Source organism: Bos indicus, chromosome 15, assembly GCF_029378745.1.
Source record: "Bos indicus isolate NIAB-ARS_2022 breed Sahiwal x Tharparkar chromosome 15, NIAB-ARS_B.indTharparkar_mat_pri_1.0, whole genome shotgun sequence".
NCBI classification, from domain to species: Eukaryota; Metazoa; Chordata; class Mammalia; order Artiodactyla; family Bovidae; genus Bos; species Bos indicus.
This window is the reverse complement of record NC_091774.1, coordinates 41074129-41129946: the sequence shown is the minus strand read 5'-3', so window position 1 is coordinate 41129946 and position 55818 is coordinate 41074129. Positions and strand designations below refer to the sequence as shown.

Genomic DNA, 55818 nt, shown 5'->3' with positions numbered 1-55818 from the left:
TTAATAGGTACTCAGTAAGTTTTTGGATGAAGTAATTTTCAGCCTCTTCTCTAAATGATAAGTTTACCTCACCTCCCAGCCACTGTGCATTACTTGCAGTTACCCTTCTATACCATCCCTCCTCTTTGCCTCCCTCCATCTGTGGCCCAAAATGCCCTTTCCTATTACTTCTGCCCTCCTGAGCAACTATCATCTTCGAAAGCCAGTTCCTACCCTGGTTCTCCCAAGCCGTGTGCTCCTTCAGGCTCCTGTAACACTGCGGATGTCAGGTTTCAGGCCTTCTTTCTGTCAATGCTACATTCAGTATCTCCCTCACTAGGCTGGGATACCTTCAGGGAAGGGACCCTGTCTGGATCAACTTGGTACCCCTGGGGCATATCACAGCACCTGGGCCTGAGTATCTGGTGACTAATAAGGATGCAGAGTGGTCCTGATGATTGTTGACACTAAAGAGAGAACAGCCGTATATCACATCTTTAAATTATCAGTATATCCTGGGCATACTGTACTAGATAATTGTTCTTGTTTGATGTCTCTTTCACTTCAGCTTTTTGAGTCTCCATTTCATCTGCTAAATGAAGAAAATACTCATGGGTTTAATGAAGATTGAGTTAATATGAGTATACTGTCTAATCTGGTGTCTATCACACATACATCACCCTGGCCTTCATATACAGTAGCTTTATTACTATGAATTATGGGCCCTGAAGAAGATCTGTGTTCGGTCCAGAATTGCAATTAAAGCAGCCTCCCCTCAAAAGGGGCATGTGCTGTGTTGTGTGCTTAGTCATTCAGTCTTGTCTGACTCTGCGACCCAATGGAGAGAGAAGCCTGGCAGGCTGCAGTCCATGGGATTCTCCAGGCAAGAATACTGGAGTGGTTGGTGTTCCCTCCTCCAGGGGGTCTTCCCAACCCAGAGATTGAACCCAGGTCTCCCGCATTGCAGGTGGATTCTTTACCGTCTGAGTCACTAGGGAAGCCCAAGAATACTGGAGTGGGTAGCCTATCCCTTCTCCAGGGGATCTTCCCGACCTAGGAATTGAACCGAGGTCTCCTGAATTGCAGGCGGATTCTTTACCAGCTGAGCTACCAGGGAAGCCCCAAAAGGGGCTTACACATTCCATTTACTCTTCCAGAGACAGTGAAGCACTGATACTCTTGAGGACTAATTCCCATCCAAAAATGGTTAACATTTCTAAAATATTTTGATGCTTCAATTGCCAGGAAATTTTGCATTATGGAGGAGTATTTTTTTTTTTCCTTTTTGGACAATGCAGTTCATTTTTATTTTTTCTGGCTGAAAGGGTTTTCTATTTATGTAAAGTCAAAAAAAGAAGTCCAAGAGTTACAAAAGAGTAGTTTAAGTGATTTATGCTTGGTTTCTAAATGCAACATATGTGTTTATACATAATTTAAAACTCAAAGAAAGCATGCTTATACAATTGTGACTTTAACATTTAATAACTCTGGATGCATACATGATGGAAACAGTCCATGACACCTGAAAATATCATTTATGGAACAGCGTACAACTCAGTGCTCTCAGCTTGGATATTACAACCATATTTCATAGAGCCTTGCTTGGTTTGATTTTCTCCATGTGGCTGATAATGGTCTTCGGTTGTTGGTAAGTGATTTTACAAATTTCATTTATAATCCTGGCCCTACGATTACCTAAGTACTGTTTCTGGCAAGTTAACATATATTATGCTCCAGTCATGTGTACCTTCAAAGCTACTGATGTGACTGACTGCCACAGGGGACAGTGTTAGTACTTCTGTCTCCACTAGAATGACAGCCACCCCCACAGCAAGGGGCATGCTGTATTTCTAACAGTAGAAGTTTAACCTTACGGGGATGTGTGAACTAGTTTGACTTTCGTTCCAGATATGCCTCAAAAAAAAGAAAAATCTTGTCCTCCTCATAAGGGGGACTTTTGGCACATGGAGGCTGATGGGGAGCAGTAGGGAGAGCACTGGGCATGAGTCACACCTGGGCAATCTGCTCTGGTCTTCACTAGCTGTGTGACTCGGGCAAGCAAGATGACATGTCTGAGCCTCCGAGATCCTGACCAACAAAGAGACCAATACCCTCCTTCAGCAGGCTGTGGTGAAAGGACGTGGACTGCTGCCCTGGCACAGAGGTAGGAGCTGAGTAACACTGCCGAGAGGACAAATGCAGGCAACGCGGAAGACATCTCACCTGCAGCAGCTCAGGGCAGCGTGTGCCTGTGCCCATGGCAGGAACAGCATGACAGATTCACTGGTTGCATTTTCACAGGTTCACGTTTGCAAAGCAGGGCATCCTTCTCCACGTGTCTGAGAGTCATTCCCCTAAAACCCATCATGGGGAAATTCTGCATCCTCTTCCGTCCCCTCCCCGCCCCCAACAACACTCAAGGCAATGTCATACAAAACGAAACATGCCATCTGCCAACCAGCAGAGGCGGAGCCGCCAATACTTTGGACCAGTTTAGCAGCCCTGTTCTGCTTCAGCCTCCCACACCCATCTTCCCCAGGCACCAGAGCTGTGATTGATGCACAATGGGGCGGGGCGTGCTGGACAACGGTGCAGCCCCTCATGTTGTTTCAAGCCAGAAGGAAAACGTACTGGGAAGAGGCCACAGAAAAAGCCTGGTGAGCCCACACCTAGGGACACAGCTGGGGAAATAAATTAGCTACTTCTATTGCACATCTACCCACACAACAGGCCCGGGTCTAAATCTCCTCTCCCTCCAGCAGCTCAGAGGCGGCCCCGGGCTCCCCGAGAGCCATCTCCACTGACAGGCTCCTCTCCAGGTTCTCCAGCTCCCGGCGCACCTCCTCCATGAAGCCGCCATCTTCATACTCATCGGGGGCCTCTCTGGGCACCAGGCTCTCCCCGTCCTCATCACGGCCCCCGACAAAGGTGGGCTTGCACACGTACACCAGGCTGTGGCTGTGGAGGGAGAAATGGGGAGCCCTCAAACTAAGGCCCCACCCTCTGTGTGACCCCAGCCCAACTTCCCCTAACCCCTTGCCTTCGAACACGCTGATGGAGCGACACCTGTGAGCAGGTGTCCTCAAAGGGCAGCTCTCCCGTGTCTAGCGCAGGTCTGTCCTCCTGTGACTGACCCGCTGGGGCAACCCCAAGGACTCCAAGGTCTGACAGCTTACAGCCCGCTGCCCGCCCAGGCCCCCAGGCAGAAGCAGCCCCTGAGAGCTCACCCGCTGTGCCCGTGGGGAGCCCTGGGCCTCGTGGGCTGGGCCCAGAGTTCTATCTACCTGCCCAGCCACCCTGGATTTTGCTGGGAAAGAAGGCAGAGCAGTGGCCGCTGAGTGAGACGCACACTGAGAAACCAGCTTCCAGCAGGCCTGATGCCTCGCGTCCCTCCGCGGCCTCTAACTGCTGGCCGCTCTCCTGGGCCCCCCTCCTGCCTCTCTGGCTGCACCTTCTGTCTCCTCTGCCCTCTTCTTCTCTTGTTGTCGTCATGATGGGCCTGGGAGCCCTCCCCACCCAGTCTTTTTTTAAGGGCATCTACCCAGGAGGCTTCAGCTCCCCACCTGGATGAATCCAAATCTGTACCCTGGCCATACTCCTGAGCCCTCATTCTAGAGGTCGCCATTGGGCCCTCCATCTGGAAAACCCAAGGACACTTCAAACTAAACCTGTCTTAAATCCACATCTCCCCCCAACTTCTGCTCCTGGGTCCCCACTGGGTGGCACCTCCTCTGCTCTCAGCCCTTGACAGGAAGGACAGGTGGGACCTCACCTATGGGGCTGGCAGAGAAGGCCACTGGCACATGGGCACCGGTCCAAAGCTCCATCGGGCTCCAGCTCCCAGGTGATGAGGTCCAGAAGCCGGCTGGCAGGGTCGTGGCAGAGTTCACCCTCCACGGGCAGGGGTGTGCACACAGGGAACAACAGACCTAGAACCGGTGGAGAGTCACCTCTGCGTGCCCGGCACCAGGCAGGCACCAAGAGAAGGTCAGAGAAACGCGGTGCGGCCCCCCACCTTCCACTTCCTAAGTAGAGGTTAGGATTGAAGACATGGAGTGGTAGGAAACAAGAATAGCAGCATGGGCTCAGGAGGGAACAAGCTGAAAAGGCTTGAGCAGTTAGGACTGCCTGCAAGAGATGGGCTTGTGCTGGGTTTTGAGGCCAGAGGTCTGAAGAAATTAAGACTAGAAAAGGGCATTGAAGTATTTTTGGACAGGCAGGAATTACTGCAACAAAATACATATATATGTGTTCAAAGAAAAACAATCTGGAAGGATATAGGCAAGGTTTATCTGTACCTTCTAGTCTTCCTACATTGAAAATATATTTGTATAATTAAAATATGAGAAGTATATATATGTGTGTGTGTGTATATATATATAAAGAAACAGAAATAGAAAAAAAAAAGGGGGGTGGGTACACAGCCAAGGCCTGAGGCTGAGCTGGTGAGAAAGGTTGAGGCAATGAGATTCCCAAAAGACCCAAGGAGTGAGTGGAGAGAAAAGGAGGTCAGGTAAGCTGGACCCAGCGAAGGCCTTGGAAGGCCAACAGAAGGGTCTAGCTGAAGTGACAGGACAGGAGCAACCCCTGCTCCCAGAGGAATGCTACCAGCGAGCCATGTCTCTGAGGAACCCGCTGGGGCAGCAGGCACCGCTGGACGGGGGCGGTGGAGGGGCTGGGGGAGCGCTGAGCCCGCCTCCCCGGGGGCAGTGGAAGATGGGGCCACTGGCAGGAAAGTGGGTGGGCCTGGGGATGACGAGCAGGCGGGGTCTGCCCTCATCCACACATCCGGGGGTGTCCCTCCCTCAGGCTCATGCGTCCTGAAAGAATTTAGTTTCTAGGCATCACGGCCCCCCACCTAAAAAAGAGACAGGGACACAGAGAGCTGGCCTTTGGCCCCAGGCAGAGGTCGTGGGGCTGGAACACATACCAATGAGTACTGGGGACCCTGCCCAGCAGGGGGTCCCTGAAAAGGTGTGATGGCGTGGACAGAGCCCCAGGAGGCCCGGTGTGTTGGCGCTTGGGAGAGGGCTTGTCCAGCGCCCAGAGGGGAGCCCGCGCACCTCTCTGGAAGGCACAGCACAGCCCTGGCTGGCAGTCCCTCTGGTTGTCACAGATGGTCCCGTTGCTGCCTGCGGTGGAGGTTTTGGTGCAGCGACCCCACACGCACAGCTGGTTTCCACAGCACTCGCTGTCTCGGGTACAGAGCTGCAGGAGGGAAGATATATGATCCAGCTGCTCACAGACCTGGGGGAGCCCAGCCTGTTCCTACTCCTGATCCTGGAGATAGCACAGGTCAGCTAACCCACATCCTCCTCCCATTACAGACAGGAGGAAACAAAGCTCCTAGTTCTGGGGGCCTTTTAGGGATGCCGAGGGGGGCGGAGATGAGAGCTGGGCTGGTAGAGGGAAACATGGCATCTGCAGAAGTCCTACGCAGCTCGAGATTTTACAAAGGGTGGTCACATCGTCTCGGTTCCCCCACAGACTTGGACCTCGCCTCCTTTTATTAGGTAGGAAGATGGCTTATGGCCCACAGACACAGGCAGCAGCGTGAATCTGACTGCCTGACTAAACTGAGGCCCAAGCCTGGGCAGCCCCGTGGATGGGCGGGCCCTGGGTGCCTCGGCCCTGGAGCCACACAGAGAGTGCGGCACCCAGCAGCCGCCCAAGCACAGGTAGGGCCAGGTGGGGCAGCAGGAAGCCCTCGACTTCCTAAACTTGTTATGAGGGAGGGAGGGAGGGTTAGTTGCCCGGTCATGTCTGACTCTTTGGGACCCTGTGGACTGTAGCTCACCAGGCTCTTCCATCTATGGGATTCTCCAGGCAAGAATACTAGAGTGGGTTGCCATGCCCTCCTCCAGGGGATCTTCCCAACTGAATCCACATCTCCTGTGTCTCCTGCATTGGCAGGTGGGTTCTTTACCACTAGCGCCACCTGGGAAGCCCTATCAGGCCGTGTGATTGCCTTAATAACAGAAAGGACAAGAAAGCCTATATATGGCCTGGTCCAAAGCATCTGTTGGGCAGAGGGAGTCTCTCTTCCCTGGCTTCCTGCTTCTTGGTGGAACCTCCATCTGGAATATGCTCTGGCTTCTTTGTGGGCCCCCTTCTAACCCCTCAGAGCAGACTGGGAGGAAGACGTGGGGAGTGGGTTGCCCCTTCCCTGCCCAAGGGCTGCCCTGCTGTTGCTTGCTGGGATGGGTCTTCCCCAGGGAAGGGACGAGGTGGGGCCTCCTCCTCAGCCCTCTCTCCCCATCTCTGGTATCTATGAGGCAGGCGATGGGGCCAGAGATCACTAGGCAGGCAGGGTGGCAGCATGTCTGCAGACGGCTTCCTGATCACCCCAGGAGTCAGCCCTGCCGGGCACCATGGACTGGCTCTTTCAAGTGTAGACAGGCTGGGGCCCTTTAGGAGGCTTTCAGGAAGCCCAGCTGAGAACCGTGGGCTGCTGGCCTCCTCCCCCAGGTGCCCTTGCCTGGGCCCCCATGGCTCAGGTGCTGCTGCCCCGGGGTCTCTGGGCACACTCACTGTCTGCTGGTCCCGGCACGGCTGGCAGGAGTACTCGAAGCTGGAAAACTGGCAGTACCTGCTGGGCCCGCAGTCCTCGTCAATGATGCACTCCTAGGCGGGGAGGAGGGAGCAGCTTCGTCAGTGATGGGCAGACCAGCTGACCCATGCGCCCTGGAAGGGGCAAGCCCCAGTTTATCCCAGGCTCAGCCTGCGGGAATGGCCTCCAGGCTGGTGGGGCCCTCACCCACCCAGCACGCCCAGGCCGCTGCCCTGCAGGGTGCCGCGCCCAGCGCACAGAGTGGAGTCTGTGTACAGCCCTCCCCCTCACATACCCGCGGCGGGAGCACAAAGACTCTGGGCCATTCTTCAAGGCAGAGCAGATGGATTTAATAAGAAGAGCTAATGAGCTCCAGGCTCAGGCGGCTGCACAGGAGGGGCTGGGGTCCAGGCCCAGCAGACCCCGGCTGATAGTGAGGGAAAGGGCTGCAGAAGCTGTGCAGCGGGGTGGTGCAGGGGGCCCTCCTGGGGGTCCTGGTTTGGGGTCCAGGGCTGCCTGGCAAGGAGGTGCCAGTGTTGAAGGAGGAGGGTGTGTCTGGCACCCAGCCCTCCAGCCCAGGTGCCTTCTCAAGGCTGCCAGCCCTGCTTGGCAGGAGAGAGAGTGAAGAAAGGGAGAGAAGGCATCTCACCCCGAGGCCCAGAAGAGGGAGGAGGCCACGGGAGAGGCCGCTGTGGCCCGGTCACCTGTCACTGCAGGAGCATGGCTGCTTTAGCTCCAGACCTGCTGTCAGGCTCAGGCCTGGGGACTGGCAGCTTCCGAGGGAAAGAAGGGCAGAGGAGGTGAAAGGCCTCGGATCAACCACTGACAACCCCTCATGGTGGCATCCCCGGTGGGCTCCATGTCCCTGACCTCCCTTCATGACTCTACCACCAGGCAGCAGGGAGGGGTTACTTGCCCCACGCTGCCAAGCTGGAAACTGAAGCTTGGAGGGCAAGGGGCCCCCCAGGACAGCACAGTATTCAGGGTAGGGGCTCCCCTCCACCACCAGCCCTTGGCTAAGGGGGCTTAGGGCTCCCGATGTGGCCATCTGAGACCCACGGAGAGAAACTCTACTGAGGCACGTGTTCTGGGGCCCCAGCAAACCTTATGAAAGGTCGAGGGGAGGGAGGGACCTGCCTTCTTCTGCCTGGGCATGCGCCATGCTGAAAGCAAGCGTAGAGCCAGACCCAGAGAGGCCCAGATGAGCAGGCCCTGGCCTGAGTGCTCTTGAGCTGAGGTACCTAGGGCTAGTGGGTGTGGACAAGAGCCTGTGGACAGGGTCTTCTAAGGACTCCCCCAGGGCGAGAGCATAAATGCAAGCCTAGGGATCCGCAGGGAAGCTATGGCCAGGCCGCCCAGGGGATGAAGCTCTGTTCCTGGGAGTGACAGGTGTGCACTGCAGGGCTGAGAAGGGCATTCAGTGCAGGGCAACTGTAGGTTTGGCTCCTGCACAGGACAGCTGTAGCCCTGGCCTGGCACTGACCCCCAGCCTGGCACACCCCAGAGCACAGGTCATGCTTCTGTTCACCAAGCAAGGCTCACCCAGCAGAGAGGACCATCAGTCCCACTGGACACCATCTCCCCGCAGTCGCTCTGAGGGATGATGAGCAGAAGGCCAGCCTGGGGACATGGGGCAAGTCACCCGCGTGTGCCAGGCTCTGCGTCACCGGGGGCTCCAGCAGGGGCCAGGGCTCTGACACCTCTGAATAAGTGCAAAGTGATTTGAATCTCTTCTGTCACTTCTCAAAAAAGTGTAACCAAGCAGGACCCTCTGGGGCCTCCCTGGGACAGACCCCCATCCCCTGTCCTCTGTTTGCCTCTTGTTGGTAGAAAAACTTGAGCCTCTTCAGGCCTTCCCTGAGTTCCAAAGAACAAATTTAATCAGAGAAGTGAGAAAATGCAGAGCCATAGGAAAACACTCAAGCAAGACAAACTGGTAATGGTTTAGCCATTAAACAAAGTTTGGGACCTTTAGCTCCTCCTCCAGGACTACAGACAATATTCAGAGCCATAGCCTTCAGCTGCTTGACAGACACTAAAACCCCCACCAGGTGGAAGAAGTTACCCGTATGCCGACCACAAACACACAGAGGCCAGAAGAGCTGGGACCAGAAGGTTGATGATGGTGACTCCTGATTACCTCGCCACCAACCAATCAGAAGACTGTCCACGAGCTGATCAAACACAGGTGCAACTCTCTCCCTCTTCTTGTCTTGAAAAACACTTTCCTGTGCTCTAGAGCAGGTTCTTATTAGTTATCTATTTTATATATAGTAATGTGCATTTGTCAATCCCAAACTAATAAGAACCTGCTGTAGAGCACGGGCAACTCCACTCAATACTCTGTAATGGCCCATATGGGAAAATAATTTTTTAAAAAAAGAGTGGCTGAATGTAAATATATAACGGATTCACTTTGCTCTACACCTGAAACTAACACAACATCATAAATCAACTATACTCCAATAAAAATTAAAAGCAAAAACCCTTCTCTGAAATCCATCAGGGAGGTCAAGTCTTTTGTGCTCTAGCCACTGGTACCCCCTGCTTGGCCTTACAACAAACGCTGCACTTTCCTCCACCACAACCTGGTGTCAGCAGATTGGCTTTACTGCATGTGGGCAAGCAGGCCCAAGTTTGGTTCAGTAACAGAAAGAGAGCACGCTGCCCATCACCTGCAGAACGACCTAAAACTGCTCTTCCCTGTGTCTCCCCAGAGTCCCACTCATCTTGGCTCCACCTCCCACCCACGGCTCCGCCCATGGCTTCCATCACCATGGCAAGCGCAGCAGCTCAGCAGGCAGGGTCTGCCTTTCAGAAGGAGTCACGCTTGTCCCTGGCTCCCAGCACAGCAACCTAAAAAGGTCAGCAGGCCACCACTGCTGTTCTTACTGGTGAGAAAACTGAGTCTCAGAGACGGTGGAAGAGCCTCCTGAATCAGGGGCTGAGCAGGGGGCAGGGCTCTCAGTCTGTGTGACCCCAGAGTCCATAAGTAAAGCACTCAGCCACCGTGCCTTCCTCGACACAGACTCAACTCAGCCAGTTCAACCAGAAGCATCTGACATATTTTCCAAAACAGAGTAGCAAGAACTTGGTGTGGGAGTGAGGGAGAGAAAAGCAGAGGGCCCACAGGCACCAAGGCTCTTCTCTGGACCGGGCTACATTTTGAAGCACTGAGATGCAATCGTGACTATGAGAAGGCCCTTGCCCTCAAAGATTTATCATTTATAATTGAATGATAAAGGAGGGTAAGAATAGAAAACTTACTACCAGAGAAACTAGTTTGTTTTCCTCACAAAGAAAAGATATTTGACCTCACCAATAACCAAGAAGACACCACTTAAAAGAGCAGGGTACCATGCTTTCGCTTAGAGCAGAAACAAAAAAGCTGATCCTGTTTGCAGGAGGCAGAATACCGGCACCCCTGCACAATGTCCACACCCTCCTCCCTGGGAGCTGTGGACAAGTCATGTTACACGGCAAGGGGATAAAGTCATGGGTGGAATGAAGCATGCTAATCAGCTGACCTGATGTAAGGAAAGAAGCCCAGGTTATGCAGGGGCATCCAGCGTAATGGTATGGGGCTTTCTGCATGGCAAGGAGCAGCAGAGTCAGTGTCAGAGCAAAGCCATGCGCAAAGACCCCACCCACCCAGCCATCTAGACCTCACTGGCACTGAACATGGATGTGCCATGGGCCACGGATCTCTCTCTCTCTCTCTCTAGACCTTCCAGAAGGACCACAGCCCGGTCAACACTTTGATTTCAGTCCACCCTTGGACTTCTGACTTACAGAACCATAAGATAATAAATTCCTGCTGTTTTTAAACCACTAAATATATGATAGCTTATGATAGTGGATATGATAGCAAGGAGCTCAAACCAGTCAATCATAAAGGAAATTGTGAATATTCACTGGAAGGACTGATGCTGAAGCTCCAATACTTTGGTCACCTGATGTGAAGAGCCAACTCATTGGAAAAGACTCTGATTCTGGGAAAGACTGAAGGCAGGAGGAGAAGGGTTTGACAGAGGACAAGATAGTTGGATGGCACCACCGACTTAATGGACATGAGTTTGAGCAAACTCCAGGAGATGGGGAAGGACAGGCAGGCCTGGCATGCTGCAGTCCATGGGGTTGCAAAGAGTCGGACATGACTGAGCGATTGAACAACAACAACAAATACGACTGAACAACAACAAATATACAATAAGTTGTGATAGAAGCGATAGGAAACTAGTATAATATCCGATGTGGGTAGGGATTTGAAAAACTGAGCATTGCCAGATGGTAATTTGCGGGTTATTAAAATTGAAGTAGATATGCTTTGCAGGCAAATTCATCTGCATCTATCAAAAATGTAAATGCATACAGATCCTTTGAGCGAGTATGTCCACTCTGGTGGCTATCCTCAGAAACACTCATCCATCCATATGTGCAATATCCGAGTACAGGGATGTTTCAGGCTACACTGGTATAATATTTGCAATCCAGAAATAACGGAAATGCTCAATAAGAGGGGACTGATTAAATTACTGTACAACCATTTCAAGGGAAAGTGGCACCAGGCAGGCACTAAAAAGGATGAGGGAGTTCTTTGCACTGTGATGTTTACAATCCATCAGTAAATAAAACAGACAAGTGTAAGCAGCATGTAATCCCACTTCTGTAAAGCAGAATAACTGTGTAGGACGTGTGTCTGGACCCAGCACAGTGCCTGGCACATGCGGGCACCCGATGGATGTATGTCGAGTGGATGGAACCCCTCGTACATTACCGGAGCAAACCGGCCTATAAAATGCTGACTGTCAGCAATGATTTGGGAAACCGAAGCAAGAAAACATGCACATTCCATTAATTTGATTCCTCATTCTCCAATAATCCTATATGGAATTTTCACTGTATACTTTCTCTTCCAGATCTTTAATTAAAAAGATAATGAGCTGGGAATCTCCTGGTGGAAGAGTGGTTAGGACTTGGTGCTTCCAACCCCTTGCATCGTGGCAAAAAAAACAAAAAAACAAATAAACCAGCTAAGACCCTTTCCTGTTCACAGCTCTCCATCAAGAAAAGAACAGGTTCATCCTCAGGAATATCTTCCTTTCCCTGAACTGACTCCTACGCAGAACAAAGCAATCCCTGCAAAGTCACAGCAAAGCAATTAATTTTTTTTCTACATATGGAAAATTTTTCAGCATGGAACTTTGCCAAACACTTCTGAAAAATCCAAATACACTAAAGAGATGGTTTCTTTTGCTGACATGTTTCTGCTACCTCCAGGGGCTCTGGCAGGTTAGTTCAGCATGACTGCCCCCCAAGAAAGCACAGTGCTCTGTTAATGGTCTGCCAGCTCGCTTGCTGTGGGTGTATATTTCCAGCAGCCTCTAGAAATGCTCTTTGAGAACTGTGATCATACTGGAAACCTTGGAACTTCAAACTGTGAAGAACCCCTAAAGGCCACAAGAGCAGAAACAGAATTCTGGTTTTGCCACCTCATAGCTGTGACCTATCTCACGGCGCTGTGGTGCTGAGTTCGTGGTCTGTTAATGTAGCCATAGCAACAAAAGACAGGGCATCCTAACTCCATCGTAGCCATAGCAACAGAAGACTGGAGATCCTAATCCCCCCAGTGCCTGATTTCCCCAGGGATCCCCCTTGCCAGGGGACTTGCTGTCAGCAGAAAGGCAGGTCTAAACAACAGGGGCTGATGCCTCCACCAACAACTCCCTATCTTGACCCCTCCCAGCACTTGGGCATTTCACGCCTAATCCTGACCAGTCTCTATCCACAGAGTGTAACTAAGAGTAGGCAGCTGCCTGGACCACTTGTAGCAGTGAAGCGTCTCAGGCAGAGTGGCCTCTTTTTGTAAGACCAGGCTCTCCATATGGTAGGCTGTAAGTTGGGGTCTCTCCTGAGGACCCCTTAGTAGTAGGGGGCAGGGTCCCACCTTCCTTGGTGTTAGAGACCCAGGAACAGGTCAGGTTCCCCTGCCTAAAACAGAATTGAGTTGGATGGGAGGGGAAGACATGGGCTGGTGTTCCCAGAGCCAGGCTTGATGTTGAGAAATCCAGGATTTTATTATTTTTAATAATTCTAGTTTCTTTTACCAGTGCTCAATGGCTATGTTCATATTTGGGCAGTGGCTTTAAAGGCATCTCAGTACTCAGCTGGACACAGCGTGGCTGAAGAGGTGAGTTCTGAAATGAGAGGCCCGTGAGTGGGGAGAGAGGCTCAGCTGGGACCTAACAGGTGGTGGATGTTCTGGGTTCAGGGTATCTCTCAGGTCACTGGGTCTGCACGAGAGGCTCCATGCTACATCCATGAGGTGAAATTAAAGATGCAGCATGAAGGGTCATCCAAGTACGGCAGAGCAGGTGGGATGAGGTGCTGGGCCAAGGGGACAAGCTGAGCCCACACCAGCCGCCCACAGCACCCGAGCACCAGCCCCAGGCACCGTGGGGCCATTGCTGCCGCCACCCTGCACCACTTCTCCTGAATCCCCCCAGCATGGGCCTTAGAATCCACACTTCCCAGACGTGGAAACTGAGATTTAAGGTGAAGAATCTGCCCAGGGTCACCCAGCCTAGATGTGGCATTGTGAGATCAGACCAGCGGGTCTGACCTTAAAGACAGGATCTTTCCGTCTCCTCCTGGGAGGATCACCCTTCTTCTCTCCCTTCAGCACCGACCAGTCTCCTGATCCTCAGTCCCGGCTTAGCAGAGCCGGCCTGGGACAAGGCCTGGGCCCCACACACCGCCAGAGACAGGAGGCAGGAACTCAGGGCCAAGGCCACGGGCGTCTGGGCCTCACGTCACAGAACCAGCTTCTTCGGCGGCGGCTCTGGTCCTGGCCACTCCCTGTCTGTCCCCGTTCCTCCCTCCCATCCTGGTGGGGAAGCCTGACAAACAGCCCAGAGGCCTGCCGTCAGGGCGGATGCCACTCGGGGAATCAGGGCTTTGTTGCTCTGAGGACGGAGCTATATTTAGAAGGCTCTGGCCAGAGGCCTACACAGCACTCAGCTCAGATGCCGGCGGGGAGGCCGGGAACATGCTGGAGATTTGGCAGGATGCTGGGCCAGGAAATGGCCCTGGGGCTTCAACACTATCATGAAATAGTGGAAAATGGCGGAGGAGCCATCCTGCGTCTTTGAGTTTCCATTTCGGAGTTTACTCAGGGGAGGCAAAGGAAGAAAACAGCACAGGAACCCTGCGAGGCTCTCCTTGGCTTCTGTGTGGGTGAACGAAGGGGGCACAGCATCTCTGACCCTCCTGCCGCCGCACTGCGTTTCTCACGCTGGCCAGGGCATGCTGCCTGCAGTCCTCGGGAATCCAGACTCTCCTGCATCATGAGACCTGAAGGAGGAGGCCCCTGGGGACCCTGCAGGGCTGTCCACAGCCTCCTCTCAAGCCCAGGGCTCTGAGAAGTAGGGGAACAAGCCAGGGCACATGAAATGAGGGCTCAGGGGACCTCCACCAGCTGAAACTCTCTGGCCCTTGGAGTGTCTCCCACTCCAGCAGGGAATGTTCAGAGAGCACCTGCTGTGTGTCAGCACCTGCTGGGGCTTCCATGGCTCTCTCTGTCCCCACAGCCCCATGAGGTCACTTCATGTCCCCCAGCACATGCCTGGAGAAGTGGAGTTGTCCTTCAGTTGAAAATACATAGATAAAGCGAAGGCCAGACTCCACTTCGCAGGTGAGGAAACCGAGGCTCAGAGCCCAAACTCATCAACATAACTGGAAACTCTAAGATTTAAACTCTAATCCATCAGACCTCCAAGCTGAGACTCGCTCCTTCCATTGCACCCTGTTGCCTCTAAATGTACAGGTATGGATTGAATTATGCTCCCCCCAAATTCACACGCTGAATCCTGATCCCGAGTATCTGGCCTTGGGATACCGCCTGTCCTGTCAGTAAACAAAGGATGCTGCAGCCGTCAAGCCATCACATGACAGCCGCCCCGAACCGTGAGCCAAACCAAAGGGGCTGCCCAGGGCCAAGCCCTCAGCCCCACCCCCAGCTGTGATCCCTGAGGGAACTCAGGATGGAGACAAACCGAAGGGGCTGCCCAGTGCCAAGCCCTCAGCCACACCCCCAGCTATGCTCCCCAAGGGAACTCGGGGTGGAGGAAGCAGGACATTAACTGCAGGTAGCTGAGGTGCACATCAAAGGAATGACTTCAGTGAACCCAGACTCTTTCATCTTCTCATACACAGAAAAGCACTAAATTCCTTAACATGAGATGTCTGGCTTTCTTTAATTAATATTCATCTTTTGATGTTCTGACTACCTGGTCTTTGTTACAAAAACTCCTATGCACCCTGGCTCCCCCTACTCCAACCTTGCCTCTTCAGAACAATCCCTCAGAATCATCTCAGGGTCCCATCTCCCAGGCTTGACGTCCTCAGAACGCTCACGGAATGACACGAAACTCTCACCCTGCAGGTTGTGCTTTTCAGCAGACACATCTCAGAATGTGACCGTATTTAGAAACAGGGTCAGTGCAGATATAATTACTTAAAATGAGGTGACTAGGGTGGGCCCTAGTCCGATATACCCAGTGTCTTAACGAAAGGGGGAAATTCAGGCACAGAGATAAACACTGGAGGAAGGCAGATATTGTGAAAAATGGAGAGAAGATGGCCATTGACAAACTGCTCCCTCCCAGCCCTCAGAGCACCCTCCTCAGCCAACACCTTGACTTCGGGCCTCCAGCCTCCTGAGCTGGGAGACCACACACTTCTGTTGAGTCATCTGGTCACCCAGCTTGTGGTTCTTCATTCTGGCAGCCCTAAGAATCTTACACCCACAGCCCCCAACAAGCCTGTGGCCAAATCTCCTCTCTTCCAGACCTTCCAAACATGTCCAGCCTCTGTTGCTGAGCTTCCAATCTCCCTGGGTGAGGTGACGGAGGGGATGGGGTCGGGGGAGACACTGCTTGTTCTGAAGGATTTTGACCCCAGCGACCAGAATAAGGCCTCCTGGCTGAGCCCCCATCAGCCAGGAAGTCCTGGCTGATTTGGATGGATGCTCTTCTCCTGGCCCGGGGTGTGGGGTACTGATACTGAGCCCTGAATGCTCATGGGATGCGAACACAGTACAGTCTGAGATAAACGAACATCCCCTCCAGCCGCAGGGCTGTTCTCTGACCCCCAGCCCTCCTGAGCAGAGAGACAGGCCCACAGAGAAAAGCAGACCATGGTCACAAACTGTCCTGCTGTGCCCAGGATGGAGGTGCTTCTCAGGACATAGGCCCTGCATTGCCAACACTGAGAAAGCCCTGGGCACCCCGGGAGCACACCCCTAGACCTCTCTGTTGCTGCACTCACCACACTGCTGGTTACTCCGTGTCCTCCACCCCCTCAAGGCCATGTGGCACCTGTGTACCTGGGGGGGCATGACGGGGGGAGACGCAGGCTTTGGGGCCCAAGTCTGGATTTGAATATGGGTCCACGTACAAGCCGGGTGATCTTGGGCAAATTTCTGGGCCTCTGTTTCCTTAACTGGACAATGGAGAACCTCAAGAGGTTGCTGGACAGATGAAAAGAGATAAAACGGCACGTGCCTGGAAAAGCGTCTGGTCTTCAAGACTCAACCCACCGGGCTCAGCTCTGTTTACAAAGCTTAACTCATTGCAGGAGCTCAAAAGGTGACCATGGGAAGGCTTAAGTGAGCTTTGAGCTTAAGTTCGGGCCGGGGGATCTCATTCTACAGTGAATACCTTCCTATTGAAAAGATCCAGGATGTCAGGTGCGGCCAGGGCGCTCAACCCGTCACTGTGAGACAACCTTCCGCTTCACCCTGGAGGAGCCCTTGGCTACGGAGGAGATACAGGCGAGGAGGACAGGTGTACAGAACTACAAAGGGGCCAGGGATACAAGTAGGCATGCAAGGGGCTGGGAAATACACAGTTCAATTTCACCCTGGGTGCTAGGCATTGTCTTCCAAAGTGAGCAAGAGAAGCTCAATTTTACAGACGAAACCAAGGCAGTGAAGTCACTTGCAGAGGTCATGGGTAAGAAGTGGTAGGGAGGGCCACTCAAGCCCAGGAGTTCCACCGACCCCAACCCAGAGCTCTAGGGAGATAAGAGCAGACCCCAGGAGCCCAGGCAGAGAGGCAGGAGGGAGACGTGTGGGGCAGGAGGCCTCTGGGGGAGGCGGGGAGCCGCCAGCTCTACCTCCAAGGGAAGGCAGGGTTCCCAAGTCTGGACCCCTGGTGTAGGTGCCTGTATCGTGAGAAGTGATGCTGAGAGCCTGCAGCAGGCAGTCAGCATCACTTCTCACGATTCATTCTACAGGGTTTCCCAGTTCCCCAGCGTCCTTCTGCAACCAGAGCCAACTGCAGGAGCCTGTAAGACTCCTGTGCCATTTGTCTCCAGCACAGCGGGCCCCCAGCCTCTCCTGGATGCTGCCTTGGAGACTTTCAGCCAGCTCAGGGCAGGCAGAGGCCACAGACCTCACCCAGGGCTCTGGTCTGGCCCACAACACAAAGACCGCCCTGCCGAAAAGCACGGGCCAGAGCCAGGAGCCAACGCCAGCTGTCACTGTCCTAAGCCCTGGCGTCTGCAAAGGCCTTGGGGCTCCTGGCACTGCTCTGCCAACCTCTCTTTCCCAACCACACAGCCCGTGAAAGAGGAAAACACGGCCCCACTGGGCTGGCAGGCCAGGTGCCGAGAGCCGCACGCTTAGGCCCTCCGTGCCCGCGTCACTCAGGACCTGGGCCCCGAGACCTCCCCTCCTCCTGCCCCAGCGCCCCCACCCTGGGCCCTCAGGGGAGACCTTCACACCCGCAGGTCTTCAGGATGGAAAGCAGGTATTCCAGACTGCAGCCAGGACAGGCCACAGAGTTGGCCAAGCCTACACTCCGGGAACTAACCAACACATTCTTTCAGCCTGAGCCACGTTTCCTCTGGAGAACTTACAACCATATCTAATTCCAAAAAAGCTTCTAATTCACCTGTCTGAGTTGTGTTTAACCAATGGAGTGCTGTCACCCGCCACGGTTAGAAGCAGTCAACTGAACCTCTCACCCTCTCCCCAGCCACGTTTCTGAGGCTTTGAGTTTGCATGGCCTGAAAAAAAAAGACTCTGAATCAGTCCTGACCTTCACCCAAGGCACACGGGACACAGTTAGTGCAGAAGAAACCTGTGGCCCAACTCATCAGAAGCCTACTCATAATTGTTCTGAAAGCTGCTCCAGCAGACGGACCTGGAGAACGCTGAGGTCGGACTAATTCAATCAATGACAAATCGGAGGAGACCGGCGGCCCTCCAGGCCCGGGGAGCAGCCAGACTGCATCTGTGATGGTGACATAATAACTAAGTGTGACAAGGGCAGAGGTGGATAAAAAACAGGTGTGTCCCCCTGTGACCTGAGACAGGGGGGCCCGGAGTCCCTTCACGGGGAGATCTCCACCCTGCCTGCACCAGGCAGACCTAGAAAGGTGGACTGCCCCTGGCTGAAATTTCCACTCACCCAGCAACCCTTAGATAACCCACCCAGCTCCCCAAGACCCTGCCACTGGAAAGAGATGCTCCTCACCCCTGCAAACTAAAAACTGCACATCAGTGAGGTCCGAGCTCAGCAAGAGGGCCAAGGATGTCCAGTGTCTGGATCTGCAGGGCTCAAGCATCATGGACTCTGGATTATTCACCCAGGTGTGAGTTCCCACGAGAAGGTCTCTCTGAGGATACTCTATCTTGTAACTCACAGTCTCTCCACCTTCCCTGCCAACCATGTCCCGAGTCCAATCTCTGCATGGCACACAGTTCCCAGCCTGCTTTCCAGTCCAGGTTCCTTATCTCCTCGAGGCCCAACTTTGACCCCTGCTTCTTGAATGCCCTCACCCCCAAACTCTGCCAATTCATCTTCAAGAAGCAGCACAGTGTCTCCTCTTCAGAGACCTTCCTGACCCTTCCCAGTGGGTAGTGAGGGCCTGTCTCCTGGGTGCCCCCCACTCCCAGCATCCACCCCAGTGAAAGTTGGGTGGAAAGAGGATGACATTCAGGTTCCAAAGACCAACAGGCATTTATAAGACTTGCTGAGCCTAATAGTGGAAAAGCCAAGATTCAAGACTCAAGCTGGGGGTGGGGGATGGGTTCTAGTGTCTGTAATTGGCTTTTCTCTCTGAGGGATGACCCCGTCCAGCATCAGCCCTGGTGACCGGTGGCTGGCTGGTCTTTGGTGTCTCTAGGCAACCCAAGGTGGGTCATCATGACTCAAATTTCCAAAGCTCTCTTAAACGTTTCACTTGAATCACCAGCCTCGTCTCACCAGAGCACTTCCAGCATCTTTGCACTGTTTCTTGAAATAGGTAGTTGGAACAATAGAAAGGGCAGTCACCTCAACCATCCTGTCTACCCTCGAAGAGCACCTAGGCTCACTTTTAACAGATCGGGTGTGGTGAGGCTGTGTGACTTTCAGGGTTAGGTCACAGGCAATACAGCCTTTCCTTGGCTTGTCCCCTCTTCAGATGCTTGCCCTCTGAACCAAGGCTCTATGCTGGGGGGATGCCCTGGCTATGTACATGGAGAAGCCACAGCACCATGAATGTCCCAGGCAACAGCCAGAAGCATACATGTGAAGAGTATCTAGAAGATTCCAGCCTTAGCCACTAAGTCATCTGGCTTCAAGCCAGCGCTCTCAGACTATGGAACAGACATGAACCATCTCACCATACCTGTCCAAATTCCTAGCCCCTAATCCACAAGCATTCCATGGCATGGTTGTTTGACATCACTGAGGCTAGGGTAACCCGAGCAACCCTCTTGGGGGAGAAGATGGGCCCTCCTAGCCAGAGGGATCTGGGTGTCATAGGAGATCTCCCAGGAGCTGGCTGCAGGGAGTCATGATAGGAGTGTTTATAGGAAGGCACGTCCTGGTTCTTGTTTCCATAATCTTTTTTTTTTTCTGCTGTGCTGGGTCTTTGCGTGGACTCTTTGTTGCGGCATGCAGGCTTCTCAAGTTGAGGTGTGAGTGCTCAGTAGTTTGGGTGCTTGAGCTTAGTTGCTGTGAGACAAGCGGGATCTTAGTTCCTTGCCTAGGGATGGAACCTGCATTAGAAGGTGGATTCTTACCCACTGGACCACAAGGGAAGTCCCTCCACGAGGTTCTCAGCGCTGGTCCACACAGCTGCCTCTGCTGTCCTCTCAGCCACCTCGGGGAAATCTCATCACCTTCCTCCCCCTCCTCTCCTGGTTCAGGGCTGAGATACTAATAGCTGGTGTGGCTCACATTCTCATGCGTAATCTGCATCTCCTTCTCTCCAGTTCTGCTGAGCCTCAGCCACTTTTTGCGATACTTGCAACCAGAATCAGATGTCCCCTCTGTGCTGGCATCTACCCCAGATGCTCCCATGTGGCTGCAGCAGGGGTGGGGTGTCCAATTAGGGCCTGTGGGGGCCACAGATCTGTGTCCCCAACCTCATACAATTCCTCATACATGCCCTAAGGAAATCACCTCATGCATGCATGCGTGCTAAGTCGCTTTAGTTGTGTCGGACTATTCTCGACCCCGTGGGCTGTAGCCCACCAGGTTCCTCTGTCCATGGGATTCTCCAGGCAAGAATACTGGAGTGGGTTGCTGTTCTCTCCTCCAGGGGATCCTTCTGACCCAGGGATTGAATCTGCATCTTTTGCATCTCTGGCACTGAGAGGTGGGGTTTTTTTCTTTCTGTGTCTTTACCACTAGCACCACCTGGAAAGCTCACTTTCAAACAAAGCAATTCTGAGGATGAAACTTAAATGACATCTACACTCACCTACCCCCAGCTAAGCCTGGTACAGCTCACACAACTGGCTGTGTGATTCCTTCTTCATTCATTCAGGGGAAAGAATAATGTGGGAGATGAACCAGGAGTAGAGTGGGTTTCGGGGATAGTGTACCAGTGTCTGCTCAGGCTTTCCAAAAGGCACGCTAAGTAGGTTCTGAGAATGTTTTTACTGCTAAGTTACACTGGATTCTCCTTGCTGTCCAAGGGACTCTCAGGAGTCTTCTCCAGCACCACAGTTCAAAGACATCAATTCTTTGGTGAGGAGATTAAACCAGTCAATCGTAAAGGAAATCAACCCTGAATACTCACTGGAAAGACTGATGCTGAAGCTCCAGTATTTTGGCCACCTGTTGTGAACAGCTGACTCACTGGAAAAGTCCCTGATGCTGGGAAAGATTGAGGGCAGAAGGAGAAGAGGGCGTCAGAGGATAAGATGGCTGGAGGGCATCACTGATGCGATGGACATGAGTTTGAGCAAACTCCAGAAGATGGTGAGGGACAGGGAGACCTGCCATGCTGCAGTCCATGGGGTCACAAGGAGTCAGACATGGATTCTACTTGAGATCCTCCCCTCTCACTAGGGAAGGATGGAGTTTCTCCATATTTACTCAACTGCTTGCTTTTTTTACTCTTTTCACATGAGTCCATGAGCTGACTTGGCCCAACCCAGCCCCTTCAAATGGTTTTTCCTTTCCCTCAGGAAGAAAGTCATGAAAGTGTCACGTCCTAACAACACCCTTAGCCCTGGAGAGTGTGTCTACATAAGATCTCGTTTCTCAAGACTTTACCTTGATAGAACTGTAGTCTTTAGTACACTTTATGGCTTGCTAACCAAATTCAAGAAGTTTCTATATATTTTAAGAGGACACTGATATCCATTAGCAAATACTTGATGCCTGGATAATCATTTTTGGAAAATTATATTTTAGTGAAGAAAATGACCATACTTTGAGTCACTCAACTCCATAATAAAATAACATACATGATAAAAAAAAAAAAAAAGATCTAGTTTCTCAGAGGAGAGCATTCTGAGGCTCGGTTCTGAGACACACGTGCTGGAGAGAAGGGGGGTGCTGGAAACTAGCCCATCTTCCTTCTCTTCTTTGTTCATCTCAGCGGCTCGGGGCTGAGTCTGCAGGGCAGCAGGTCAAGTCTTCTCCAAGGAGGAACAGACTCCGGGAGGCAGAGGGAGCCCTCTCAACATGTTAAAAATCTCCAATGGGACATGTCCTGTGTCCTCAAGCTGAGTTGCTGGTGAAACAGGACTCAGAGGGAGACAGAGGTCAGGAGACACATTAGGAGGTGACTCAGGCCGCCAAGCCCCAGCCAGGGCCTTCCCAGAGGAAGACTCGCCTCCCAGGAGTCCTAAGCCATGGGGCTCTGCAGGCTTCCCCCCTGGGCCGCCTGGTGTCAAATGGCAGATCTGGGACCACTGCACATTCCAGTCCTGAGGTTGGCCTGAACTCTGCACTTTCAACCCTGCACTTGCAAAGGCGGTGATCCAAATTTTTTCAAACTTCAGTTTCCAGTGAATGGTTCTATAGAGTCTTTAGGCTTCAAATCACCTGAATGGAGGCTGGCATTGCTGGGGTCTGGGGGTCAAGTCCCATCTACAGTGGGGATACAACTGACACATCTCCAGGGAATGCAACAAACAGATCTCCTTCAGTAACCTCCCCTCCACTGGGGAGGCCACATCTAAATCTGAACGACTAAGAGGCCGCAGCACAGGCACTTGCCACTATAAAAACAGGGAGGGAACTTAACATTTTTCATGCCATGGACTCTTATGGCAGCTTAACGAAGTCTATAGATTCTCAGAATTACGCACTAAGTGAATAAAGGAAAACACACAAGATGACAAAGGAAAATGACTGCACTGAAATGCCATTATCAACATATTTTGAGATAGAGTGTTTTATGGACTTCTTTACTAACACACTGAGCAGTAAGACTGACTGGCCAGTCTGACAATAACCTTAATTTCTAAGCAGCAATGAGCGTAAATGCTGTTTCAAGTCATCTGCAACAGAGGCAAGAGAGCACAAAAATACGCCTGACTGCTTCTGGGAACAAGGGTACTGCAAATGATACCGTGGTTAGCTGTCTACTTTCAAGACTGAAGGAAGTGCCACTTGAATATAAAAGCTGGTGAAAATCAAGTTCTGCCCATGATTAAGAAGGTGATTCTAATGCATATCCAAGGTTAAGAACTGCTGCTTTAGAGTCTCCCATCTAGCACCCTTTTTAAAAAATACATCTCAGGACTTCCCTGATGGTCCAGTGGTTAAGCCTCCAGGCTTCCACTGCAGGGAGTATGGGTTCAATCCTCAGTTGAGGAACTAAGACTCTACATGCCATGCGTTGCTGTTGTTCAGTTGCTCAGTCGAGTCTGACTCTTTGTGACCCCGTGGACGACAGCACACCAGGCTTCCTAGTCCTTCACCATCTCCTGGAGTTTGCGCAAACTCATGTCCATTGAGTCAGAGATGCCATCCAATCATCTCATCCTCTGTCGTCATCTTCTCCTGCCTTCAATCTTTCCCAGCATTGGGGTCTTTTCTAATGAGTCGGATGCCATGTGGTATGGCCAAAAAAAGAAAAACTCAAAGAATTCCTTCAACTTTCTTTAGGAAAAAAAAAAGGGAAAGATGAAGAAAATGTAAGTCAACAGGAAGCAAAAACAAAGTTGGTTCCCCCACTCCATGCTGAAAAAGTCACTTTCCCAGCTGACTGCTAGGCTGCTGGGTGGGGAAGCAGACTGGCATCTACCCTGGGCCTCAAATGGGTTTCCAAACCCCTCAGTCCTGGCCCCTTTCCTGCCATCAGCAATTATGCTTTTCCTCCCCACAACACTTCCCACAAAGTTCACCACAGCGAGGACTTAAAAGGGGACTTGTGGAATAGTTAAACCTTCCAAGTCGAACCATTTGTGCTAACGAGCTTGGAAAAAGCTTTAATATGTTTCAGTCATGGAAAAACATATGCTCTGGTTCTGCTCACAAGTGGCCATGTCTTATTTTGCTTCATCTTCGTGCGATGGCAGGGGGCACAGAGAGCTACAGCTCCAGGGCGGAGGATGTGGGCCACAGACTAGGGAGAGTGGTCGAGGCACACCCAGACAGTCTGACATCGCGATGGCCCCAGGCTGCCGGCCAGGGCGCCCATACTGAGGAGGCCAGCTCCATCACCAGGCCTGCTCCAGCTCTCCAAGCCGAGACCCAGCCACAGGCTCTAAAAAGGACCCACTATATGGGCCTCCCTGGCGGCTCAGGCAGTGAAGAATCTGCCTGCAATGCAGGAGACCTGGATTCAATCCCTGGGTCAGGAAGATCCCCTGGAGCAGGGAATGGCTACCCACTTCAGTATTCTTGCCTGGAGTATTCCATGGACAGAGGAGCCTGGCGGGCTACAGTCCATGGGGTCACAAAGAGTCAGGCATGACAGAGCAACTAAGCATGCGTGCATACCCCTACGTGGTGGGTCCTATAGCTTCCTCCTCAATTCTCCTTGCTGGGTGAATCATTCAGTGTCACTGGACTACAGTTACCTCATTTGTAAAATGATGACAAAACCAAATTGATTATGTTGCTACAAAGATTGAGTGATAAGCATGTCCACATATCACGGCCTGGACCAGACCCTCAGTTACTGTTAGTGACCTCCCCTTCTGTAAAGCAGTATACTTAGAAGAAGGCTAGGCTCTAGAATAAGACAGACCTATTTCCAGATCCTAACTCTGCCACATACTGGCTGTACAAAGTTGGCAATTTGTTCTGTGCTTATCTTTCAAGTGGGGCTGGTACCCCGTTATAGGTGGGTTTGGTAAGAGTGAAGGAAAATCGCTTCTAGGAAATGGTCCATAGTACCTGGCACACAGTAGGTGCTCAGTGAACATTCGTTCTCTTCCTTTCTCTCGCCCTCTGAATCCCAGGAGAGCTGTCAGGGGGAGGGGAGCAGCTCTGCCCAGGCAGGCACCAGCCATGACTACTGGCCTTTGATCCAGCCTTTGCTGTGGGGTATGGATTCTTTCTGGGAAAAGAGGTCCAGCAGACATGATGGGGAAGAAAGGACCCCAGAGCAATGGGAGAAGCAAAAGTCTACTGAACTTGAAGAGCTGACCCAAAGGTCTGCTGCTTGCAGGGCCTGAGAGGGATGGAATCTGCCGGGCCCCACCCACCTGGAGCCGCCAGGGACCCACTGGCCTGGGGAGCAGGCCTCCCCAGCCTGTGAGGCAAGATGTTTTCCACCCTGACCACTAATCACCAGGCAGTGGGCTCTCTCTGCCTTTTGTACCTGCTTTCTTTTCTGGGAGGCCATGAGTAATGAGACCATGGAAAAGTCAGACTGTGGCTGCACTTTCCACATCACATCATTGAAACGTGTCAACGGCCAGACTTCAGATACAGGCACCTGCCACCCACTTAAAATACTCCTCCTTGGTGGTTTAGAATGTTTCCCTTCAGGGGCATGGGTCTCACAGCTGACCAATGGTGAGAGCTAAAGGAAGCGGGTGAGAGACTCCACGGTTCCCTAACCCGACAGCCTCTCCTGGTGACCCCAAGGGAAAGACCCCCTGGGTTTACTGCCGTGCAGTAGTCCTTTGCAATTTTGCTTTCGCGTTTTGAACATTTTGGGGGAAGAGGGGGCGTTCAATGACTCTGGATATAAATGACAAGAAAGCAGCTAGATGCTGAAGGCGTCATGGTAACCTCTTCAAAACCACCCCAAATTATGGCTGCAAACTTCCATGACTTGCCCTATCAGAAATATATCTCTTTATTGAAAAGGCCTAAGTTTCAGAGGAATAGGAACCCATTCTACCGTTCAACCGTCTACCATGGCTTTGGGAATTTACTCTAACTCCAGTGTCCTCACCTGTAAAATAACACCTACCTCTCAGTATTATAAAAATTGAAGAATAAATGATATAAAAACACCTGGTATCCAGCCCAGAAAACACTAGGTGCTCATTAATATAGATGAACACATGAAGGCAAGAAACACAGAGAGGACCTTTTTTTTTTCCCCAAGCAAATAAAAACTCATCTATATATTCATAGCTCTTTGCTGAATCTTATCTTCAAGGATGGCTACTTCTGTTCATAGTCCCCCACTTACTCCTTGGTCATATAACTTTCTTCTGTTAAATGTTTTCACTCAACTACTAAGCACTGACCCCATGTTGATATAGAGGTGAACACGACAGACAAGGCCCTCTCAAGTTTCAGTCTTCTAGATGCTTCTCCTGGGCTACCACTTCATCAGCTTCTGACGTTGCTCCCTAAACCTAAGAAGACCCCTCCCCATTGGTCATCACCAACTTCTCAGCATTAGGCAGACCATCTCCCTGGTTACTAATCTCAGATGTCACAAAAACGATGACACAGAGGCCTTGCTTCCTGAACAGGAAACTCCAGGTCCACAGTGTATTAAAAACCCAAACAAAGTGGATCAGTTCAGTTCAGTCACTCAGTTGTGTCTGACTGATTGTGACCCCATGGACTGCAGCACACCAGGCTTCCCTGTCCATCACCAACTCCCAGAGCTTGCTCAAACTCATGTCCATCGAGTCAGTGATGCCATCCAACAATCTCATCCTCTGTTGTCCCCTTCTCCTCCTGCCTTCAATCTTTCCCAGCATCAGGGTCTTTCTAATGAGTCAGCTCTTCGCATCAGGTGGCCAAAGTATTGGAGTTTCAGCTTCAACATCAGTCCTTCCACTGAATATTCAGGACTGATTTCCTTTAGGATTGACTGGTTTGATCTCCTTGCAGTCCAAGGGACTCTCAAGAGTCTTCTCCAACACCACAGTTCAAAAGCATCAATTCTTCAATGCTCAGCCTTCTTTATGGTCCAACTCACATACATACATGACCACTGGAAAAACTACAGCCTTGACAGACGGACCTTTGTTGGCAAAGTTATGTCTCTGCTTTTTAATATGCTGTTTAGGTTTGTCACAGACAACTGGATATGAGGTCCCAACTCCATCAGTTGCATGATTTGGAGAAAATTATGTGCCCCCTTCCAACCCCATCTCTGTTTTCTCATCTGAACAATGAGAGATTTGGTCCATAGCAGGAAAGGGAAATGGATTTCAAGAGTGCTTTTCCAGCTGGTTAATAGCTGCTTGAAGTGCCATGTTATCTCAGGTTCTGAAATTCTGGGCTCATTCGGAAATAACCACAATTGACTAGTGATGTCTGCCACGCGTGTGGCAGTGGGGAGGATGGCAGTGTATGTGCCCATGTTCTCAACTCTGGTCTACAGGAGCTCAAAGGACCCTGTAAATTCTGCCTTTTATACTTCTAAAACTCAGTGAAATCTCGCTTTACTTTATCTTTGACACAAGGCCTTTCTTCACGCACAATAACTTTTTCATCTGTCTGGTCTAGCACCTGAGAAAGTTTCTCAGTTACTGGGTTTCAAGGCACAGAAATCTTGCAACAAAATAAACACATGTACTAATTTATCACCACCATATTTGGTAAATCACTGCTTCTGGACCACAGAGGCCCGGAAACTAGGTCAGAAAGGAGAATCTACATTTTAGTTCAGTTCAGTCGCTCAGTTGTGTCCAGTTCAGTCGCTCAGTTGTGTCCAACTCTTTGTGACCCCAAGGACTGCAGCACACCAGCCTTCCCTGTCCATCACCAACTCCCAGAATTTACTCAAACTCATGTCCATCAAGATGGTGATGCCATCCAACCATCTCATCCTCTGTCATCCCCTTCCCTTCCAGCCTTCAATCTTTACCAGCATCAGAGTCTTTTCAAATGAGTCAGTTCTTTGCATCAGGTGACCAAAGTATTGGAGTTTCAACTTCAACATCAGTCCTTCCAATGAATATTCAGGACTAATCTCCTTTAGGATTGACTGGTTGGATCTCCTTACTGTCCGAGGGACTCTCAAGAGTCTTCTCCAACACCACAGTTCAAAAGCATCAATTCTTCAACACTCAACTTTCTTTACAGTCCAACTCTCACATCCATACATGACTACTGGAAAAACCACAGCTTTGACTAGATGAACCTTTATTGGCAAAGTAATGTCTCTGCTTTTTAATATGCTATCTAGGTTGGTCATAGCTTTTCTTCCAAGGAGCAAGCGTCATTTAATTTCAAGGAGTCACCATCTGCAGTGATTTTAGAGTCCAAAAATATAAAGTCTGTCACTGTTTTCATTGTTTCCCCATCTATTTGACATGAAGTGATGGGACCAGATGCCATGATCTTAGTTTTCTGAATGTGGAGTTTTAAACCAACTTTTTCACTCTCCTCTTTCACTTTCATCAAGAGGCTCTTTAGTTCTTCACTTTCTGCCATAAGGGTGGTGTCATCTGCATATCTGAGGTTATTGATATTTCTCCCGGCAATCTTGATTCCAGCTTGTGCTTCATCCAGCCCGGCATTTTGCATGATGTACTCTGTATATAAGTTAAATAAGCAATATACAGCCTTGATGTACCCCTTTCCTGATTTGGAACCAGTCTGTTGTTCCTTGTCCAGTTCTAACTGTTGCTTCTTGACCTGCATACAGATTTCTCAGGAGGCAGGTCACATGGTCTGGTATTCCCATCTCTTAAAGAATTTTCCACAGTTTGTTGTGATCCACAGTAAAAGGTTTTGGCGTACAATAAAGCAGAAGTAGATATTTTTCTGGAACTCTTTTGCTTTTTCAATGATCCAACAGATGTTGGCAATTTGATCTCTGGTTCCTCTACCTTTTCTAAATCCAGCTTGAACATCTGGAAGTTCATGGTTCATATACTGTTGAAGCCTGGCTTGGAGAATTTTGAGCATTACTTTGCTAGCATGTGAGACGAGTACAATTGTGCAGTAGTTTGAACAATCTTTGGCATTGCCTTTCTTTGGGATTGGAATGAAAACTGACCTTTTCCAGTCCTGTGGGCACTGCTGAGTTTTCCAAATTTGCTGGCATATTGAGTGCAGCACTTTCACAGCATCATCTTTTAGGATTTGAAATAGCTCATATGGAATTCCATCACCTCCACTAGCTTTGTTCGTAGTGATGCTTCCTAAGGCCCACTTGACTTCGCATTATTGGGCTTTTGTTGAGAGCCAGATTCTTTCCATGCCTTATCTCCTCTTTCTAAACACCCTTGTGGAAGTCACGAACTCCTCCTTTCACGGAGCAGGAATCAGTGCTCAGCACAGTGGGGGAGATTACCCAAGGAGCAGAGATTCCAACCCATGACACTTCAGACTCCAAATCCCACTGCTCTGTGCTCCCATAAAACATACCCAAATGTCTTATTCTTTCTCTTCCAGGAGGTGGAGGTGAAAAATGAAACTGACAGAGGGTCTAGATAGAGCAATGAGATCTGGGCAAACATTTAGCTGACTCAATCCTCATCCATCATTTTTCCTACAGTCTGCTGGGGATGGGACCAAGAGAATATATTCCTGCCTGATTTGGGACAGCAGCTCAGCTCATCAGGTTTGGGGCATGACTGTGAATTTCCTGAGAGCATTAAATACCTACCTCTGCATCCCAAACCTGCATCCCGAGTCAGTTCCCTTCCTTGGGGTCTGCCTCTGATCCCAGATGCCCTGGCCTCTGGCCCTCCTCCCAGAAAGCCCTCCCAACCACCAGTGGGAGTTTTAAAAAACTGTGCACCACCACAAAACCCTCTCCATTTGAGCCCTGAGCCCCTACCTGAGCTCCCAGGAGTCTGCAGTGCCCTGACAGGAAAGCGGGAGTTCCCCAAAACCCCTGGGATTCTTGTAGGAGACATGCTGGGGGATCTCACAAAGGAGGGTGTGGACAGGGCGTAGATTCCTAACCATCAGGAAAACCGCATCTTTGGATCCTAGAGATGAATTTCCAAGGATGCAGCCTGAGCCTGCCTACACCTAGCTGGTGAGTGAGCGGAGGTGGAAACGGTTTTCAGCAAGTAGGCGACAGGCTGGGGCTGTGAGTTGGTGCTTAGTTATATCTCTGCTTAGTGGTATCAGTTACCCCTGAGACTACGGCTGCCATACTACAGAGGCTGCTAGTGGGACCAGTGTTGGGAAAGCACTGTCTTGACCTAGGACAACAGAGCCCAGGGGTTTTTGTAAGCCCTTCAGCTTACACTGGGCGCATGAGTTCTCTAGTGTGTACAGTCATGAAAACCAAGAGGTAACACAACATCCTATCTCAGGCTCCACTGATGGCAATGTACACGGGCATAGCTGCTATGGAAAATAGTATGAGAGTGCCTCAGAAAATTAAAAATAGAATTATAATATCATCCAGCAATTCCACTCTGGGTAGACACACAAAAGAATTGAAATCAGGGACTCAGAGAGAGATGTGTACACCCACACTCATCGCATGATTCACAAAGCCAAGAAACAGAAGCGACCTAAATGTCCACTGACGGATAAATGAAAATATACACACAGAGAAATACTGTTCAGCCTTAAAAAGGAAGGAAATTCTGACACATGCTACAATATGAATGAACCTTGAGGACATAATGTTAAGGGAAATAAGCCAATCACAAGAGGACAAATAGAGTATGATCTCATTCATATGAAGTATCTAGAATAGTCAGATTCATAGAGACAGAAAATAGAGGAGTAGTTGCCAGGGGGAGGGAGGAGACGGGAGCTATTGTTTATTGGGCACAGTGTTTTAGTTCTGCAAGATGAAACGAGTTCTGGAGACAGGCTGCGTGGCAATGTACATGTTCTTATTACTGAAGTACATGCTTAAAAACGGTTGGGATGGTAGATCGTATGTTCTATATATTTTGTGTGTATGTGTGTTTAGTCACATCTGACTCTTTGCAACCCCATAGATCGTAGCCTGCCAGGCTCCTCTGTCCATAGGGTTTCTCAGGCAAGAATACTGGAGTAGGCTGCCATTTCCTACTCCCGGGGATCTTTCTGACCCAGGGATCAAACCCATGTCTCTTGCATCTCCTGCAGTGGCAGGCTGGTTCTTAATCGCTGCGCCATCTGGGAAGCCCCTATATATATTTTACCACAATCAAAAAAATGTTTTACTAAGAACATGGGTTTTAGAGGTTTGGCAATTAAGTAATTTGTTTTGGTTTTTTCTCTTAGTACTGGCTTTCTACTTAGCTCTGCTATTTATCTTTGCTGCGCCTCAATTACTTCATCTATACAATGGGGTCAAGAGGGTATGAGCCCTGCATGGTTGTCATGAGGATTATGTGAAGGGAAGCTGGTCAGATCTCAAGCAAGAGATCTTGAGCAAGAGCCTCATTAGCAGCAGGGCTTATGTTCATCATCATCTGTTACTAATATTGTCATTTTGATTGAGTCACTGAGCACTCAATCACTTCATAGCACTGACCAGTTGATCTGAACTGTTACCAGGATTTACCCGGGAAAAGAGAAATAGGTGGCTTTGGAGAAGGGATGGTTAATCTGGTCACTTTCTGAGTCACACTGATCAAATGAGGCAATGTGGTCTTTGATGTTATTTTAAAAATAAAACAAAGTGGACTCACGAGCTCTGTGAGTTTTTCAGAACTATGCCAAAGATCAAGAAAGGGCAAAGCCACAGATCTTATGGTCAGACTGAAAAGGCCCCAGGCTAGTCTGGAAGGATCTCCAGGCCCTAATAGCCCGGGACAGCCAGCTACCTGCACAGGGACTTTTCCGCCCCTGACATGCTCAGGCTACTCAGAAGCCCCAGAAATCATCTTGTTCTGCAGCCGTCAGCCTAATGAGATTTCAAGTGCAATCACTGTCATTTATTTGGCCTGCCTATTGGCACCAAGCAAAAGCAGTGTGTTCTAAATAAAAGTTTCCAGATTCCAAGCCCTGAAGCCAGACTTTTTGTAGGACACAGATGACTGGCCCTTGAGTTTCAGCAGGATTAATCAAAATCCTGTCCCCACCAACGCCTATGCCATCCAAACCACGGCTTCCTGGCTCTTTTGTCTGGGGATTGCATGGAACCTCCATACCCTATACAGACGCCTGGAATGTTCCTAACAGCATGAATTTCCAACTCCTTGGCTGGGCTCTCGAAGCCCTTTCTGATCTAATTCCTGCCTCCCCACAGGCTCATCTGTGGCTCCCGTGAGTACACCCCCAGCTCTGGCATTCTAAACTATGCAGTGTGCCTCAGACATGTTCTATTTCCACACGCCTCCCTGATCATGAACAAAGAATGCTTCTGCAAGGAATGCCCTTCCTCCCCACAACTGAGAACTCCTAGACACTGTTCAAAATACAGCTGAACTGCCACCTCTTTCAGGAAGCCTGCCAAGATGTGTAAAGAGGCTGAGACTTTACTTACAAGGCAGTAGGTGAGCTGGTCACAGTTTCATGGCTACAGCAGAGACAAGAGACTCCTGGGTCAGAGACAAAGGACTTCACTGCTGACAGCCCAGAAGCAGCATGAGCGTCATGTCTGTGACAGTTCCCCTCGCCCCCAGTCCCAGGAGGCAACGTGGAGGGGCCCAGGCAGATGTAGTGTGTGTAGAAGGTGTGCATCACAGCTGAGAAGTGTCACGCTTAGAGCACCAAATCTTATGTAATGGACTATACTATGGACAAGCATACCTGCCCTCTGCCAAGGAGGAGAGCCATTTGCTGTACAAACATCCTTGAAAAGATAGTCCAAAACCAAAGGGCAACTAGTGCTTCTGCTCATAAAACCTGCAGAAACTCCAGAGACCAGGAAGGAGTGTTTCCTAACAAGATCTACCTCATCTGACACTCACACAATGCTCCCACCATGCTCTGTCCTCCTCTGCCCACCTCTGCCTTAGGAAATACACATGAGTCCTTGTTGTAATGACCCATTTACTTTTTTGTGCCACTGCTATCCTGGGTCCTCTCTGCTGTCAGGGACCATCTCTTACATTTATTTGCCAGACACACATGAAGTGCTCAGTGAACATGCAAATAAATGGATGAATTGAATACCTAATACTTGGAATTCTGACAGCCACTGTTTGGAGGTAATCAAATAATGAGACACACAGAGAGTTGACATTTACTGACTGCTTATTTGCACATTCTAGGCGCTGTATGGTTTTGTTATCTGGATTGTTTTGTTTTATCTCATGAAGCACTATACGCAAGGTACTTTGATGAATCCACTGTACATATGAGGAATCTAAGGTTTGCAGCAGTTAAGGGGTCACCAGTCACACAGCAAACAGCAGTAGAGCTGTACTCTATACTGACTTTCCCTGGGCCCAAGCCTTACCCAACCCCCTGAAGTGCTCCTCCTCTCAGAAGGCACCTAAGCTTTGGTTTGGGGTGTTTGTGGAAGTGGCCAGAGAAGAAAGGAGGGACAGCCTGTCTTTTTGCATTTACAGCGGTGGGGGCAGTAGCCTGCACATCACCACCACCTACTCCCGGGTGTGTCTCACAGCCCGGCAGCCGTGGCCATGGACACGGAACACACAGACAGTCCCCGCTGGAACGTCACACCTTCCTAATCTGTCCCACACTGAGCCAGATGGTATCTGGTCTTGGGAGCAGCCTGGCATGCAAAACTGACCCTTCTTTCTGAGGAAGAGAAGGGGGGATGAGATAAATTTGCAGAGAACTCTATGTTGCCCACAACTTACAATTCTCAAACAGCGATTCCCCTTGACCTTACTAATAATCAAAGAAATGGAAGCAAAGAGAAGACACAGGTGGTCACCCACTACAACACCCGTTGCAGGCGAGGGGGAACTGGTGAAGTTATTTCAGAAATCACTGCTGAGAGCCAAAACAGTACAACCGTCTGGAGGAAAATCTGGTAACATCTCTCAAAATCTTACATTGTACACACTTTGACACAGCAATTTAATTTCTAGGATTTACACAAAGAAAAACTTGCAATATTATTCAAAATAATAGGTAGATGTCTACGGCAAAACTGTAAATAGCTCACAAACTCTTTTTAAAAACATTCAAAACATATAGAATGCTATAGAGGGAAAGTCTCTGCAAAGTTAATTTCTCCCAGAGGTAACTACTAGTAATGATTTTATATACATTTTGCCAAGTGTTTTAATGTATACTTTTTTCTCTAAAAAATGAGATAAACTGTATCTATAAAATATGAGCTCCCGTGTGGCTCAGAGGTAAAGAACCCGCCTGCCAATGAAGGAGATGTGGGTTCAATCCCTGGTCAGATCTCCCGGAGAAGGAAAGGGCAACCCCCTCCAGTATTCCTGCCTGGGAAATCACTTCCATGGACAGAGGAGCCTACGGGCTACAGTCCAGGGGGTCGCAAAGAGTCAGACATGACTTAGCCACTGAGAATGCATGCACGTATATCAAATATATCTTAAATATACCGTCATATATGTAAAGCAGTATATTGCTTTACAATTGCTTTTTCTTCACTTAATGTTTCACTGAAGACAACCTTTTATACCAACATATATGAAACCTGTGTGAAACTGGTTTATGAACTTCACAGTATTTTGATTTTGCATGTGGAATCACAAATTCCTTCTTGAAGGATATTTAGGTTGAGGAGAGTACAATTTAATATAGCCAGGTTATAGCTCAAAAAGAAATGCCTACTCCTTAAACACTCCTGACTTGGATCGACTTTATTTATTTGGGGACTGCTTATCCATTTTTCAGAATGATTCTGAAAACTGATCTCTTCAGTTTTCCCTATAATTTTTTCCTACTGGATGAAGGCATAAGGGCCTTATGCTTGGTCAGAAATTACTAAGTCAGTACAAAATAGAAACCTAGACACACAAAAGGACCCAGGTGTCTGGTTGCAGGACTGTGGAACTGCACATTCACAAGAGACTACGCCATCACTTTTAGACCCACAAGCGTGTTGTTTTCCATAGAAACCAAGATGCATCGTGCCAACCCGGCCCCATCCGGGATCTTGTTAGCACCTGAACATCACTTATGCTTCTTCTCATTCATTAGGCCCATCTTTCCTTCTGTTTGTATCGCTAATACCCAAACAAGTCACTTATGACTCATAAGAACAAGAAGTGCAGGGTGAGTCAGGCTCAAAACAGGGAGCACAAGCCTCTAGCAAAATGCATGACTCAGAGGGTGAGGCATGGCTCTAGAGAACTTAGCCCCAGGCCACAAACAGCAGTGGGAAGAGGCCCATGGAGTCCTGAAACACAGCTTCAGCTTCCAGGGGAATTCCACTTTTGCAGTAGGTTCCTGGGACCCAGGGGAGAAGCCAGTTAGAACCCTGTGTTAATTACTTTTTGGTAATAATGCGCCTCACGCAAAGAGCTTTAAAAACCTCTCCTTAAAGACTCTCACCCAATGTTGTGAACCGAGGATGGTTAGCTTCACTGGATAAAGAAAGAAACAGAACCACAGAGGACAAAGTGTGTGAGGGTTAGGATAGGTTTGAACCTAGGTGAGCCTCACACCTTGTTCAGACTTCACTCTGCCCCCAGACTGACAGATAGAGAAGGGCTTCTCCCGGGACTTGGCAATGCACCCAGCCCCCCAACATACACCCAAAAGAACTCTCCAGGAGGCTGAACCTCTGGGTACTGAACAAAGTTCTCCAAGGCAGAGATCCCGAACCTCCAGAATTTAATGCCTGAAGATCTGAGGTGACACTGATGTCATAATAATAGAAATAAAGTGCACAATAAATGCAATGCATTTAATCATTCCAAAACCATCCTCCCCCACCCTGGACCACGGAAAAAATCGTCTTCCATGAAACAGGTCCCTAGTGCCAAAAAGGTTGGGGACTACTGCAAGGAACCTGTGCCTTTCCACTAATGCATTTCTGTTAAAATAAACCCCAATGACTGGTCAGCATGGTGCCCTCTGTAATTCCATGAAATCTATAAAGGCAACTTCAGCCTCAGACATCATGGCAGAGGGACCAGACAAAGCCAACCCCTCACCTGCAGTTACTCTGTGATAAATGAACGAGCTGGGGGCAAGGAAGAACCCAAGGTCTCCTGGGGAAAGACGCCATTCAACACACTTTCTCTGCCCACACTCTTGCTGAGTCTCTCTGGGCTTTGAAGTAACGGGATGTTTACTGTTCAACAGGAAACAAACAAATCCTGAAGTCCAGCCACACTGACCATCTGTCTTCCCCCAGACTTGAACACAGATAACAAAGCATCTTCACAGCAGAGAAGACGACAATGAGTTCACACTGGTGGAGAAGTCCATCGCCATTTTCCACAGTCTGCCGTCTATCCTGATCATTCTCTTGGACAAGGAAACCATGGGATTACTCAAATCATTACTATCTGGACAAATCTGGTAGTGAAATTTGTCTACCTAGGCCCTCAGAAGTTTCAAGAAGTATCTTGGAGCTGGTTGTATGTGATTGAAACAGTGGGTTCAAATAAGGTATGTTCAGCTGGAGAAAATACCTTATTATGTAGGATATTTTATATCATACTCTAATGTGAAAACAAAAAAGACAACAGATGCACAATGTGCTGAGCTCTGTAGTTCTGAGGATGTCTTAATGAGAGTACATGTCCCTTCAAAGTGGTGCCTTGGGTAATTGGGCCAGATGCTTCATATTTGGGGACACGGTTATAAACAAAAGCCTTGTATGTGTGCATAATGGCTTATCTGCTCTCCGGCTTCCAACACACCGCTTCCCTCCTAACCCACTGCATGACAGCAGCACAGCCGTGGTCAGCCCACCCAGTGGCCCATCAAGGGAGACAGACGGAGGGCTCCGCACAAAAGCCTCACAGAAAGACGTCAGACCATATCACAGTCGCCCGTGCGCTCAGATGAAATAACAAGCCTCCGTGTCCCTTTCCCCTTTCGAGTGTGAAAGCAAAAACAGACCAATGCCTTGCACGTACTGTGCTAGGTTTTCTAGACGGCCATACAGCATTACTGTCTGTGACTTTCCATGGGCCTGCTCGGGTTACCATATGTATGAATACACATCCCAGCATCTGAAGAAAGGAAAATATGGAGTGTTTGGTGGTTATGTTTAATTGAATTCATCTGGGAGCTTTAAATCCTGAGAATTCAGCCTCTATTTATAGTAGTTTAAGGTTTGAACAGCTTATGATTTTTTGTCCTTTTGAGAGGCAAGCTTCCCTTTTCCAACCCAGAGAATGCTTCATCCGCACATAACGCGTTTTCCAGAGCCAACCGTAAAAACCATTAAATTGCCAAACTATGGAATGGGACAGTGGTGACGATGTTCGGCCATTCTCATGCCTCTGGAGGCAATCTAGTCTTTACGGCTTCCCACTCAGACACAAAGATTCGAATACAAGAATTCTGTGGGCATCTGAAACCAGACCTTGTTTCTCTGACTCTTGGCAAGACACTCGACAACAAGCGAGGCTCTGCGGTAACATACCCTTGCTCTTGCCACATGACCTCCCTTTCACAAGCGCCCTGTAAAGTCTCTAGTCTGTTCTCTCAAGACCCCAGGCAATTCAGCAGGCACCGGCCAGTCAAGCATCAGATGCCCCGGGTCACTCTCCTAGTCAATCAAATTGGAGTTTATTCTCACAGAAAAACTTGCTGAGTTAAGATCCCAAGGGCCTGTGCAGGAATCTGGAAAAACTCAGTGAGTCTCCACCTCCTGGGTTTCCTGGATGTGTCTCCTCCTGTCACCCTCCTGCATTCTCAGGACCATCACACACAGGGTTCAGGTTATGCACCGCCCAGGGACCTGCAGGTCCTCCATCTCACAATCAACATGTGACCTGCAAAAGCAGCCCTGGGAATTCTGGGCCCCCCAGCTGAGCCCAGAGCAGGGACACACAGGCTGTGCAGACTCCGGAAAACTGGCACACACTTGGAGGCTGCAGCACACAAGTGCAGGCAGCTGCCCCCTGACCCATGTACACTCCTGGCATCTTTGAGATCTTGTCTCTCACCGACCTGCCAATCTCAGAGCTTGGTTCCCCCTGCCATAGTGCTCCAAGCCTGACAAAACTGCCTTACTTGGAGGGCAGAGCAGGGAGCTTGGGATGTATATCAGGGCCTCCAGCAGCTACAAAGATGCTCACAGCAGTGCTGCTGCCCTCTGGGCTCTGGGAGGCTTCCCAGAACAAAACTATGCAATCATACAATCATACACCTTTTTATCTTGAACACAAAAGCTTTTTTGTAATCCACATCCCTGAGAGTTGTGTTTCGCCTGTTCTCTCACAGAGACTTAAATCTGGAATACTCTAAAGCTTTTCCCTCTTGGTACCATCTCTTTGTCTTTTTTTTTCCCCCCTCCTATTCTCTTTCTTTCTCTTTCTTCTTCCACCCTCAAAAGCTGGCCTTTCCTCTCTCTTGACCTTAGTCAATCCTATCTTTCCTTCACAGGCGTCTGAGCTTTCAGAGTTGGGAGAGATGGTGAAAATCATTGCCTCATTAAAAGATGGGGGAAATGAGGTGACCTAGTTTGTAAGTGACAAACTCATGCTTCCAGCCTGTGACACTGGGTCTCCTTCCATTTCACCACATGGCTTGCCCCCCACCAGCTCCCAGGTCCCTTGAATGGGGGGTCAGCACTATCATACACAGCTGGCTGGACTCCCCCTGCCTGTAGTAAATGTCTGACTACTGTGTCAAAAACAAGCAAAAAGAACCCATCAAGTTAGCAGAAGGAAGAAAATAATAGACTAGAGAGGAAATAACAGAGAAATTTTTTAAAAATAGGAAAAAATCAATAAAACCAAGAGCTAGTTCTTTGAAAGGGTAAATACAAATCAACAAAACTCTAGCCAAACCTGCCAAGATGAAAAGAGAACCCAAATAAACAAAATAAGAAGTGAAAGATGAGAAATCACAACTGATATTGCAGAAATATAAAGACCATAAGAAAATGCTATGAACAATTATATGCCAACAAATTGGACAACTGAGAAGAAATAGACAAGTTTTAGCCATCAGAACTGAATTGAAAAGAAATAGATAATTTGAACAGACTGAGCACTAGAAGTGAAATAGAACCTGTATTAAAAAAAACAAAAAACACACACCTTCCTGCAAACAAAAGTGCAGGACCAGATGGCTTCACTGGGGAATTCTATCAAGCATACAGAGAGCTTACACCGATCCTTCTCAAACTCTTTCAAAAGACTGAAGAGATGAGAATAGCCCTAAAGTCATTTTACGAAGCTACCAACACCCTGACACCAAAATCGGACAAAGACAATACCAAAAAAGAAAATTACAGGCCACTATCTTTGATGAATATAGATGCAAAACTTCTCAACAAAATACTGGCAGACCAAATCCAAAAGCACAGAAAAAGATCTCACGTCATGGTCAAGTCGGATTCATCCTAGAGTCATGAGGATGGCTCAACGTCGCAAATCTATGTGATGTGCCATATCAACAAAAGAAAAGACAAGAATCGCATGATCATCTCAACAGATGCATAAAAGTATTTGATAAAATTCAACATCCATTCGTAATTTAAAAACTCTTACCAAAGTGGGTATAGAAGGAACATATCTCAGTATAATGAAAGCATGCCTACTGAAATTAATCTTCAACAAAGGAGACAAGAACATACAATGGGGAACAATGGAGGAAAGACAGCCTCTTCAGCAAGTGGTGTTGGGGCAGCTGGACAACTGCATGTAAATCAGTGAAGTCACAGCACACGCTCGTATCATACATAAAAATAAACTCAAGATGGCTTAAAGACTTAGACGTAAGACATGACCATAAAATTCCTACAAGAGAATATAGGCAAAACATTCTCTGACATAAGCTGTACCAATATTTTCTTAGCTCAGTCTCCCAAGGCAATAGAAATAAAAGCAAAAATAAATAAATGGGATTTAAACTGTTAAATCCCATTACAAGCTTTTGCACAGCAAAGGAAACCATAAACAAAATGAAAAGACAACCTATGGACTGGGAGAAAATATTTGCAAACGATGTGATAAACAAAAGCTTACTTTTTAAAATTTACAAAAAGTTCACATAATTTAATAATAAAAAATAACTCAATCAAAAATGGCAGCAGACCTAACTAGACATTTCTCCAAAGAAGATATACAGATGGCTAAGAGGCACATGTTCAACATCACTAATTCTTAGAGAAATGCAAATCAAAGTTACAAGATACCACCCTCAGCCAAAAAAAGAATAAAATAATGCCATTTGCAGTAACATGGAGGCAACTAGGGATTATCATACTAAGGGAAGTCAGAAAGAGAAAGACAAACACCGTATGATATCACTTACATGTGGAATCTAAAATATGATACAAATGAACTCATTTATAAAACAGAAACAGATTCACAGTCATAGAAAGGAGAAAGGGGGTGGGGAGGGATAAATTAGGAGGCTGGGGTCAGTAAATACAAACTATTATATAAAAAGACAAACTACAAGGTCCTACTGTATAATACAAGGACCTATATTCAATATCCTGTAATACACCTTAATGGAAAATAATATGAAAAAGAATACATAGATATGTGCATATAACTGAATCACTTAGCTATATACCAGAATCTAACACAATGCTGAAAATCAACTATACTTCAATAAAAATAAGTAAATTTGTTTTTTAAAAAAGAACCCATTTACTACCAACCACAGTAACACCACCTCCCTAGTGGTTATGGGTACACTGCTTCTCTTATGATAAGGCCACAAAGGGTCAGGTTATATCCCTGATCCCCTCGGAAGGCTGGGGATGCATTAGGCACCGCAGAGGGAGGAACGTGTGGTGGGAAGTTTGCATAAAGCTCCTGGGCACAGAGAGGCTGACCATCTCCAGCCCCACAGAGGAGGCGCTTCATACAATGGACTAAATCACACGGCAGCCACCCTGTCGGCTCCTCACCAGCCACCTCTTTGTGAAGACAAGGTGCAGCGGAGTCACCTCTGGTCTGGAAGTCTGGAGACCAGTGGCATCCTGGGTCACCCTCCAACCTGTGCCAAGCCTTCCTTCTATGAAATGACGCCCCTCTCATCGTTCAGAATCTATAATTCTCTAAGGAGCAGCCCACCTCTGGACTAAGCAACAGGTTACTGAGTAGCAAGTGCAAGCATAAGGGGCCCAAGCATGAAGGCTGGAGCAGAGGGACACCTTTCTCTTGGGCCACTGGGTTTCACTTGAAGTTTTCTTGCTCTCAAACTGCCAGACCAGGCCTGGGATCATAAAGGGTGTGGGTCTGGCCAGCGGCTTTAGGCGATTTTCAGGTTAGAGGCACCAGGTCTTGTTACCAGAAACCCCCAACCAATACACCCGACCCTTCAGTGTTCCCCTTTCAAGGCCGAGAGCAGCCATGCAAATGACAACGGAATTTGCCATGTCCTGCCATTTCTGAAGCAAAGTACATGGAAGCAGAGACTGTTACTGGACTGCATCTGTCTGGCCATAAATGTAGGAATTGGGGAATACTAGGCAGATACCAGGCAGGAGAGGCGCACGGGAGCTCCCCCCTTTCTGCCCATGGTCTGAAGTCTGGGGCATCTTTGCCAGGCCCAGCAAGGGAACGTGTGCATCAGGATGAGTGCAAGGAAGACGGCAACTCACGTGGCTCCTTTTGCCTTCTTCATCTCCCATCGACGTAATGACTGTCTCTGAAAAGACCATCTGCCCGGTCCGGTTGTTTGTGATCTATAGGAGAACAGAGACAGTGAGTGTGAAATAGAGGGGATTCTGGAAAAATCCCCCAAGTTGTTGGTTTTTTGTTTTGTTGTTTTCTATTTTCTGAAGCAGGAGCATCTGTCAAAGTAGACAGAATGCCCACTCCTCCCTATGTTTCTGAGCTCCACCAGCAGCATCAGATAGTGATTAAGAGACAGAGCAGAGTCTACAGCATGGGGCTGCCAAGGGGAGGACCGAGGAAGTCTGTGTAAAGCACGCAGCACACAGCCTGTCACCTCGCAAACACTTAACACTAGCTATTTTTATCATTCTTGGGGCTTATTCATTTGAAGCTCCAAGTCAACTTTCTTTTCAACAACTACAGGCCTGGGTAGTGAAGGAAGCAGGTTTTAGCTAGAGCAGCCCCTCCCTGATTCTGGGAAACTGTTTTGTTTCCTCAAGAAAGTGCTTAATTATGTGGCAGCCTTGATGCCAGGGGAACTTGGGGGAGAATGGATACATGTGTATGTATTGCTGAGTCCCTCTGCTGTCCACCTGAAACTATCACGACATTGTTAACTGGCTATACTCTAGTACAAATAAAAAGTTAAAAAAAAAAAAAAGTAAGTGCTTAAGTATGCTGAGAGGAGGCCTGGCCCTGTATTCCTTTAGCTACTGTCTGCCTGGCTTCTGTATCCAAGAGTGGGCACCTCAAAGCTGAGCCTTAGAAGCCTGATTGGAAGCCTGATTGAAACTCAGGCCACTCTCACCCCATCGAAGGCCATGTCTAACCCTCATGTTGGTGATAAAAGAACAGAGAGAACCTCAGGAGCTAGGGGATCAGTGTTCTTTGATCCCTGGCTCAGACACCAACAACCGTCTAGTATGCAACCTGGAACAAATCATTTCTGTTCTCTGATTCACAGTTTTCTCATTTCTAGGCCATCTTTAAAGTTCCTGCCAGCTCTAATATCACAGGCATCCGCAGCCAAAACAAAGTGGAAACTCTTAGCCTAATGTGCAACAGTGGATCAAATTCCAGTTCTAATTCCAGTTCTGGAGCATAAGGATCATGTCTTCACCAACATACTTTAAATTTTTTTATGTAAATAATTCCTCTCTCCAGCAAAGAAATGATGTCTTCTTCCTTTTATACCAGATTTTCACAAGATTAATCAATGCTATATATTTTTTAAATTATACAGTCCTGTATGTAAAGATCCAGGGACTTCTCTGAGGTTTTATTACACTAAGGTGCATTTTTGTATCCCTAGGAAGAGAAATATGTACAACGTTTTCCAAACATGTTTCACCACTGAACTCTTCTTTTATAAAGCATCAGGCAGGACAGGAGCTCCATGGAACCCACTCAAGAACTACTACACCATGCGGATGCCGTAACTTCACCATAAGAACAACAGTAATATTAACAGTAAGAACAATTTGCTGCTGCATAGCGCTTTACAGTTTACAACAACTCTCACACACTTTAAGTCATTTGGCCCCCACGACACCATAAGGTATTACAGATGCTGATTTTCCTATTTCATAAACATGGTTAGTGAGGGTCACAAAGTTGAAAATCATACTCGTTACTGGCAGGACACATACTTGGTTATTCTGATATTCACAAGGAGCAAATTCAAGAAGCAGCCAAACCTACTGGCTAATTATTGTCAGAAAGGATGACTGAATATTGGTTTTGGCAGGAATAAAATAATCACTTTTGGAGACAAAGACTGGAATTCTCCAGTCTTCAGATGAGCAATGCTAAAGGATTCTGTTTGGCAGGTGGCTCATTCATTGATGCGAGGGGTGTGCTCTGGAGCTGGGGCTGTGAGTACGCAGTGGGACTAGCGCCACACAAAGGCTACTTTATAGTCAGGGCAATGGCCCATGAGAACTGACCCTTTAATCCTCTATGGCACAGAAATGCTATTGTGTCAGCTCAGTCATTACCTGCACACTTGAACAAAAGCAAGGCGCTTTTGTGAGAATCTTCATGGCCTTGTGCACAGGCCTTGAGATGAGATCAGAGGTCAATTTTACAGCCTCTAACAATGACCCAAACATCTGCACACCAGACTCTGTTCAAGAGAAAACAGGCCACATGATTTGATCTCAAAGTCCTACCAAAGTCACCCTGGAGACATCGCATGTTAGGGGCAAGTGAATGCCACCTTCCTTTGCAACGTTTTCTTTCTCAAATCAGATTGAGAACAAGCCTGCTCACTCCTCATGCAAGATTCTGGACCAAGAGACACTTAGACGTACGGCAGGTTGGAAAACAGGCCACTGTAAAATTGTGAATGGATAGCCAGCAAACATATGAATGTTTCATCTTGTAGCAATAGAGGTTTTCCATTCTGAAGACTTGAGTATATCACATCTGAGCTCCTCCTAAGGAGATGGTGAAGATCTATTCACCACAACATGAACTCTATTTCACCTCTCTACTGAATCACAGATAAAAACCTGTGAGATAAATTCCTCAAATTCAATACTGGGAACGTCTTTCTCTAAACACTTATTTGCTTCCTTTTTTCAAGTAATAAAAATCCCTGAACATTCCTTTGCAATTGGACTGGCAGGAAGACTAGAGTTAAATTTATTGCTTCAATGCAAAAGCAATTTATTCCCCTTTAAATAATCTCCCTCACTCCCTCTGGCTTTTAACCTGTATTTTACCATCTTTATGTGTATTTTTGACTTGTATATCAAATATGTAAACATCTGCACAGCAGACTCTCTTAAAGAGAACACAGGCCACACCTTAGTCCTCTGATGGGACTGGGCACTGAAGAAAGGAGGACGCGCCGGCCACGACTTACCTTGTGAATTTCTCGGTGGACATGGATGGTATTATTTCCCACCTTGGTTTCTGTGTTGGTCTCGTTGTGGTAGCTGGGAGGTAAGTGTGCTAGGGTCACTTCTGATGATGTTTTAGCAGCAGCCTCTTCGGCTTCCATCTAATTAAATCAATGAATTTAATGAGCAATATTGTTTTCTCCTGATACATACCAGAGTCCATTAGAAAAAAAACTACTCTTTTCCTCTTCTGCAATAACAATGGTGCTGCTGATAAGTACCACTGAGGACTGAGTAGAACAAGACATTGTTCTAAATGTTTTCATATATTATCGTCTTACATCTCACAATCTCCCTATGGGGTGGGTGTTAATGTCCCCATTTCACAAGTGGGGCAACTGAGGCTCAGGAAGACTAGGTTAGTTCTCAAGATTCCCAGGGAAGGGCAGAGTTGGGATTTCAGAATGCCCCCACTGAGCAATCTTGACCCCTGAGAGATGCTCTTGGCGCTGCTCCCATCTCCCCACGTCCTAATCAGGAGGTCACTCACATTCAATTCCCATACATGCCAGCAACCAACTCTGTTTCTCTTTGAGAGCATTCTCTCACTACAGAAGTGTGTTCAGTCTGCACAAGCACCAAGTGTTAGGTAGTGAACACCCCAGGGACAACCCTCAATCAGTGAAGAAGAGCCTATGAGGGTAAGTACCCCAGTGCCCTCTCCGTTCAGTGGGACAGTTTCTCTCTCTCCAAGGACCTCAGAAAGATGGAACCCTAGTTGTCCCTAGAAGTCACCTGCTCATCAGCACAGCCTTTGCTGCCTTTTTCCTTTTCCATCTCACTCTCCTACTTCCTCCTAGTGTTTCTGGGATCACATCACATTACACGCATGCTAATTCGCTTCAGTTGTGTGTGACTCTTTGCAACCCTACGAACTGTAGTCTGTCAGGCTCTTCTGATCATGGGGAGTCTCCAAGCAAGAATACTGCAGTGGGTTGCCACGCCCTCCTTCAGAGGATCTTCCTGACCCAGGGATCAAACCCGTGTCTCCTGTGGCTCCTGTACTGCAGGCAGATTCTTTACCGCTGAGCCACTGGGGAAGCCCCGCAAATAAATTATTTGCTCCCAAATCCTTGTTGCAGGGCTGACTGGGGTTGGGGAACCAACCTAGCCCCTTCCCCATGACTGGTAGGATCACAGTTATGAGTCCTCCCCCATCCACCCTCTGAGTACGAGAGAGACCCCTGTCGAGGTTCAGATGACTCATTCTGTGGTACACCCTTCTTCTGGCCCTTCTTACACAAGTGTTCTTTGCTAATGTCAGGTTTCTGAGGCCACTGTCCTCATATCATGAGCCTCCATGACATCTATACCAGACACATCAGCCAAATTGAATCTGTACCCACTTCCAGACCCAGACTTGATGAGTGGGCAGGTGACAACTGGACCAGCCACAGCTGATTGGACTTAAACAGAAGCCACATCATGGACTAGCTGAGCCAACCAGACAGTCTCTCTAGGAATTTAAAATGAGAGACACAAAGAGAAGCTGTCACTGGTGGCTGGCAATTTTCCAACAGTGCAGTCTTGACTCTCGGCTATTTTTATTCCTTTAAATGAATCCTCAAAAAGGATTTTACTATTTTTTAAAAAATTACTGTTTTCTATTCCCTTATATACTACAAGAGGCCCATCTTTTCCAATCTTTCCCAACCAGGTTCGCTGAGCTGGATATACATGGGGAAAGAATTCCCACGTCTCAATGGAACACAGAGGCACTGCATCAGAAGTGTGAAGAACATCTAGTCAGCAGAAAGCCCAGAAAACCAAACAAGGACTTGGTCAGCTGCCACCGTGCACTGTGTTTGACCCTGAGATAACTCCTGACATATCTGAAACCTGATCACTGCCTCCATGCCTGGGCATCAGCTATGTCTGAGCCATTGCACCAGTCCCTTCCATATCTCCTTGCGTATTCACAGCAACTCTATGAGGAAGTATTATTTGCCTCATTTGCAGATGAAGAAAATGAGGTTGACGAAACTGGAGGAATGTCTAAGGTCATCACATTCTTAGTAGGTGGCAAAACTTAGATTAGAACTCAGGTTGGTCCGACCCCAAATTACGTGTTTTTCCTAGTATAAGATTCTGCCTGTGCTTTTACTGGGGAGATAGGGCATCCTCACACAAGCTAGTTTGAGGATGATTATGAAAGTCTCTAGAGTCAGTCAGGTTCAAAGAAGAGAGGAAAAAGGCTTCCAGGTGGAGGCGAGCCATGATTGGGCTGGTCTCAAAGGACAGATATGAGCTGGATAGAGAGGAGCATAGCGGAGGCAAAACGGTGACAGCCTGGATGAGAACGGAGTGTCACGGGCTAGGGCAAGGGGTCCATGCTGGACCCCAAATGGATAAAATGATGGTGATGAAGCAGAGACAGACTGACAGATGGATCCAGGGTATAGTTCTAAAGCAGATGGTGTTAGCCTAGTTCTCAACCAGAAGAGTACCTCAGAGTCATGCCCAATGCTTTAAAAAAATATCTACATATCTGGAGCTGCCAAATTAAAATTTCTGGAGGGGGCACCCCACAAAACAATGAGCTTTCCAGATGATTCTGAGATACTCCCTCCCCTGTATTCACCCCCAGGTAAGAACCTCTGCACCAAGCAATGGGGAGCTGCAGTAAGTTCTGAAGACTGATGCGGCTGCTAAGTCACTTCAGTCGTGTCCAACTCTGTGTGACCCCATAGACGGCAGCCCACCAGGCTCCCCCGTCCCTGGGATTCTCCAGGCAAGAACACTGGAGTGGGTTGCCATTTCCTTCTCCAATGCATGAAAGTGAAAAGTGAAAGTGAAGTTGCTCAGTCGTGTCTGACTCTTCATGACCCCATGGACTGCAGCCTACCAGGCTCCTCCGTCCATGGGATTTTCCAGGCAAGAGTACTGGAGTGGGGTGTCATCAGCTTCTCCGGTTCTGAAGACTAACTGGGACATAATACAGAATCGAGAGAAGGAAAAGAATGGAGTCAGAGAACTAGCTAGAAGCAGGCTGAGAGTCAGAAGTTATATCTGGGGAGGGCCTTCTATTTGGAGGGGCCTCCAAATAAATCTAGAAGAACTCAGGCTTCTGAGAGCTCACCACTAGATTTGGCAAGAAGTTGCCGCCAGCAGCATCCGAAGGCAACAAAGTAGAAAGTACCCAGATTCTGGAGTCAGGGAACATGGGGTTAAGTCCCAGCTCGGCCACAAAGCAGCCACGTGACCTTAGGCAAGATACCAAATACTGGGGTGGCTAATATGTAACACCTTACAGAAAGACCCAAATGATCTTTTTGGTCAACCCAATATCTCTAAACCTCAGCTTTCCTGTTTGTAAAATGATGATGATTCTACTTTATTGGACAAATGTAAGAATTAAAGCTCATGAAATCCGAGAACTTGATCCAGTATCTGCCATTCGGCAAAGGTATAATAAACAAAGCAGTTTTAGAAGAAGCCAGTTTGCCAGGGGATGTCTGGGTAGGGGTGGAAAAGGCAGAAGTAGATAACATATGTTCGAAGGGTTTGCTAATAAAATAGAGGAGAAACGGATGAAGAAAGGAGACCTAAGACGAAGAAAAAGGCTTTTTAAATTTGTTTTAAGGGAGAGATCCTGGGCTGTTTAGTGATAGAAAAGAACAGCTGGGAAAGAAGAGGAGTCTGGGGATGCTAGAGGGACTAAATCCAGAAGGAGAAGAGAACATCAGCGCTTTTACAATTCCTATAGGAATCAGACTCCTCCAGTTTGGCTTACATATAATTGACAAGGTACCAAATTTAGAATTTGCTCTGGGCTGAGCAGATAGTCTTTATATAAAGCCATTTCCTCCTCAACCAGTGGTTATTCCAACAGAATGAGCTAAAGCTCTTTCATGGCACCACAAACTAGAAGTACAGCTTACAGTGGAAATTTCAGCCACAACTATTACTGCTGCTAGCAAGAGAAACCTAAGCCTGAAGCAACAGGACTTGTTTCATAGAGGAGGAATGTGAATATTATTTAACATGGCACTCACAATTGGTTAACTCTGTGTTTGTTAAAGGAACAGAGTAAGAAAAACTGGAGAGAGAAATTCAGGCTTGCTGTTGGCATTCTTCCTAGGAATAACGAGTTGATAAGAACATTCTATTGTAAAATATGCCCATTACAGACGTGGTAATGGAGGGGTGGGGAGTGGCTTTATCCTCAAAATATGTTTATCAGTAACAAACAGCCCAGACTGAACCATTTGAAGATTTGCTTCCTCTCAAGAATGATCCTATAACCAGAGTTAACTTTTTTCCCTTAGGAGAAACCAGCAGCTTGAAGTCAGCTGGAATATTTTAAATGTCAGGAAGTTACTTGAAAGCAGATTCATGATGCAACTATGTAAACAATTAACGCATCTGGACACACGTCCTTTTCTGTTCTTTACTGGGACAGTAAGAAAACAGCAATTATCCTGTGTTATAGATTTAAGGGGCTTTCTGGCAATCTCTTTTTAAAACTTAATACTAATAGCCCTAATCCACTGTGATTCTATTATATATCAGACACTAGTGGTTCTTCTGTTACCATTCACACTAGTGCTATTAATATGATGATAATGAGTGTGTTTGTCTGGGTGTTAAGTCGCTTCAGTCGTGTCCAACTCTGCCACCCTGCGTGCTGTAGCCCACACCAGGCTCCTCTGTCCATGGGATACTCCGGGCAAGAATACTGGAGTGGGTTGCCATACCCTTCTGCAGGGGATCTTCCTGAGCTAGGGATCAAACATGGGTCTCATGTCTCCTCCACTGGCAAGCAGGTTCTTTTCCATTAGTGCCAGTGAGAGCCATTATTTATTGAGAATCAGCAATTTCTCATAGTCCTTACAACAGCGACATGAAGGGGCAACTTATATTGCACCAATTTTACTTAACTCTATTTATTTTTTGGCTGCACTGCGTGCCTTATGGGATCTTAGTTCAGTCTTGAATAAAAATGGGGAGGTGACCTGATGAGTCTCAACAGGAAGCCGTGGGCAGGAGGGAAAGTCCTAGAACCCAGTGAAGGGAAGCAGATGACTTGCTCTGGAACCAAGGATGATGTGTTCAGTTTAATCAGTGAAGGTGCAGAGTTAAAATTCACTGGGGCCTGTCTGACACCCCTGTCCCTTTCATTGTTTCGTGTCAGGATTCTCTTGCTTTCACAGGAAACAAAGTCTATATCTGGAATCTAGCCTGTCCAGTGGATGTTCAGGTACAGCTACCCAGGCAACCACCTTCCAACCCAGTGTCTCCTTCACCAGTGTCCAGGGTCCACCAGGTCGACTGTTGTGGGAAAGAAGGGGAGCGATCCCCAGACTAAGCAGGTGTGGGAGGAAAAAGCCACCTCGCCTAGTAGACCAGAGCCAGCTTTGGAGGCTTTGCCCAAATGCACTGTGGAGAAACAGGGACATGGAGGCACCTGACCATCCAGCCTAGACATCTGATCTCTCACTGACTCCTTCCCTGGGATGGCTGGCTTCTCTCCAAAGACAGGCTGCAGCCAGAGTCAGGCCCAACAGGGGCCACGCCCACCCACCCCAGGCAGCAGGGCCACCTGGCTGGGAGAGCTGGACCATCTGCACCTCCTCTCCAGGCAACCCTGGCAATGCTTGCGTGCTGATCACAGAGGATGCCATCCACAGCGTTTGAACCTGGGAGGCGACGGAAGCAAGAAACAGGCAAAGTTTTCCCGAGATGTCTGGTATCTGATAACTAACAGCTGCTATATATGCACATCTATTATACTCCAGGTGCCACACATATCACAGATTTAATTCTCATGGAAAACTGAGGTAAAAGATGTTAAAGGATTTGGCCAATACCACCCTATGGTGAATGGCAGAGGAGGGCCCTGAGCCCAGGACTGACTCCACAGCACCCTTGGAAATGCAGTGGGGGGTGGCCTTTCACTTTGCCCCTGCTCCTATCACCCACCACCCACTGACACTGATGGAGATACCGAGGTCCCTTCTTTGCCCCACATGGCATTAGGGGAAGCCCAGACAGATTACCAGCACAGCTCAGAGCTTTTTGTCCGCATATGGAGAAGGGAATGACAGAGGATGAGATGGTTGGATGGCATCACCCACTCGATGGACAGGAGTTTGAGCAAGCTCCAGAAGCTGGTGACCGGCAGGGGAGCCTGGCATGCTGCAGTCTATGGGGTTACAAACAGTCGGACATGACTGAGCGACTGAACTGAATGGCACCCTAATTGTCTCTCGGGAACATGGCACAAGCTCAAAGCCCAACAGACAAGCTAGGACTTGAGATACCTGGAGTCTCCTCTGCAAAATCACAGTGCTGGAATATCAGGGGCCTTGCAAGCATCCGCTTAAAACAGGATGAGGCCAACCGCACACCTGAAGTTAATTGTAAGGTGATGGCCAGCAGCCTACAAGCAGGTGGTGACCCCAGTTGTCCATGGGTGGGTCCAGCAGGTGTCTCTGGGTGGACAGCTTCAGATCCAGAGCTTTTGGCAGGAACCAGGTGGGATTTGGGATCACCCCTGCACTGCCTCCAGATAACTCGAAATCTGCTGCCGGCTGTGCCCAGCCCCTTAGTGGACCCGAGGACCCTGGCCAGCGGTTGGCGCACTGCTTCGCCAGCCCCCACTGTCACCCGCCTCGCGCTTCCCGGAGCGCAGGCCCCTCGGGCGCACCCACCTCCTCCACCGCGCTGCGCAGTTTGTACTGCGTGTCCTCCATCAGTTCCTCAACCTCGCGGAACATCTCGTTGAGAGTGGCCTCCTCCTGCGGGTAGCTGAGAGCCGGGCCGGGCTCGATCGAGGCAGAGGTGACCGTCGGAGCCGGCGCGGGGGCCGTGGGGACCGCCGCCGCCAGCAGCAGGTAGAGCAGGGTGCCCCCGAGCCGCCGCATCTCCGCCGCCGCCTGCGCGTCCCAGAATGCGGTCAGAGGCGCGCCGACCACCCGCTCGCCCGCGCCGCCGCCCCGCCCCGCCGCCTCTGGCTCTCAGAGCCTGGCCCGCCCCCGGCGCCCCGCTTCCCCGCACCCATCCCCAGAAAGGAGGAAACTGAGTCTCCGGAGGACGCAGCATCCCCAGACCGGGAAGCCCACCCCCACCCACACTCCAGCCCCGCGCCCGGATCCTCTCCGTACCCCCACCCCCATACTCGAGCACGAGCCGCGCTCTGCTACGGCCCCCAGGGATAGCTCCCTCTTGCAAGCAACAGAACCCAGGCGCCCCTACGCTTACACCCATCTCCAGCCAACCCCCCCCCACCCGGCCCCAGGGCCCTCTTCCCTCCCTCCCCGCTCCCCCACCCCGCCTGGGTCCCGGGTTTGAGCCCTGTTACGTTCTCCACCAGGTCAGAGCGCAGCCGTGCTGCGGCGACCCTACTCTCCCGCCCCCTATTCGATCCCCCATCTTGAGTGGTCAGAGAACTCAACACCCCCACCCCCGGGGCTGGAACCAAATCCGACGCCCCGTCCTCCTCCACCCACCCCGGAGGGACCGAGCTGAGCCACCCTCTTCCCCGCCGCCGCCCTTCACCCACCCCAACTGGACTGCGCTGCGCTCTGGTTTGGACCTCAGGCCTTGCCCGGGTCTGCCTCGAGGCTGCGGAGCTGGAGCTGCTTGGTGGGCGGACCGCCGGCGCTAGGAGCTCGGCAGGGATGCGGCAGCGCTGGTACCCCGGCGAGCCCGCAGCGCTCGCCCCGCCCGTCCCCGCCCCTAGGGAGGGGCTGCGGCCCAGCCCGCCGCCATTGGCCGGCCCGGGCGCAGCGACCTCCCACCCCAGGCTGGCCTCTGCCACCGCGCCTGGCCCTGCAGGAAGCTGACCCCTTCTTCGCATCCCGTTGCCGCCCGGCATCCCAGGGCGGCATTGTCATCTCTGGCCCAGATTCTTGCCACACTTTCCATGAGGTGTTTTTTCTGTGTCCAACCCTCGCCACCTTGCCTTTTCCAGGTTATTCTGTACCTGGCAGGCTGGCACTCAAGGCCCATCACAAACTACTGGTCATAATCCCTCTGCCGTGGTTAACTCCTACTCCAGCCCAGAAAACCTACCTGTAGCTCCCGCAATAGGTCCTAGGTCCTGAGAACGTCAGCAAGCTCGTTAAAGGCGGCAGAGTGGTTAAGACCAGACTCTGCAGTCAGGCTCCCTGGTGTCAACCCCAGCTCTGCTCCTTAGGACTTTAAGGATCTCCAAGTTATCAGATTTGTGTCTCCCCAGTTAGCCTAAATGTAAAATGGAGCTTGGAGTATGATAATTAAAAAAAAAAAATGTTGCTTGCTATCTGGTTCTATAGGAATGAAGTCACTAGCTCCTGAAGTTGCTGACCTTCAGCATACCGTGAAAGGGTTTCGGGGCAGAGATGGCGGCTGAGGCATTCTGTGCTCTGGGAAAATGGCAGAGCAGGCGTTCAGATAGTTAAGATATTTTCAGGAGAGAGATTTATGAACCTGAACTCTTGCATCATCCCATTCTTAGAAAAGCACTAAAACTATTAAGTAACACATGTGTTCCTCATGACTGGCAGCCACGTTTTATTGAGATGTGGCCTTGGTTGCACTTATCCCTTTTGCCAGAATCATGGATATGCTGACTTTCCCCCCTCCACCTTACCTCTTTGGAGCAGTTCCACAGAGCTTTCTGAGAGGCTGTCTCATGGGCTGTCATCCTCAATAGGTCCCCAAGGAAAATTGAAACTCACGGCTCTCCTGTTGTTTTTCTGAATTCGGTTGACTAGTAGTAAGGGTGCCTTGTAGGAAACGAGGATACCGCACACCAGGAAGTGGAGTATAAAGGTCAGCTACTGCAATGAGAACAGAACTTGGTCTATTCACAGTACTCTCCTTAGGGCCCTGAACAGAGAGCACTCACATAATTTTTGAAAAATACCTGTATTTTATTTGTCAAACTGCCTCCTGTTTTTTCCTGTTACCTTTTCTGTCTGGACAGCCTTCCCTTCTCCCCTCAGCCAGACTAACTCCATCCCATATTTCAAGACTCAGAGCCTCTTGTTACCTGGCCCAGCTCCATCTCATTTCTCCTCTAGGATCACCATACCCCACCTCCCCTCTGCCCATGTCCTTCCCCATGGAAGCCCTGACTTGCCATGATCTATAGGTCTGGTCACCGGCCCAGGAGCTCCTAGGAGGCAGGGACCAATCTGCTCACCTTTGTGTCACTGGGGCTTCAGTTACATTCCATACTTGGTCACCAAGAAATGGATGGACTGGTCATTCTATCAGCTACTATTGATATATCAATATAAAAGCATTTACACTACTGAGAACTTGCTACGTGCCAGCAACAACTATCAACTCATTTATTTCTCAGACAATCTCTGAGGTTGGTACTACTACTTTTATTCCATCTCACAAATAAGGAAACTTCCCTAAGGTCATGTAGCTCCTGCGTAATTGGTTGAACTGGGATGTGAACACAAGAATTGCCAAACTCCTCTCCTATAAACCTGGTCAGGAAGTATGAGAGGACTTGGGAGCATGAGATAAGCAAATTTCTGCAGGTGACCACTTAGAAAACACGTGTTTAGAGGAGAGAATTCAGGACATGCCGCCCCAAAATACGCCATTTTGGCACATTGACTATTTTGAATGGAAGGTGCTTGAGAAACAGCAGATGCACCTGCCCTTTTCTACCTAAAAATAGGCCATAAAATTTTTCGGGAGAGAGATGCCCTCCATGTACCAGGGAGAGAACATCCTTATCACCAGAGAGGAAGTCAATGCCAAAATGGATCTGTACAGACACATTTACTAAAATAACCCTTATCTTAGATTTGCCCCATATCGCTCCCAGTCACTTCCCCACAATTCACTGTCCCTAACCCAACGCCCTTGGCCTTGTCACTTCTTCACAAATCTATCATTTCTTTGACTAAAAGGTACATAAGCTTTCTGCTCTAGGTACCTTCTCAGGTCTTCATTTTCCTGTGAAGTCTCCCAGGTACATGTAAAATATTTCTGGAGTGGGCACGCAGCCTGTGGGGTCTTAGTTCACCGGCCAGGGATGGAAGCACCTAGTTCTAACCACTGGACCCCCAGGGAAATGCCTACATGTAAAATTTTAATAAAATGTGGATGTTTTTCTCCTGTTACTCTGTGTTTTGTCTGTTTAATTCTTAGGCCCAGCTGGGGACCCTAAGAGGGTAGGGGAGAAACTTTTCCCTCCCTACAAGGACCATGCCTCTTTGGCATGTTCATCCAGCTGAGTCCACAGCAGAGTATCATTCAGGAAGAAAGCATATGGGGGCCTTCTTGGCATCAGGCATGGTGCACACCCCAAATCTGTAGTGAGGGATGGGACCCAGAGAAGTCAGACCCTCTGCCCAGAGTCAGACAGCAAGTGAGAGTTCGGTCTGGAACTAGACTCCGAGTGTGACTGACTGTAAAGCTGGCACTCTTAACTTTCCTTCTCATGATTGTCTTTGCACATGTCTTCAAATCACTATATATCACCAAGATGTGGCTTCTAGCCATGTTCTCTTCAATTTCTGGGCCTTTGGATCAAGCCCTGCTAAGAATCCAGGGAAAGCCCATTCACCCCCAGTATCCCCTGCTCTGCAGCCCCGGCTCAGCTATTCCTCAGCTTTCTCGGGGCAGCTCACCCTGTACAAGAGCCTGGAATGCAATCTCCCCCACCTTGCCTCTCCAGGCACGTACACTGGAAGAAATGAAAGCAGAATGGAGACACTGTGGGGCCAAGACACGGCTTGCTGTGGTGCAGATTTACAGAGCCAACTGTGGAGTCCTGCCCCGAGGCCACTGCAGTGGCTCCCAGAACCAAGGGCACCTCCAGAACTGACTGAGACCCTTTGTAGCCATTGCCAAAAGCCCTGCTTGATCATCACCAACAAGCTTCCTGACCTCACATCAGGCCAAAAATGCCCACCCCAGTACCTACCCTATAGCACCCTATCCAATCACCTAATGCCAACCTTCCAGCAGGAATTTTCTTTGTCTTAAGGCTATAAAGATTAGCTACTTGCCCTTGAAAAGTGTCGGCTGTCCCTTGAGCCAGGCTGCTATTCTAACAGTGCCTCGTGGACTCTCCCTGACCTGTCAAGAGGTGTTGGCCTGCTGTGCTTCCGGTGCCCACATTATCTCTGCTCTTTGTTCTAATAAACTCACTCCTTTCTGCAATACTCTGTGTTTGGAAATTCTTTTCCAAACCTCGCTCGGACTGCCTCGACACAAATCATGGTCTTCTATTCCTCCAAGTTGCTGACTTAAGAGACTAGAATTTTCTCCAAGTAAGGCTTGTTTTCTACCTTATGTCTTTTGCCTGAATTCTAGAGTTCTTGACTTTTAGACTCAACTTTTAAAAAAAGAAAAAGAAAAATTTGACCTGCCCCCAAGTGATAGGTGAAGGACTACGCGTCCCCTCATATGAGGTCTAAATTTTGTACCCTGAAATGTAGGAATGTATCAATAGTGTCATTATTAAGTGAAAGCAGCAAAAGAGATAAAGATAAAAGGGAAAAAAGAAAGGAAAGGTAAGAAAATCTACACTCCTCAGATGTAAGTGCTCCCCGGGCCCAGCCTGGTGATGTAATCTTACCACCAGCCTGAGGCAGGAAAACTCGTGGGGCGCGGGGGTGGGTGGGGGGTGAGGGGGGTGGGAGTGTGCGTGTGTGGAGTGGGGGGTGGGGGTGGGGGGGGTGGAGGGGGTGGAGGGTCGGGGCAGGCAGGTGGCCACAGAGATGGGCCCCAACCAGACCTACACGTATTGGCTCCAAGAAGCTCAGGGACAGGAGTGGGGGGAGCCCTCTGGGTTTGGGGTCTGACTTGAGAAAAGGTCCCAGTCTGGATCTTCATTGTGAACAGACAGGCCCAGGGGCACACAGAGCAGGCAGAGCTGTCCAGATTGATCATCTTTAGGGTAATGAACTTGCTAAGACACCACAGTTTCTTTTATATCCCTGCTGTAAGTAAGCTCTATATCCATCAGGGACATTGTTTTCTTTCTTTTAGGGTGTTGGAAGCACTTCAGAATTATCATTCAAAATTTTTCTAAGTCCTCACATTTTCTCTCCTGGGGTCTCATTTTGTGATTGAAGAAGTAGAAGCAGAGAGGTTGTCACCTGCTGGAAATTACATACCAAATCGGCACCCACACAACAGTTTCAAGTGTAGCTATCTCAGACGTCTGCTCACGGCCATGTGCTTGAAAACACTTC

At 49.1% G+C, this 55818-nt stretch overlaps 1 protein-coding gene across 1 annotated transcript; it reads right to left on the bottom strand.

Annotated features, from left to right (window-relative positions):
• Positions 1 to 1355: 1355 nt before the first annotated feature.
• DKK3 (dickkopf WNT signaling pathway inhibitor 3) lies at positions 1356 to 51317 on the bottom strand. The gene is made up of 8 exons (XM_019975659.2): positions 51168 to 51317; positions 50317 to 50541; positions 43627 to 43764; positions 40742 to 40825; positions 6511 to 6603; positions 5043 to 5187; positions 3752 to 3908; positions 1356 to 2937 (listed from the first exon to the last, which is right to left on the bottom strand). The coding sequence occupies exons 2-8, from the start codon at positions 50527 to 50529 to the stop codon at positions 2718 to 2720; spliced, it is 1050 nt and encodes a 349-aa protein (XP_019831218.2). The 5' UTR covers positions 50530 to 50541; positions 51168 to 51317; the 3' UTR covers positions 1356 to 2717.
• Positions 51318 to 55818: the final 4501 nt, after the last annotated feature.

Excerpts from the sequence above, each read along its gene's own strand:
- DKK3 (XM_019975659.2), bottom strand. The coding sequence starts at position 50,529 with ATGCGGCGGCTCGGGGGCACCCTGCTCTACCTGCTGCTGGCGGCGGCG. Across the intron at positions 6,604-40,741 it reads AAGAAGGCAAAAGGAGCCAC|GAGTGCATCATTGACGAGGA; the intron begins GTGAGTTGCCGT and ends CTCCCCGCCTAG. Across the intron at positions 5,188-6,510 it reads CGTGCCGGGACCAGCAGACA|CTCTGTACCCGAGACAGCGA; the intron begins GTGAGTGTGCCC and ends TCCCTCCTGCAG.